The 72,089-nt window shown below is 36.6% G+C and overlaps 1 protein-coding gene across 1 annotated transcript; it reads right to left on the bottom strand.

Moving 5' to 3' along the window:
• Positions 1-241: 241 nt before the first annotated feature.
• Crisp1 (cysteine rich secretory protein 1) lies at positions 242-29,756 on the bottom strand. The gene is made up of 8 exons (XM_042269905.2): positions 29,615-29,756; positions 21,412-21,488; positions 17,809-17,943; positions 14,898-14,988; positions 12,953-13,101; positions 8,260-8,357; positions 6,376-6,464; positions 242-1,226 (listed from the first exon to the last, which is right to left on the bottom strand). Exons 2-8 carry the CDS (start codon positions 21,484-21,486, stop codon positions 1,099-1,101), a joined length of 765 nt encoding a protein of 254 aa, XP_042125839.1. The 5' UTR covers positions 21,487-21,488; positions 29,615-29,756; the 3' UTR covers positions 242-1,098.
• Positions 29,757-72,089: the final 42,333 nt, after the last annotated feature.

The raw sequence follows: 72,089 nt of genomic DNA on the forward strand, positions 1-72,089 counted from the left end.
AAGTGTTTGGGAAAAAAGCAGGGCTTGAGGAACTTCGATTTAGAAACATTTTCAGAAGGAAAAAGTAAATTTTTGAATGAAAAAAAAATGTCCTTACAAAACTAAAATTACCAAGTATCAGACTTTGTATGCAGCTGTGCTATGTGTGGTGTTTCTTTGATATTCAGACTCACAAATTTTTATATCCCATTTGAAAATAGCAAAGTATGTGACTTCTAAATAAGTAAATATAAGAAAAACATATTGCAACATCAGTATTTATTGTGTTCCATTTTCAGTTTTCCTTGTTTAAAACTGTTTGTGTAAAGAACAAAATATAGGATACAGTTCTTTTTTTCTAGTGAAGTAGTGTAATAAGGTCAAATAAAAGAATTAGGTATTTCAAATACTTTGACAGAATGGTGTCGTATCTATTCAGTTATGGTGTAAGAAACACGAAAATCTGGGAATGGGATGTTCAGGCTGAGGGGAGGAAATAGGAGAACATTGGAGAAGTAGCAGTGAAGGGAAAGGTACCCAAAGGTAGACCAGCTCTCATTTTTCCCACTTCACAACATGCATGCAGAGACAGGAATGAGTCAGAAAAACATTTAAAGCATTCATAGTTGAGTAATATCTACACTTCGAGTTGAGGCCTGAGTCTTGTTTGGTCAGTGAATATTTTTAATGCTTGATTTAAAACAGAACAGAAAAGCAGGAAAATTATTAAGGTTGTGGGGAAAATGGGAGAGTTAGAAAGAGGGGTTGTGTGGAAAAGGCCCCATTTTACAAGTTACAGATGAAGAACTCAATTAAGTTATTAACTGGATTATGTTGATCTACACACCAAAAATCATATGCATTAAATTTGGGGCAAGTATTTGACTTGTCCTTTCATTAATACAGCAAGGAAGTTTAAAACTGTTACTACAGGATGGGTCAGGAAAGGAGGGCCCGATCTTGATGAATATAGATTGATGTCTATACAAGATGATTAAAAATTAACTTCTTGAGCATAATAAAAAACAAATGAAATACATTAGCAGATCTTATCAAAGTGAAATAAGTGATCCTGAAAACATCCTTTGTCTTCACAGCAGAATAGTAAGTAGTAGAAGATTATTTTATTTCGGTTTTACACAGACAAGAAGCCTTGCAGAATTGTTGAACTGATGGATGTGTGCATCCCGTACGTTTCACTTGTTTATCACAGTTGTTGTATTCATCATAGTAAAGGCAGGGGTTAGCTGGAAAAAAAATAGACTAGTAAATGACATTGTGCTTAAAACAGTTGCAACCATCAAGGAAAGACATCTTCCTAACAGGCAAAGACAAAAGTCCTGTATAACAGAGGATTAATTTGGTTAAATGTGGGGGCTCAAATTACTTAAGGTCAGAGAATCTGACCTTGCTTTATCCAGCAGGGCTGCATAATGGGATGATTATTGGTCATGGACATGTTTACCAGGTGTTTTGAAGGGTCTACACTTGGCTGTACAGTGTGCTTTGAACTTGAAAGGGGGAGGTTTTTTACCTCATTCCTTGTCATTGTACAAAAAGCTGTTTGGAATAAACCTTGAGGCGACTGGGTATTGACTCTGAGCCCTCCCAAAGCTATCCTGTGTTTCTGTCTTTCTTATTGTCTCCTTCTATCTTTCTATCTAATATTTCTTCATTCCTCTCTCCTCCACCCCAAGAACCCTTCAATAGATGGGAGTAGGTTGGGGCTCAACTCTGACAGACTCCCACAGTTAAGGTGAGCTGATTAGGTATGTATGCAAAACAATTGATGAGTTGAATCAGATTCTTTCAAATAATGGAAAAAATTTTGTCATGATAAAAAGCACTTTCATTTAATCTCAATTTTTTAGTTGGTGACACTATACCTCAACAGACTGGATATGAATAATTTTTTCAATTACTTAGTCATTTTGAGAATAATAATTCCATTATAATAACAATAAAGCAACAAAGTTTCAGTAATTTAAAATTATTTGAAGTTTATCTTTGAAGGATATAGGTCATCTTAAGAGGAAGCAAAAAAGGCCTTCCAGCCAAGTCAGTTCCAGTGGCTAATCAGGCATGAAACTGTCCTCACAAAAAATTCATTGGTTGAGAGATCTTAGTACCTGGTTTATTGATTAATAGGAAAATAATATCAAATTAATGAAAGAACTGCCATTATAACTCCTTGCTCAGCATGAAGAAATACAGCATAGGTTATCTTCTAGGGCCAGTGACCAAAATCCATGGGTGATTTTTGGTTTACAGTATCATGCATGAATTTCCTCCTATTGGGAAGGGATTTAGTTCAACTAGTTAGCTGTTAGCTTCCTCCAACAGTTGGAGATACCTTGTCATACTGGTCTTTGTTGAAGTTTGCAGGCTTTACAGCATCTTGGGGGGACAATTGATTTCTTTTTCTTTGGCAGTTTGCATATCACCCTTAACACTAGGAGAGGCAAGCTCCCAGCTCAATTCAAACTCAATTCCTCCAAGTCCTATGTCCAAAGACTGTAGTATCTTCACCAATAGGGTCTTGACTTCAGTTTCTTGCTGGCAACCAAGGGCAATGAGAATAGCCTATATTATTAAAGAGTGTCTTAGACTCCCTAGACCAACAATTGGAAGGGGAGTTTCCCATGCCAGTATTGAGGATTTTGTTAGATAGTCTATGACTTTAGAAGGAACATTTTTGAGGGAAGTATTAAATATTGTTACCCCAAGTGGTAGTTTAAACTTCATTAATACTATATGTATATATATATATATATATATATATATGTATGTATATGTAATACAATTACATATGTTTTGTAAAAATAAACATAAAATAATATCTTTCCTTATGGTGTTTTCAGACATCCTTAGTGTTCTATATCCCTCGTTCCTCCTTCTCCTTATGCATTTCTTTTCCTCCTCTATCTCCAGTTATAATTTCCTTTCTGTTTTTCCCATTTTCCCTTTCAGAGCATCTGTGTCCTACCATTCCCTTTTCTAGAGCCCACCCCTACACCATGGTCCCTTTTTATTTTCCTGCCTTCTGCAGGTTACTCTAGGTTATATACTTACATCCAAAGATTTGGAGCTAAGACCCACAAATAGAAGAGAACATGGGGCATTTGTTTTCTGGGCCTGGGCTACCTCAGTCAATATAATATTTTCCAGTTTTATCAATTTCTCTGAAAATATCTTAATTTCAGGTTTTCCCCATTTAAACAGAATTGCATTGTGTATACATGTACCATATTTTCATTTTCCATTAATCTGCTGAAGAACATTTCTGTTGTTTTCATTTCCTACTTATTGTGAATAGAGTAGAAAGGACTGTTGCTGAGTAGGTATATGTGGAGAAGGATGTCAACGCCTCTAGGCATATGCTATTGAGTATAAGGGCTGGATGGCAAGGTAGATCTGCTTTAATTTTTTTTTTGAGAATTCTCCACATCGATCTCCATAATGACTATAACAGTTTCCACTTCCACTAAAAAAATAAATGGGGATTCTCATTGCCCCTCACCTTGATCAACATTTTTATCACTTATTTTCTTGATCTTACCACTCTGACTGTGGTAAGATGAGATCTTGTTATACCTCTTGTTTGCATTTCATTAATTTCTAATGGTTTTGAACCTTTCAAAAGCAATCTCTTGCCCTTCTTTATTTCTTCTTTTGGCAATTCTCTTTTCAGCTCCATAGCCTATTTTTTTTTAAAGTCTCTTTCTCATTTATTTTTTTCCTTTTATTTTATTTTACAATACCATTCAGTTCTACATATCAGCCACAGATTCCCTTGTTCTCCCCCCCTCCTGCACCCCTCCCCTTTCCCCCAGCCCACCCCCCATTCCCACCTCCTCCAGGGCAAAGCCTCCCCCCGAGGATTGAGATCAACCTGGTAGACTCAGTCCAGGCCCGTCCAGTCCCCTCCTCCCAGACTGAGCCAAGCATCCCTGCATAAGCCCCAGGTTTCAAACAGCCAACTCATGCAATGAGCACAGGACCTGGTACCACTGCCTAGATGCCTCCCAAACAGATCAAGCCAATCAACTGTCTCACCTATTCAGAGGGCCTGATCCAGTTGGGGGCCCCTCAGCCTTTGGTTCATAGTTCATTTGTTTCCATTCGTTTGGCTGTTTGTCCCTGTGCTTTATTCAACCTTGGTTTCAACAATTCTCACACAAATAAACCCTCCTCTTTCTCAATAATTAGACTCCCGGAGCTCCACCTGGGGCCTAGCCATAGCCTGTTTGTAATTGAGCCATTTGTTTTCTTGACTCTTGATTTTTGTTTTGTTTTTTGTTGTTGTTTTTCTCTTTCTTTCTTTCTTCCTTTTTTTTTGCATTCTTTGTATATTCTGGGTAGTCAAGCTCTATCCGATGTACAGATGACAAAGATTCTCTCTTACTTTGTGAGTTTCCTGTTCATTGGGTTATTCTGTGAGGTGGCTATGGTGACAACTCCATGATGTAGACTACTCTATTGTATCCTTTACTGTACAGAAACTACTCAGTTCTCTCAACATTTGTCAATTGTTGACCTTATTTCATGAGTGAAGGGTCTTAGTCACAGTCTTTTCTCACACCTACATCTTGGAGGGTATTGTCTACCCTCCAAGTGTTTTAGATCTCACTTTGATATATTTGATCCATTTGGAGTTGTTTTTTGTGTAGGGTGATAGATGTGAATCTAATTTCATTATTTTACATGTGAGCACCCAATTTTCCCAGCACTGTTTGTTGGAAATGCTGTCTTTTTTCTCTATATTTTTGGAATCTATGCCCAATCTTCTTTCATGACTGAAACACTGAGTGAAAAATATATAGAAAGAAATAATCTCTTTCTCTAATAAAGCCACTTACAATGAGCTGGTAGCTAACATCATGGTGAATATCAAAGCTGGGTGATTTCTAAGATGTGGAAGAACACAAGGATGCTCTCTGTTGTGCCTTTTTATCGAACACAGTGGCATAAAATCTAGCTGAAGCTGTGAAGCAACATAATCAATGAATGGCTTTTCTAAACTGGAAAAATAGGTAGCCAAATTGCCATGGTTAGAAGATGACATTGTCTCATACATAGAAAAGGACAGGGAGACTGCCAAAATTAAGAAAAAATAAATTAGTTCAAATTGGTTGTAGTACATCAAAGCAACATTTAAAATATGGAGCATTGGTGTATGCAATAGCAGTATGTGAAATAGAAATTAAGAAAACAATTTCATTCATAATACACATAAAATTACACAGCAATTAATTAATTCAAAGTAGTGGCATCTCCAATATGAAAATTATAAGTCATTGTAGATGGTGCACCAATACAGGAACATAATCCATGCCATTGTACTGGAAGAATCAATATTTATAAAATGTCATTCTTAGGGTCCCACTACTAGACAAAGAACTATAGACAGCTAAGAACTGCTCAGAAAAGGGGAATTAGCCTCTCCCAGGGATGAGATATTTTACTGAGTGTTCAGTGAAGAGTGGTCAGCCTTGAAAACACACAAACTACAAAAATGGACTTGAGGTTGTATTTTTATATTTGTGGACGTATTTAGCAATAATAGCCCAAGAAAAGTTATCACCTTGAGAGTGGAGAGACATGCTGATCAGTGGGTGCAAAGTGGCAACTAGATAGAATTGAGAGTAGCAAGTGTGTTATTAGTGTTTACACATAATAATAATGTACTGCATACTTTTAAAAAGTGGAATTTTGAACACTACTCCAAAATTACAAATTTTTGAAAAAAAAAACAGATATGATTAGGCTGATCTCAAAACTATATAATATTTACCTGTCAGAATATAACCTTAACTTTCACTTATACAACTTTTATATGTTAATTGGAAAAAAATCAGAATTTACTTAAGTATGGAAGGACACATTTTTATGGAACCCTGTATCAGATAGCTCCTGAGCTAGTGAAGAAGAATAAAGGTCAGACTAGAAAAAAATTCCACACTGATATGTGTTCAGCCAAGTTGAGGGCAGCAAGCATTTTGTAGAGACTAGTAAACTGAAAGCAAATGCTTACTTTGTGGTCAACAATAAGGTATCCCAGGAACTGTCTAGTGACAGCAGTCAAACTTGCATTAATATTTTACCTATACTGACTCTAATTCATAATTTTAAACTTTTGGATGGGAACCTGAGTTTCATACCTAAATATTCTCATTTCAGCTTCCAATAGTGAAGTCAAAGAGTTGTGCTTACCCTGGGTATGAAGGGGAGGGAAACAGAACTAATGCAGATATATCATGTGGTACTATTGAGATGAAAACTGTAGAAATATAGAGCACGGGTTAATGCTTATCCTAAAGGATATGTGGTCTTCATATCAATATGATTAATATGCCAACTTTAAGCAACACAAATTAAACAACAAAAACAACTCACTGCATAGTCCGTCTTCACAGTTATGTGGACAGTCTGCACATGGTAAGCCCTGCTTATAAGGCTTATTGAGTGAGTCAGGATTATTTCCCCTTTAAAAAAGAAAAAAAAGTGGAGGTATAATGAAAACTGTCACTGGAAAATATTTATAAACTTATCTTCACTGTAAACAGCTAATTCAAAAGATAAATCCTTTAGGCATGTTTGTAAACAAACAGTATTTACAGTAGATACGTGATCTAGATCCATGGATGAGTATTGTCTTGGCACTCAACCACCAACAATTCCCTTTAAGTCTACTTCTAGTCATTGTTGCCTGTCTCTGAACAGCCATGTGCTAACAGGACTCTGGACATATGTACAATCAAGTCCTGAAAGTGGGGCCTTGGGGTGCCTTTTCTTTTTCTTTTTTTATAATCTTCACAAGAACATAGGAAAGTGTTATGGAAAATGTAAGTTCTTAATAGTGCTAAGGAAAAAAAATCCACAAATCATTTGCATTGGATCTTTTTTTAAAAAATCTCATTTTATACCAATAATGAAAAGCATGATACTTGTTATTGTGTCTTGTAGATGCACTATCAATATAAATCACAAAAGCACTAAGCACAGATGAAACCAAAGGAGGGATTGGGTGTGGGAAAGAGTATAGAAGAAAATCCATAGTTGTGGAACATTTGAAATTCCAGAAACTGCAAAAATTTCTTGCTTATCAATATCTAAATGTTGTTTAGATAATATGTAGTTCTTAATTAGTACCACTTTTTTAGTTATATTAAGATGCGATGACAACAGGTGGTCACTTAAGTAAGTGTTGTAGAAGCACTTTATAATCTATGAATATACCGTGGTACAGTAAAATGTACATATGGTCCACTTTTTAAGACTCATGCTCAAGGACATACTAGGTATCCTACTATTCTGTCCACATACACACTCTGCTTAGATACCACAGTGTTAACCTAGATAATACATACAGATAAAAGAAACATGAGGAGCTGTCATCAATTGTTATCAGTAAAGGTAATTTCAAACTCGTAATCAGAGTCAAATATCCTAGGTGACTGCCCATACTTGAAGAACCTCCTTCTCCTATTTTTCTTCCCTAAAGTCACAGAAGTAGACCTTCATAATCATCTTTACCTTATTGGACCCTTCTGCATAACTGCATTTGATAAAACAAGGTTGTACATCCGCTCCTCACTGAAGTAACAGGGTTGTATGTTCTAGAACTTGTGACTAGTACCTGTGATGGCAGCATTTAGAATATGTAAATTTAACTTATTTTAAAAGATGATTTATTTTAGTTTGTGTTTGTATGTGCATATATGTGTGTGTATAATGTTTGTGGATACATGATGTATGCATGCAATGTTTTTTGTTTGTTTGTCTGTATGTACAGATGTATGTAGTTGTCAGTGGAGGCCTGAAGAGGCACAGCCTGCCCTGAAGCTACAGTTAGGGGCATTTCTAAGACTTCGGTTCTTGGGTGCTGCATGAGTAGCAAGTTCTCTTCATCCCTGAGCCATTTCTCCAGCGCCATGTAAATTTCATTTCTAAGGGAAATACATAGGTCAACATTGGGACCAGAAAGTGGAGCACAGGAATCTGCACACCTCTAAATATCCTTTCTTTGCTAAGACAGTTCAAATTCACTCCCTGTGGCAGAACTCTCCAGTGAATACTGATAAATTGCCTAGATGTTTATATCTCTTAATAAACTTATTTAGTAAAAACATGATGAAAAACGAATGATTGTGGGTATATTTTGCTAACAACCTAACGGGAAAAAAATCCCAGAATATTTATTTATAATGTTTGAAACATTAGACAAGATTTTTAGGAAGTTAATATATTTAGAAAGAATAATGAACTGGTATTACATACTCATGACAATAGTGACACACATAGAGATATATAGCTGCCTTGTGTCTGCGACATGATGCAACATCACAGCCAATGAGGTAAGAAACAGCCCAGACCATCTGCAAAGATAAGAGACGACTTTATGCTTGGTGGTGGTGGTGCATGTCTTTATTCCCAGCCCTCGGGAGTCAGGGGCAGGCAGATCTCTGTGAGTTTGAGGCCATCTTGGTCTATAGAGCTAGTTCCAGGACAGCTAGGGCTGTTACACAGAGAAACCCTGTCTCAAAAAACCAACCAACCAATCAACCAACCAACCAACCAAACAAACAAACAAAACCCAGATGACTTTATTCTGGATTTGCATGCTCACAAAATGACTACAATATCAACACTATAATTGTGATTGAATGTAAGCATGCAGGGGGTAGAGCAATAGCTCAGTGCTTATAAGAACTTGCTGCTTTTCTGAAAGATTTAGTTTTGATTCCTGCATCCACCTGGACTGCGCACAGCCACCCCTAAAACCAGATCCAGAGTATCCAAGGCCCTCTTCTTAACTCTGTGGGCACACTTGACTGCATGTGTGAACAAATACACACACCCATACACAAACATAAAAATAAAAAATAATCTTAAAGAAGTAATTATGTCTTCAGTTTGCATTCAGCATGGCCTGCTCAGAAGGCCCACAGATGAAAAACTCATGTGTTTAGCTCATCTTCATGGAATGAGAAACCTGTTATATTAATCCCACCAAAAACACAGAGTAACCTGATCCATTCTGCTTATTCTCACCATGTCAAACCTATGTGGTGAATAAGCTGGTACGATAAAAAGAGTTTGTACCAGGTCAACCCCGGTCCTCGGGGGAGACCTTGATCTGGAGGAGGTGGGAATGGGGGGTGGGCTGGGGGGAGGGGTGGGCGAGAGGGGGAGAACAGGGGATTCTGTGGCTATTATGTTGAACTGAATGGTGTTATAAAATAATAATAATAATAATAAAAAAAACCAAAAAAAAAAAAAAAAAAAGAGTTTGTATGAGACTCAAACCAAGAAGATGTTTCCTTACTGGTCAAACATAGGGTAATACTTCAGTGGCTTTCAGTGCAAGTGAGCCAAGTTTAAATTCCATCTCTGTACTTCTAAATTTGGTAAAGTAATGTTGTTTGTTTGTTTTGCCGTTTCTTGGTTAGAGTTTCATTTTCTCATCTGTAAGATGGGTATAATAATGCCAGCTTCTACATGCATGTGTATGGTGAGGGTTAAATAATAAAATGTTTAAGAGGCTGGAGGAGGAAGTGAAGGTGTGTGCAATGGAGCCCATTGTCTTTGTGACCTCTGCAGGAACCTGGCTAGAGTTTCCCTCAGCCTGCACTGGACTCTTTGCTACTGTTTTATTATTATTATTTATTTTAATCATAGTAGTTCTCTCTGACTGATTTTGTGAAGTATTACTTCCTCTTCACAGATGGAAGCTCTCCTGGGTGTTAGTCTCCCTCCACATCAATTTAAGTATCTCTGATGTGTAAGGATATGCTTTCAATAAATCCGGGGCTCCATCTATTATGCAAACATCAGATGATGCCCCTTAATGTTTGCAAGTTTCTCCTCTCATTGTTTTTCACAAATGTGCATTTGCCTTATGAAATTTTGTTGAACTCAGAATTTTATAGAATTTATACTTGGAAAATTGTAATGAAAATACATTATAATATCTGTTTTGTCATTTTCCATTATATATTGATTACTAGTAAAGTAGTGGTTGTAATTCTTCCATTTATTCATTTTATACATATCCAAGAAAAAGCACAAATAATGTGAAAGAAATAAATTTATTTATTAAATAGTTCTATGACCACACTAATGCATTCACATGGTTCTACAGATAATAATAGTATTTTCGCCCTAAAATTTAAGAAAATAAAGAACAATTTTTTGGTTTTTAAAATCATTTACTTTTTGAGATTATATAACTGCACCATTTCCCTCTTTCTCTTTCTTTTTCCAAACCTTCTTAGGTAGCCATCCTTCTTCTTTTCAGATTCATGACCTCTCTTTTCATTAATTGCTATTCTTACATGTGTATGACTTTTTTCTACATTTCCTAGAAACTTGGCAAATTGGAGAAGTCATTCTTATGAATTCATTTGGCATGCTATTGAATTCTTTTGACAAATGAAAAAAGGATTATTGAAGTTGACAGAATAAGTTGCTGCACAAGACTGACAGAGCTGAACATTTATGATAGAAGAAAAGGATTGAGTTGACTTTTGTGTGAATGGATTATAAGGCTGGGGTTGACGCCATGATGTTTTCAACTGGTTTTCTTTCTTAGGTTCCTATTCTGTTGATGTCATCTAATTCTTTGGCATCATAAATCACATGATTCAGTTGTTAAATATGAAGGCATCTTGGGTTCTTGACACACATCATTAGTATTCAACAGTATTGAATTTGAAAGAAAATATTATTTGCTGATGTTTGTTTAATAATTCTGCATAGACATCAATGACTGCTTATTTTGTGTTTTATTTTGGGGAACTTTAAATATCAATCTTAATCAGGATTTAGTTTATGTAACTCATGAGACTTACCAATGGATACTCCTGAGTCTTCTTCTTTGTGGACAATAACTATTTTCTAATGTTTTCCATTTCAAATTTTTAAATATTCTGTCTTCTAATGTACAATCCTTTACTTTACATTTAGAGATTCAAGTTTGTTCCTCAAAAATTAACTTAGTCCTTCCATGGCAGACAAATTATTATTTAAATTTTTTAATTTAATAAAGTCAATCCTTGTCTACTGTCCTTTACTGATTCCTCTCTACATTTAAAATAAATGTAGATTTTATAATAGTTAAAAGTCTTTACTCATATGTTATCACTTTGTTTCTGTTCTGAATATCTCCTATATTCCTATTAATCACTCTCCAGTTTTCTGTAAGACTAAGAATGAATGAGTAGGAAAAAAATCAAATTAAGAAAATTATTCTGTTTAGAAGATATAGTGATAATAATTATAATAATAATAAACTACCTAGATTCTTCAGGAAAGAGCATTAAATATTTTAAGGTGAGATTTGCAGCACATTATTAAAAAATTTAGAGAGGATCTGATGTCGTTTGAAAATGGATATTGTTCCCCACAGTGTCAGGTGTTAAACATTTTGACCATTGGATAGCTGTAGTTGGGAAGAAGTATGAATGTAGATCTATGAAAAAATGTTCAACATATTTAGCTGTTAGAGAAATTCAATCGACATTTTAATAAGATGCCACATCACTGTGACTGCTGTCAGAATAACTGACCTTCAGGAAAATTAACAAGACAAAAGTTGATGATGTGGGAAGAGAAGACTCTTACATGGTGCTGGTGGAAACATAAACTGGTCCTCCTCTGTGGAAATCAGTATGTAGTTACCTAAAGTATTAGAAGTAGAACTTCCATAGGACCCTGTTCTATCTTTTCTGGGTGTATATATGAAGAAATCAAGGTTAGCATGAAATAGTCATGTGTATACTTGGCTTTACTGTGGTACCCTTTGCCATGGCCAAGTCAGCACAGGTACCTGTTGATAGATGAATGTGTTAGACAGATATAAAAGAGTTTTGTTCAGCCATAAAGAACAATAAAGTATGCCATTTTTAGGAAAATAGAGAGAGCTATGGATCTTGATATTGAATGAACCAAGACAGTCTCATGAAGTCAAGTATATGAAGTTCATAGGTTAAAAAAGACTGAACAATAAAGGGACTGTTAGGATGATAAAAGCAAGAAAGGAGGAGGAAAAAAATGGTAAATATAGGGAGGGAGTACGGTCAGAGCATATATTGCATGTATGCAAATGGCAACATAAAATTTATTTTGTATAATTAGTATACACTAATAAAATGACTAAGTGGGAAGCCAGGTGGTGGTGGTGCACACCCTTAATCCCAGCACTTGGGAGGAAGAGGCAGGTGGATCTTGCTGAGTTCAAGACTAGCCTGGTCTGCAGAGTTAGTTCCAGGACAGCACAAAGAAAACCTGTCTCCAAAGACCAAACCAAACCAATCCAAATAACAACAAAGAAAACAAACAAACAAAAGAGCTAAGCTAAGTGGGCTAGGAAATGGCTCAGTTGACAAAACATTTGCCCTGAACAAGATCAGAGTTCCTGTCTCCAGAACCCATCTAGACTTCAGTAAGTGTGTCATCCATTTGTAATTCTAAACATTTTTATGTAACAAAAAAAAAAGAGAGAAAACCTGTTTGCTGAAAACACTGTATATGAGCTCCATATCCATATAAATTCTAACCCCACTTCAAATCCTTCCATGAATCCCTCATTCCTTCTCTGATAATAATGATTGTTACACATTCTCTGATAATCATTATCATTACATATATATCTAGATTTGTACACATTGTATATTCAACCTACTGAGTTCATTTAGCTTCACTCATATATAAATGTGTTCAGGGCTGACACTGTCTTTTTCTCAGTAGCCAGTGACCACCTGCTCCTCTCATTTAAGAAATAGGGCCACATGGAATTTCCCCTATCTGAATTAGCACATGAAGTGGTGTTATCATTGTCCTGGTTACATTCAGGCAACTGTATTGTTGGGATTTCACGGGTCATTTTCCTTAGCCTAAGAGGAGAACCAGTAATTATCTTTGACTCATACATAAATCCAGTCATGTGTGTACCTGGAAGGATATAGATTACCTGAGTGTAATGATCTGTTTCATACTCATCATCTGAGGATGGCCATTCTCCATATGTGAAGTGTTTGGATTCATTGTACCATACTTCAATTACCTTTGACCAGGAGTAGGGGTAATGTTCCAAATGAATATTTTCTCCACAAAATGTATCTGAAAACAAAGGAAAATTACTGTATAGTATTCTTTTTCTTCCTTTTTTTTTTTTGGAGATGGGGTTTCTCTGTGTAGCTCTGGTTGTCCCAGAATGCACTCACAGAGATCCATCTGCCTCTGTCTCCTGAGTGCTGAGATTAAGGGCATACACCACCACACCCGACTAATAATATTATTTAAAAAATAAAATACAGATGTTTTCCTCATTTTCTTTCACAAATGCTTTAATGATCATCTAGGCATCAATTTATAATAGGTAATATAGTTGTTTCTCTGCTGAAAAATCTTCCTTCTTGCTGAATGAGCATGTGGTGCTCAGGAGAAATTGGCAATGACAGATGATGAGATAGCTTTGAAATGATCTCTCTCTCTCTCTCTCTCTCTCTCTCTCTCTCTCTCTCTCTCTCTCTCTCTCTCTCTCTCTCTCTCTCCCTCCTGTCTCTGTTCTCTCTCTTGGTTTGTTTGAGATGGGGATTCTCTTTGTAACCATCCTGGCTGTCATTGAACTCTTTTGTGGACCAGAATGGCCTCAAACTCACAGAGTTCATATTGCCTTTGCCTCCCAAGTGCTGAGATTAAAGGCATGTACTACCAGCACCTTGGGACTACAGATACCTCAATCTCTGTCTCTTGTCAGGTAAAGGAGGGTGACAAAAATCTGCAAGAGCACTTAGAAGCTGTAACTGAATTCTGGAATTGAAAGCAGTTACAAAGAGGGCACACATTCTCAAAAGATGCTGGATCCATTTGTCATGCATTCTCTAGGTGGGTTACAGTACTGAGAAATAATCTGCCTTTCTCTAGAATATAAAGATCCCCCATTGCTAATACACTGCTCACCATCTCAATAATCTATAGACATAAAGTTGTATTTGTAATTTTTAAAATTAGTTTGGAAGAAAGCATTGCTTAAAGTATTACCTAATTCCATAGGATGCACTAAAAATTGCATAGTAATTATTTAAATTATTTCACAAAACCAAGCTCACTTTTGAGCATCCAAAAATTGTTCATCTGGGTGGTTCTATAATTGCTTATAACCCAGTTCTTAGCTGTGGCAGTGTCCTGAGGCTGAGGAAATGCCTACTCTGATGTTGTGGACAACTGAGATAACTTTGAATGGAAACCTCCTAGGCACATAGCTGCACTCAGTCCTTTAATAATGCTGGTCACGATTACTTACTCCTCTTGAACAGAACATAGACTCCCAAACCAAGAATCCCCAAATTTTAAAAATTAAAAACAACGCTACAGTATATCAGGCTATAGTCTGTCACCAAGTATAGATGTCAGTATAGACTGAGTCTGTTAACTTACTATTGTCAAGTTGCTTGCATCTATGAGTTTTTGAGATGTATTTATTCATTTAAATTTTTGTTTGTTTGCTTAAAGGTAGTTTGTATCTGACATGTACCACAAAATTGTGTATTGAAGACTGGCACTCTGGATGATTATAGTTCTGTGAGTTTACAGAAGCTTTGAGAAATGGAGCCTACCTGGCAGAGTTGGGTCTTTGAAGGCACTCATGTCAACAGTATACTTCCTACCTAAATTCTTTCTCTCTCTATCATGCTTTTTTTCTAACTGAGGTGAGCAGCTTCCTCTACTATAACATCCATCATGTTATTTGGCCTCAGTACAGTCCCAAATTGTTCTAACTAAAAACCATGTGCTGAACCTTTGGAAGTCATAAAATAAAAACAAACCTCCTCACTGTATGTATTTTCTTCAGGTGTTTCCTAGTGTTGGAAAGGCTGTTTAAGACAAGTCATGCCAAATAGACACATACATACTGCTAAGTCTCCTTTCAAGTGGGTCACTGTGTGACGTGTCACAGTATCTTGCCTGGATTCTAGCATTTCCTGCAGCAGCTGAACTCCAGCTCTATGAAGTAAGAAAGAAAATAAGTCCAGAAACAAAATGAAGTTAGCATTCACAAACTAAGATTCTTGCTGCTTGTAAAAAATACATGATTTGTGACATCTTTTCTTGGGGAAACTGAACTTTTACAAATTCCATTTTTCTTAAACATTCTAGTAGGAACAAAAAGGAGATAAATGTGCAATTCCTTTCAGATTCCTGGGAAATTACAAATTCACAATCAAGTCATAATCAGACCATGGCTTATTTCTTGGAATGTAACTAAATAATTTCAAGAAAGCAGGTAAACCTTAATAAGCTATCCCAATAATTTGTCAGCTGCTTTGACATTATCTAGTTAGTTTGTGTCAAGATGAGTCACCTGTCAAGAGGAAATCTTACCTGAGGAATTGTCTCCATCATATTGGCCTGTGAGCATGTCACTGGGGAACATTTCTTGATTAATGACTGATGACCCTTAATACACGGCCTTGGTTGGCATGAGAAAGCAGACTGGGTAGGCCAGTAAGAGGCATTCTTCCATGGCTTCTGCTTCAGTCCCTGCCCTGATTTTCCTCAATGAAGTATTGTGATCCAGAGTTGTAGGCCAGATAAACCCTTTCCTCCACAAGTTCCTTTTGGTCAGTGTTTATCACAGCAACAGAGAAGCAAATAAGAACAACCCTAGGCATGTCGTTTTTGCTTATTGAGTCTCCGTTGTTGTGTTAATGATGTCTAAATCATGCCAAAAGCTTTATTCAACAGACTTCGTGAGATGATGTTTGCAACAAATGTGTGATATTGTGAGTCTTACAGTATGTGCTTGGGAAGAAAATGATTTCTGTGAATATATGTAGTCACAAACCTCTGCCTCAAATTATGACGAAAGTGAAGGAGCAGTTGATATCCCTAAACTTGTCACCAATTGTATTCTTCCTACTCTTCCTCACAGCAATTTGAAGGGGGCAGTAATATTTTCTCTGCATGTGAGATAAGAGGGAGTAGAGGGCTTTAAAAGCTCTTAAGGATCACACAATACAGAACTTGAACCTATTTATCCAGTGTTCTCTGAACTCTTCGTGTGGGTGGGGTAAGGGTAGTATGTGCTGAGTTGAAGCATTTTATTATATACAGCACGGAAACAGCTAGGTGGGAGTAGCTGTGACATCCTGAAAATCCCCCAACCAGTGTCTTCACAGTCTGCTCACACCACATGAGACACACTGTCAACTACAATTACGGTGTGTATTCATTTTAATCACAGATTTTGGATAACTTCTCTAAAAATGTAATGGCATTTTCTTCTACTTCCGTGTTTTGGGTTTGTTGTGATGGGCAAATTTTTAGAATACAAAAAGTCCATGGGACTTAATAACAAGGTAGGGAGCAACATTAGCATTATTGCCATTGCTCTTTTGAATGGAAGTCAATCTGTGTCAAGGTTAGGAAAAAATAATTACTGTGTGTATATACTGCCATCTAGTGGTTTTTCCAAGAATTATGCTCTGGGTTGACTAAAGCTTCAAAGCATGATTATGGTTTTGCATACTTCAAGTAAGAAAGATAATTTTTATATGAGTGTATTACTAAGGAACTTAAGAAGAACAAAAATAACTTTCTGTCTGCAGTAAGACTTCTCAATCCAGAGGCCGCCTTAGCTGTAGTTATTTGCTCATCTGGTAGAAAGGAGTTTGTATGATATAACTTAAGATAATTAAGATCAGGGTCCCTGGGGATGTCCCTCTTGCATTAAGGAATTGGAATAAAATAGATTACATTATTGAGGCTCTTTAAAATGTAGACAATTGTACTATGGAATTAAATATGTTAAATTGATTTGGGGAATTATAAGAATCACTTTTCTGGGGCACACTATGTATCCTAGGTTCAATTTGAACTCACAGTGATCTTCTTGCCTTTTCCTGGGATTCTACTCAAATGCTGGGAGTCCAGGTATAAGCCATCATGACTGGCTGAAGAACATTTGTTAACAGTAACACCAACGTGGATACCTGTGACAACTGATGCTTTTTACGTTCTGTTTCTCAAATAATATTGTTAATTTTTAGAGGTGGTCCAGAAATGAATTTTCAAAAACCACATTTCCCTTTTTCTCTTATTGCTTCCTTTCATCATTTACAAGAGGATAATGTCAATTAGGAGTATCTTCTAGGGCAGTGGTTCTCACCCTTCCTAATGCTGTGACCCTTTAATACTGTTCTTCGTGTTGTGGTGTCCCCCAGCATAAAATTATTTTGTTACTACTGCATTTTTGCTACTGTGATGAATCATGATGTAAATATCTGATATGGATGATACCTGATGTACTTCCCACAGGTTGAGAACTGATTTTCCAGGGCCTTCACTACATCTGAACTTCATTACTCTTGACTATCCTGGGCCCATGGGTGGTGGCTAAGGTCCCTAAATTAGTCTTGTGATAAAACCCACCAAATTTACATTGAAAAGGCCAGGTCCCTAAATTTCCATGGAATTCAGTGAAATTCACTACTAGAATTTTTTTCAATATTTGTTTATCTCAGGGTGGGGGTTTCCTCAACTAGCTTTGAATTTGGACATCCTGATTCTCAAATAAATGTCACATGTCAGGAGGCACCTGAGAGTGCAGCTGGGCTGAGTCAGAACTGTGGCTTTATCATGTATGAAGCATGACTCTGGGAAAATTATTTACATCCGCTTGGATTCAGTTTCTTCCTCAGTTAAATCATAGATTTGTTCTGATGAGTAAACGTCCAGCATAGTCATGTTTCACAGGACTAACAACAAGGTGGGGAGAACCATCCATGTCCCTGCCATGGAGGTGCTGATGTTCTTTGGACTTACCATCTTCAGCATGTTCTTGGCTGGCGGAGACACTTTTCTCCTGAAAGCATTGTGTGCATTGACAATTTCTTCTTGTGGGTCGGTTTGTGATTCTGTGACCAGCTTATTATAGAGGGCTCTGTGTCGTTTGGCGTGCTATCAGAAAATTATTAATTAATATTATGTCTTCAAAGTGGTACTTTTCTCACATGAAGTATATTACATATAGAGCTATAGGTAATGTGAAATTAGAACTTACAATGAATAAACAATAATGTTCGCCTTTCAGGAACTATTAATATTTTTAAGGATTTCTAAGTTTCTAGTCTTGAAAACAGTACATCAATTATGTTGTTTTTAGAGATTTTCAAATGTATGATCCACACTTAGAGTGAAGTAGAACTTCTTGTTATGAGTCATGGTTTGACATCATCTGTCCACTTACTGCCTTTTTCTGCCTTAGTTCGTTCTCCATACAGCAACTGAAAGCAGTACCTATACTTCTCAGATAAACCATGTGCACTTCAGTCCTTGTCAAAGTGTGCATGTGTGCAAGAATCCAAATTAAGAGTGTGTTTTAAGAGTGTGACTAAGTGTTCTTTTCAACTTCCAGCTCTCTGTCTTTTTTGTTTATATGTAAAATCACCAATGTCTGCAAGTACATGATGTAACATGCATTGAAAAGCATAAGTGAAATTCAAACTCAGCTTGCAGCTTATAACACAATACTCTTTTTTAAAAATGAAATTGTGCCTTTTTATTTTGTAACTAATTAAGAAAGAAAAAATATTTTCCAAAATAGTCTATATCACGATTTGTTTTCATAAAGGGTATCTTTTTACATGTGTGGTTTATAATACTCATACTTCAAAAGTTTTTTTAATCAGTTATCAAAAATAACATCACATAATTTGAATGGTGTATATTTCTTTCTGGGCTACCACAGGAATTTTGAGATAAATTTAGGAGTGGTCAGAATTCAGAATGTGCCTTGGCCAAACAGATGTCATTTGGGTCAAGAGAGACATTTCTGTGCAGTGCAGATCTATACAGACACTGCCTCCTTTCTCAGGAGCATGCTCAGAGGATGTGTTCTTCTATCATTGCAGTCAGCTCTGGTCTGCACCAAAGAAAAGTTAGGAGACTCCCAGGAATCCACAGACTCCTTTCAAGGACTCCTTATTCCCTTGATCATTTTATTTTAGTGAAACATATAACATTTGCCTCTTTTAGTTCATCTCCAGACATTTCCAACTTTTATAAGAAAAACAACAAAGCATGGTTGTTTTCTCCTGATATTTTGTTTTACTTACTTCTATGAAAATTGATCCTCTATGGTATTTTAAACATAATTGGCCTCCCTAAGTCCACAGCTAGTGGCACTATTAGGAGTTGTGGTGTGGTTTTGTTGGAGTAGGTATGGTATTGTTGGAGGAAGTGTGCCACTGTAGGAGTGGGCTTTGAGGTCTCTTATGCTCAAGTTATGCCCAGTGACACAGTTCACGTATTGTTGCCTGAAGATCAAGATGTGGAACTCTCCAGCACCATGTCTTCCTGCATGTCACCATGTCCCACCAGGATGAAAACAGACTAAACCTCTGAAACTATAAAGCCACCTCAGTCAAATGTTTTCCTTCATAAGAGTTGCTGTGGGATGATCCATATGCTGTGAATGTGTTGCTCTGATTGGTTGGTAAATTAAATGCTGATTGGCCATTAGCCAGGCAGGAACTATAGGTGGTATACACAAATAAGGAGAATTCTGGAGAGAGGAAGGCTGAGTCAGGAGATGCCAGCCCGCCGTCCAGGGAGCAGCATGTAATGGCACACAGCTAAATCCATGGAACATGTGGTGACATACAGATTAACATAAATGGGTTAGTTTAAGTGTAAGAGCTAGTCAGTGACAGGCCTGAGCTAATGCCAAGCAGTTTTACTTAATATAGGCCTCTGTGGTGATTATTTTATTAAAAAAAAAAAAGCTGTAGGACTGTGGGTGAGAGACTTGTCCTGACCACAGGCCAAGCAGGACACAGAAAAACTTCAACTATACTGTGTTATGATGTCTCTTCACAGCAATAGAAACCCTAACTAAGATAGCCTCCTGAAACAAATTTATCCTGTTTCCTCAGATTTCTTTAATTAATTCAGTGGTCTATATTACCCATGCATCTTCCTGAAAACCTCTAAAGTCTTAGGTGCTTGAGAATTGTTCTCTGGATCTTATCAGGTCATATAGATACTTTCTTGCCACTGTGTTCCAAATCCAGGTGATGCATCCTACACTGCTAGATCACAAAAGCAAACATGGTTTTCTGACAATGCATCTCTCTTTGTTTCTTTGTAACATAGACTTTGCTTTTGTGTTACCTCTGATTTAGATGGTGAGATAGCCTTCCACAGAGGGAGAGGGAAATGTGCAGAGAATGAGAGAGAAGCCTTTGCAGCTCAGCGTTCAGCTTTGTAGAGGGTCACTGGGTCGTGGACATCATGTAGGAAGTGACATCATACTAATACCATTCCACCACTCCCGTAGCTGAAGATGATATTCTTTCAACAATAATGCTAAGTGATTTTTTTTCACTTTTGACATCTCCCTGTGTCTCGTGTGTGTGTGTGTGTGTGTGTGTGTGTGTGTGTGTGTGTCTGCCTGCGCGCGCGCCTGCATGCGTGCTCAAGAGTGCGCATTCTAGTTCTAAAATAAAAACTACTGATTTCAACTCATCATAATTAGATAAAGTAAATAAAGGTAAATATTGTTTTTCTTGTGTTATTTTGATTGCTAAAGATGACTTATATACCATTTACTGATTACAAACTGTTAGACTGCTCCACTTCTTATACCACTGAGGATTTTGTTTTTGTTCTGTGGTTATTGAAGTAACCATTAATTTATATCACTTTTCATTACCGTCATTGTCATCCTTTTGTGGTTCTGTGGATTAAATTCTGGACTTCACAAATACAAGCAAGTGTTCTATCACTGAGCTATATTACTAGTCCAAAGGTTTTATTTTTATAAACAATCAGATCCAGGAATCATATTCTGTTGATGAGTCTCTTACATATCTTTGTAGTTGTACCTTTCGATTTCATATTTAATTTTAATGTGCAACATTCTCAGAATTACAAATAATATATCTCCATGGAAGACATGGTGACTTGGGAGGAAGCATGACAATAACAGTGTTTCTTGGTTTATTTTCTTCCCTTTAGTCATGAAAACATGGGTAAATTGTTAAATAGTTCTTGTCTATGCTTCCAATATTTCCCTCCCTCCATTGCTCTTTTTCTTTCTCTCTTTCTTTGCTGCCTGCCTGTCTTTATTCTTTTTTTTTCTTTTTATTATTTAGAAAGAGAATGTAGACTTGGGCCCAAGGAGTTAAGGTTAAAGTCCAACTTTAATCCCCCATCATCTAACTTTGACATTTCACCTAGTTCTTCTATTTTTTGGTTCCATCCTTGCTCTATTAAGAAGAGGACTTATTTTTTAGCTGCATTATTATATGAAGTAGGTGAGCAACTGATGCAACCTTCTCATAAGCACACACGACACTATTACGTCAAAGGCTTATTTGGTATCCTTATCTAAAACATAGTTCTGTAGCACACAATCTCACATACTCTGACAGCCAGAACAGGAACAAAGACAGTGGCGGCGGCAGCAACAGCAATTAACAAGAAGTATTTCACCGCCATTCCTGGAAAGACAAGTAACAGAATTTTAGATGATTCTTAGGGCATAAAACAGTATTTTCTAAGAAACCTTGATCCACTCTTACATTGCTTTCTTTTTCTTTTTTTTTTTTTTTTTTTTTTGTAAAGTGAGACCTGAAAATAAAGCTTAATATCATATCTTAGCTAAAGGGACTCAGAAAATAATTCAATTGGTTCAAATGATATGCACTCAAAAGTTGTAAACTTCTTGACTCCCAGAGTCTGAATATGCCCAACTGTATGTTCATAGGAAATTATGGTTGTAGATGGAATTTAGGTTGCTACCAATAGACTGAAGCTAAAGGAGATCATCGCATGTTACCTTCATTGGATTAAATTAATCCAATTATATTGGATTAATTATATATATAATTATAAAAGAAAACAAGTCAAGAGACAACTTCAGTCACATAGCACAAGATGAGTCCATCAGCCATACCTTGTTTGGCAGACTACACAGAAGGGAGGTGATATAGTGATATTTTATGTGTACTGAAATGTGATGTGTATGTTAATAAATAAAGTTGCCCGGGGTCAGAGCTATTAGCAAGCCCTAGTGAAAGCTGGACAGCGGTGGTGGTGGTGGTGGTGGTGGTGGTGGTGGTGGTGGTGGTGGTGCACGCCTTTAATCCTAGCACTTGGTAGGCAGAGCTAGGTAGATCTCTGTGTGTTCAAGGATACAGCCAGCGTTGGAGACACACACCTTTAATCTCAATACCAACCATACAACAGACAGGCAGTGACTAGGAGGTCATGTGGTTGGGTTTAAAATCAATGAGAAGGCAGAACAGAAACTCTATAAAAAAAGACAGACACAGGAAGTAGCTCTCTTTCAGAGAGGTACAGCGACAGTAAAGGGTAAGGTTTTTAGCTCTTAGCTATTGCTCTGACCTCTTGGCTTTCTTATCTGTATTGGCTCTGTGTTTCTTATTTAATAAGACGGTTACATCTACAAGGTGATCCTGCTCCTATTAATGTATGTGTGTAATTTAAAGATATTCTGAATAGTTCTGTTGCCTTTCTAAGGATAATTGTTTGTGTCTTAAATCAGTACTAATGGATATCTACTCTTATTTGATACAGTTAGTTAATTATAAGATATTAATGAATATATGTTTTAAAGTGTGGTGGCCCTTATTTTTAACAACCTATTAAGTATATTTCTGAAAATATACTAGTTATCCTTTACAGAGATTTCTATTTTTGGAAACTTAATCACTCTTTGAAGAATTAAAGGGTAAAGAGGATCATTTTTGCTTACTTCCACAGCCATGTGGCTGTTGAGTCATTGTTCTCAGATGTCCCATGTCCACTGAAAGCATGCCTAACATGAGGGATGTTTTATAAATCAAACCATCTAACCTTGTTCTGCCTTTTCATCAACTCCACTCCCTTTATTTCCATTTTCTCCAGTGTTTAACACATCCTCACAATCAACCACATACAATAGTTATCACACAAAAGAATAGCAGGGGGTCCACAAGACAACAGGAGGGCCAGTAGCAGTTAGCTCAGAGGATAGATCAGACCAGGCCAGTAACAGAGCTTGTAAGAAGAGGAACAACGTCCAGGCCAGTCATTTTATTATCTTATAGTCCCACCTAGCTCTGCCCCAAACAGCTACTTCTTATCTCTACAGTACCGTTGGTCAGCGAAGCATGGCAATACTGTCTTGAACTGTTTACATCTTTACTGTTTCATGCTCACTCTCATTCTCACTCTAGCTCTGGTTCTTTCTCCTTTTCTTTTTCTTTCTTTCTTTCTTTCTTTCTTTCTTTCTTTCTTTCTTTCTTTCTTTCTTTTTTTTGTTTCTCCTTTCCCATGCCCAGTCCTGTTACTGTTATATCCCCCAAACCCTAAAAACAGACTTGGTTTCTGATATCAAATACCTATCTTTCTCTATTCCTTTTAGTTTGTTATTAACCCAACCCCCATTTTTTGCTTTCCTTTTATTATTCTTATTCCCATGCATGGCCCTTTGCTTTGCTTCCCATCTGACAATGTGACACTAATGACCATGACTGCTCACCTATTCTTCTTTGCTTTTCTACTCATGCCTACAATAACTAAACTGATAGTATACACAAGGGCCCTTTATTCCTTAAATCAATCAATACTTAACAAGTATCTGTTTCATAGTTATCTGCTAGTCTATTATCAGAAGGTACTAATATCTAGCTAATAACTGTTGCTGTGCTCAGCCAACAGAGACAGACTGGAGATAGAACCTGGTGTCTAGAATACTAGTTGAAGAGATAAATAAAAAACAACACGACAACTTTACAACAACCAAGGTCTACTGAAAACTGCAAACACATCCACTCAGCTAAGAGGAGCAGCCTGAATCAAAAGAAACAACCAAAATCCTTAACTGACATCTAACCCAGATGGGCATATTCTAGCACAGAATGCTACAATCTGCTAACTTGTCATTTAACCCAAATGTGAAGGCATATCATATTCTATAAATTGTCTTTAATTAATAATGAGATGGTGTTGGAAAACATATATTTTCAGATAAAGATTAAGTGAAACATGCATGTTTAGATACAAAGATAGCAATCACAAATGAATGAAAAAATTATTGTTTTAAGCAACACACATAAGGGATTGAACCCCATGGGATAAGCCTGTGTTTAGTATTTGTGAAAAAACAGACATAAACCACAAAAACACTTATCCTGAGCTCTGGAAAGTGACCATGGGACAACCGGTTTCTGATAGGATTATGGTTACTTTACTACATTTGGATCATACCAAAAACTTTGATTTAGCAAGGATTAGGGTAACTGGACAGAAGGAAGGAAATTTGCTAAGAAAGAAATCTTAAAATCTCAAAACCTGCTTTAGCTTTGGGGGCTGTGGACAGATAGAATATGTCCATTCATACTAATGTTCCTTAGAAAATGGAAAGTACAAAGAAAGTATTGGATCACCTTAGATTGCTTAAAGCTCATATAGCACTTGGAAAGACCAAGTTCAAACAGGAAGATACTGTTTATTATGCAAACATGAGGAATGAATTAAGGATTTTAGGATGAAAATGAAATTCATGAGACAATTGCTGTTAGTCTAGGTATGAGTATATGGGATTACAGTCTGTGATCTCTTGAGTTGTGTTTGTAGACACAACTCAAAATCAGGAGCCCAAGGATGGAGTGAAGAAATGGAAAGAAGCAGACAAAAGCTTGAGGTTTCTGCAGGAAGCAAAGCCTGGCATTAGCAAGGATGCTGGCCTAAAGAAATTAGAGAGCAAGACTCAGAAGCTGAATGAGGCTTCGAGCAGGAAATGTTTCCAGATTAGAGGCCTTTGTGCCCCCAGTCTGAGCCTTGTTCCCTGGATCACTGGGATACAATGCATCCCAGGGACCAGCCATGGCTAAGCATCCAGGGTATGTTGCATGATTTTCCATTGACCACAGGCTGAAAATCTCAAAATAAAGTTGACCTTTTATCTGCGATGCCAACTAGTTGTCTGGACTCAGTTAAAACAGAGACAATGGAGAACAAACTCATCATTTCCTTTTGAACACAATTATTTTACCCAAAACATGCAATTTTCAGTTGATACTTAAAAAGAATAGATAATAATGCTCCAAACTTGAGAAACTGACTGTATAACTTATTATCCTAACTTTAAACTTGGAAAGAAGGGCCATAAACAAAAAGTTAATATCTAGTGGGAGGAAAGATCAAGGATGTGGGAAAAGGTTGATAAGGATCAAGCAGTTTCTGGTGCAAGGCTTTGGGGAACACTTTCTCAGCCAGGAATTGTTAGACCACAGCTTCTCATAATCAACTTAAATGAAGAACAGGCCCTTCCTTGCCTTGACTCAACCGGTAAGAACGGACTGTACCAGAAGCCTACTTTTCACATTTGATCTTCTTTGCCTGGGCAAATATGTTAACCCCTATATTCAGCAGACTACAGGAAAACAGTCAAATCTCAGGAGCCCAGCTTGATCACTTTGTACATATGTGTACACCCGTATTACCTCTACAACAATCAATACACACACCGAGTCTTTCTCATACCCATGTAGGTTCCTCCTCATGCTCCATTATGTCTACAGCCCCCCAAAGAAAACAGCATCTCGGTTTTCATGGCTGTGAGTTGTGTTCATCAATACTTAACCTTACTACAGTTGGCATACGTAATTTCAGTGCTACCTTCTCTGCTAACTACTATGCCTAGATGAATCATTCATGGTGTATATGAGGAAGTTTATGTTTGTTAATAGCTATGTAGCAGTTTATAATGTATCTATCATATAATGTATCCATTTTATCATTCATAGATACTTTGATTTTTTTGTTAGAATTGTAGAAATAGTTTTTATGAACATTTTATATCCATATATCTTTTGGTGTAAACTATTTATATATTCTCCTTTTTTGGGGGGGGTGTACTGTATACCCTAGAGTGGAAATATTGGGGTTAATAAATATTTTGTTTTCCTCTAGTAGATTTTAACAAATGATTTTCCAGAGTTCTTCTGTTCTTCTTCTTCTTCTTCTTCTTCTTCTTCTTCTTCTTCTTCTTCTTCTTCTTCTTCTTCTTCTTCTTCTTCTTCTTCTTCTCTTCCTCCTCCTCCTTCTCCTCCTCCTCCTGCTCCTCCTCTTCCTCCTCCTCCTTCTTCTTTTTAGTAAACACATGCTTTTTAAAAGGCAATTTATGTCTTTGTCCTCACCCACTATTTGTTTTTGCTTCTTTAAAACTTTCATTGTTATCTTTTATGTTTGTCCATAATGTTGTATCATTACAATTTTAACCTATATTTGTCCCACCACTAATAATACTAAATACATTTTAATGTTTTTATCAGACACCAGGTACCATCTTTGGTATAGTCTTTGCTCAATGTTTTGTCTGTTGTTATAATTACTTGAATATACTTTTCTTAGTGTTTTGTGTGAATTATCTATAGTTTTAATAAGTTTGCAAAAATAGATCAGAGGGTTTTTTTTAGTAATTTGTGGTTTATTCTTGTTCTCCCTTTTCTAATTTTATTAGTTCTCTGAGGATTTCATACAAGATATTTCCATCATATTTACCTCCTTCCTCAACTTCCCAGATTCACCCATTCTCTTCCCTAACTACCCAACTCTGTGCCCTGTTTTTTTGTTTGTTTGTTTGCTTATTTGGTTTTTGTCTATTTGTATTCTAACCTCATAAAGTACGATTTGTGTTGCCATATCCTCTTGGATATGGGGTCTTCCACTAAGGTGTATCAACCCACCAGGGATCACATCCTTAAGGAAAACTGACTCTCCCTTTTCCAGCAGCAGTCATTTGCCAAGAGCTCAACAATGGCTTGGACTATGTGCTCACTTTCCTTCTCCATGATGGGATTTTGTCTGGCTTGATTTGCTGCTAGTACCTAGGTCTTATGCACTGTAGGGGTGCACAGAGACCCCAGTTTGTGGCATGTTTTCATCTTGACTCAAGGTTAGAGAGTCCAAGCCTGTTTTCCCTGCAAGGCTGCACAATAGGATGTTTTGGTTAAAGGCGAGGTTACCAGGTATCTTACACCTCAAGGCCTCATTTCAGGAATGTTTTGCCATAAGGCATGGTTACCAGATGTCTTGAGTACTAAGGAGGTGTTTACACTTGCCTATATTTTGTACCTTGAATTGTGATGTTCTTGAAAGCGGGAGGTCTTTTAGACCTCCTTGCTTTGGGTACATGAAAGCTGTGAGTAATGAACTCAGGTGTCTGTGGTATTGACCCAGAGCCCTCCCAAAGCTGTTCCGTGTCTCTGTCTTTTTTGTTTTTATTTTTTTTCATCTATGTTTATATTTCATAGCTATCATTTCTAAATTCCACACTCCCCACTTCAGAACCATTCGACAGGTCAAGCAGGACTCAACAGTGGATTCTGTCACAATCATTGTAAGTTCATATCTACAATTACCCTGCAGTATCCAGAAAACAATATTCTTGTAGTCACCTCATACCCTTAGTTCTTATAATTATGTCACCCTCTTCTTCAGTGATCTCTAAACCTTAGGAGGGCATGCCACATAAATGCCACATTTTAAGTTGTATAGTTTACTTAACAAAAGTTTTAAAAACAGATGTCTGGTTCTATTTTCACTTACTATAGCTAATGCTGTGCTTGTATGACTCTGTGTACATGCATGTTTGATAATTGCTGGTTATCCGAATAGACAAATCATGAAAATATTTTTCTTCTGGAGATTGAACCAAACTTGATAAAATATTGAAGAATAGCAAAGCTTGAAAATTAGTACTTCTAGTTATTAAATTTATTAAAATACTGAGGTTTGAGAGGATTGGTGACATGAGTTTAGAAAGAAATGATCAAGGGAATATTAGAGGATACAAAAATAAATTTACAGATATTATCATCTGATTTATATAACAAGGCTCAAAATTAAATTGAATAAGGAAAAACATCACTGGAGTATATAATACAGAATAAGGAATTTAAATTCCATCTCATGTGTTAAGCAAAAATTATGTTTTATGTGCCATATATTTAAAAGTGAATACTGCATAACTTATTATAGATTACTTTTGTTTGACATAAATCCAAACTTATTTTGGTATATGAGTATCTAGTCATAACTTTTAAAATAAATTATTGTCTTATTGCTTTTCCTTTTTAATCTTTGCATTAGATAGATTTCATTATATTCTGTACTAAAGATCACTGAAAAAATGTACTTGCACTCACAGACACTGGGATATATACTGAAGGCAATACTTTACAAAAGTAGAGCACAGGAGAATGGCGCACAGAACAGGAAGCATAAGTAGAACAGAGAGGAAAATCGCGAGGGGACTGAGGAAGGAGGAAGGGCACCTGAGGAAGGGTGGAGGCAAGTGCACCATACAGTGGTGTGATTTCATAGAGTACCAGATCCCACATGAAGACTTGAAGAAAGTTCAGACACTGGCAACCAAAAGAGCTGCCGAGAGGAGTGTGCACAGTGAAAAACAGCTCTCCTCCCCGAGCCCACAATTCTGTAGGTCGCTTTATCATCCACACAATGCCTAGGGAGTTCCCAAGGTAAACTGCAAATGGAAAAGAAATCTGGACTATCGGTTGGAGTGTTATGCTCTTCTGCTTGCTGGTTGTTTTGACAGCATCTTCAAACAGGTTCAGATGAAGTAAAAGGTGTCTAGACTCCACTAATCCATAGTTGGATGCTTTACACTGCTAGTGGGAATGCAAACTAGTCCAGTCTCTGTGGAACTCAGTTGAGAGGGGTCTCAAAAATCTAACAAGAGTTTTACCATGTGGCACAACTGTACCACTTCTAAGTATTTACCCCCCCCCCAAACTCCAAGTTAACTCATCACAGAGACACATGCAAAACAGTGTTTATTGCAGCATTATTCACAATAGCTGTATTATGGAATCAACTTTAATGTCTAATAAAAGAGTAATATTTAAAAATGTGATGGGTCTTCTATTTGCACACATATAGAAAGAAAAGTTTATAATAAAATCTTTTTCATCCACGAAGATGAACATAGTCATTTCTTTCACATGGATTCAATGGATTTCAATAGATTCAATAGATAATCATTTTAAGTGAGTTAAGACAATCTCATAAGGACAAATGTCACATATTTTCTCTCACTTGTGATGCCTTGATTTAATATAAACATAAAATCATATAGGGATATATGACACTCAGGTAGGAATAAAATGCCTATTGTGACAAAAGAGACTAATTGAAGGAGAAAAGAGAGAGAAGGGGAAGGGAATGGAGGTGTGAGAGGAATATATTCAACATACAATATATACATGTGCAAAACTTAAAACTTAAGTAAAGATGTCCAAATTGGCACTATCCGATTTTAATAACTTGCAGTAATTGGTCCCATGTGACAAGTCATTCTTCTAATCTCTTCCTCCAATAGTTCATGAGAATGAACTCAACAAGTAATATTATCTTGTAACGAATGTATTGATCATAAATACTCTTAAAATTGTGGAAATGGTGGACCTTGCTTTTAGATCACATCAGCCTTAGTAGACTTTGCATGTGGTCTATTTTATAACAGCGTTGCTGAATTGCTACATATGCATTTCCTTTACAATTAAATGAACTAAAAATATGGCGTATAACTTACCCACATCCACAAGGCTCTTGAAACTGTGTGCTGCTAAGAACCAAGTCTCTGTCTGGATTGTATACAAAGGCTTGAGCTGATACTTCACAAAGATCCAATCAATGAGGCAGTCAGTAAGAGCGGAAGGACTTCTGCAGATCAAGGAACAGCAAGCACAAGTACTTTATGAATACAGCATGTTCAGAGGAAATTAGATTAAATCTGTAGATTTACAAATCATGATTATGGCTGTGTTTCTATAATATGCAGTGACCTAGATAACATTACCAAGCTATTTTACCAGTGTTAAGTTCTTATGCTGAGAACAATTTGTAAAACTTAGCTGCAGGATTTGGTAGAATCAAAGATGAATAGCAAAATTCCTGAACTGTTCAGTAGTGGTAATGAAAATGAAAATACTTGGTCAGTTTTATTTAATTCTCTAACTCAAAATTATTTATACAGGCTCCAAAGCTCCAAAGCTACATAGTGAAACCCTGTCTCAAAAAGACAAAACAAAAATTATTTATTGAGATGTGTATGTGATGTGTGTGTTGTATGAATATGTATACTTATGTATGTGTACACCTGTGTGCACATGTGTGCATTTATGTTTACTTGTGTGTGGAGGCCAGAGGTCAATAGTCAGTGTAGGACATCTTCCTCAACCACTCAAAACCTCATATTTTGGATGAATTTTCTCACTGTCTATACTATCTGGCCAGCAATTTCTGGGAGTCCTATTGTCTCCATATCCCCAGTGCAATGATTAAAAGAGTGTGCCCGCTGTTCCAGGTTTTTATTTGGGTGTTGGGAATTAGATTGAACTATGCTCCTACTGTGTCTGGCAAGGACTTTACCTACTGAGTCATTTCTCCAGTCTTGTATTAAAATATTAAAATGAAGTGTTTCTTTTCTGCATGTCTGGCTGCTTAGAATAAAAAATACACAAACTATGGAATCTACAGGTATTGTTCTTTAGTGTCTAGTGTATAATGCTTGCAGTGCATTTATGTGATGATACTATATTATTCCAGGCAGGTTGAGAGGTTCCAAGAATGTAAAGAAAGCTAGGCCACACTCAAGAATCTCAGTGATTACAGAAAAAAAAAACTACAAGAAGATAAGATTTTGACAGAGATACAATCAGAAGTACATAACAAACCTCCTTGAGAACGCTGGAAATATTAAGGAGGTTTGTACTGAATGTTAAATAAATGAACACCAAGTATCCAGATGTTGCTAGAGTTTGTGGGAAGAAGTAAACAGAGCTTTGTAGAGCAAAGAATGACAATTCATGCCAACAGACAGAAACCACATATGAAAATAGAATACTCACTCTAGGACTGATGATTTGAATTTCTCTTACAGTTGCTTTTCATTTCTTATTATTTCAGAAACATCAAAGGAAGGGGTTAGGAGTTTTTTGAGCTGGTTCTAAGTGCATACAAAATAAAACAGTGTTCTCAAGGGAATTTTTAGGGAGATTCTCCTATTTACTCTCCTTTGCCTTTGCATAATTTGACATGCATATGATTAAAATCAGAGGCACTTTGGAAATGGACATAGAAATCAGAATAATGATTATATGACCTTATCTATCTATCTATCTATCTATCTATAGATCATCTATCTATATATCCTCTTTCTAATACCTACAATTTTACCTAATATCTAATATCTATTAAGTATAATTTTTCATACTTATAGATAGATACACAAATATATATTTGTCCATATATATATATATACATCCACACACCTCTGTCTGTGTAAAATTATATGGAAGGCTTTCTCCCATGGCTTATTAATATAATTTCCATTGCAGATTTGAAGACATTATTTAATAAAATGTTTCCTCCTATCTTTTTAAAAGAATGGTCACTTGAGTTTCTAGAGAGAAAGCAAATAAGAAGTAGGCAGTAACGAGTTATTCCGTGCTCACATGAGAGTTAAATGAAAGTTAAGAGAAAAACTGAGGCTTATAGAACAGAAATTTCTGTCCTTGATAAGGAATTTGTAATGAATCCCTAGAAAACAGTCTGCAAGAAATGAAAACTAGGTATCTAGCAAAGCTTCCTAACCTGTAGCCAGAAAAGTTTGGGGAAATGATAATAAGCTGATAAAGTATCAAAAGTTATCTAAAAGTTGTTTGAACCTTTGAAGACAAGGAACTTTGCCTAACTACTTGCGTACGGATTACTGAGGAAATTATTTGTCCATGTTGAAAGAAGAAAACTGGAAAAGAATTCTGTTTCTCCCAGAAACCAGCCTGGTTTGAATATTGGAAATGTATGATTGTCATTTATTTCTTGCTACACTGCTGTTTACAAAGAAGAATGTTGATTCAACACCAAGTCAACTGTTTATGGAAACTTAATTGCTTTGGTTTTATCTGTTGGTCCTGTCATTCCCTGGCATTGCTCTACCCAACACAGTGCTGTCTGTATTTATATCACTGATGACTTCATATAGAGTTGCTATCCAGCTTTAAATATGGTTTCAAAAGAATTTGGGACGTGTTGGAAAGCACAGAGGAACTTGATTTGCATGCAAGCCCCAAACATGGTGCCAGTTGGCTGCTTCTGCTCATCTCTCTCCTATTTCCATAAATTGTTCTCTTTCTGCTTAAGCTTTTTAGCAGAGTAGGAAATGATCTGTAGCGACTTTTCTCCTGAAACAAAGAATCAAGACACATTGGTCTAACATATGATGTAACAACATGATAGAGTATTTTAAATTGGAGCCATCCCAAAAAACCCTTGGGAGATAAATAAAGACTAATGTGTTTGTGAACACATCCTGTTCATTAAAATAAATGCATTTAAAAGAAACTTTAAAATCAATCATTCACTCAGAAATCAGCTACCGAAAGTTTAGTAAGCATAAATGTATAATACACAATGAAGCAAAGATCCAGTATCTGTGTGCTGAATATGATATGATTTTTTTCCCCAAAATTTTACATATATTCTAGCTGAAAATCTCATAGTGCAGGATTTGACATTGGAAGCATCTCCTCTTGTTTCTCTTGACTCCAGTTAGATGACTGATACTGGAAACCTAGCTAACCATTCAAAGCTAGTGAAGTCATGGTTACCGGAGGAGAATCTACAATACTAAATTACTAAGACAGCATCATTCCTGAGAATTATCTATCAACAGTTGCCCTTATATCCACAGATACATATTCACTCCTTATAAAGGAAACTTCTCTTTGAAACAAATGGAGAGGACTAAAGAAAACCACAGCCAATCGAAAAACAGACTCATGGAGCCCAGTCCCCACGGAGTCATCTAAAAACCACTCCCATACCTAACACTCAGAGAACACTGAGGAAGAGGTACTGGAAGGGTTCTATGAGCCAGAGGATTGGGATATTTGCTGTGAACTTGTGTCCTTTAGCCATACCAGAAGCTACATTTCTAATGGCTCAACAACGTGTCTTCCCAAACATGTACTGAACAGGAATGACACCAGGGAACATGGCAAACTGGATGGAGAAGAGTCCACAAGGCTTCAATAATGTGCAATGAAGTGTGGGCAACTGAGGAAAGCTGGGGGTGGGAGAGGTGGCTTTCCTCTAGAAGAGAACACCAGTTCATTTGTTCAGTGCCAGAGGATCAAATCATGCATGCATGTAGCGCTGTACAGACTGAACAGGTTATATTTACGAACATACATATAGGCATGGAATCACAATTTGTAAAGCAAAAAGTCACGAATTTAAAAAAGAGTGGGCAGGGGTGTATGGGAGCGTTTGGAGGATGGAAAAGGAAGGGAGAAATGCTGCAATTCAATTATAATCTCAAAAAAGTTGTAAAGTTGTTTTTCCCCCAATTCTTACCACCATGGCCCCATTCTCATGCTCCCTTGTCCCCAAGATGAGATGCCCTTGTGTCTTATTTTTTTTCTCCCTAGCTGAACTCTTTTTTTTTTTTTTAATGAAAGTTTACTGGGAATTGACTACCACTCAAAAAATGTCTGCTTATGCTTCAAAGTCTCTCTAGATGGTGAAGTTGGTTCCGTACATGTGAAATTTAGACTCTATCAAATCTAAACATAGCCCACCTAGAGAATAAAGTCAGTCATTTTTATAATTTAATTTGAATAGAATTTTTTCTCATGTTATCTTACAATTTATTATTATATAATCTTGTTAATGTATACCCATCTTTCTAGTCTAATTGTTTTTTCTTTCTACTTCCTGTAACAAATAATCCAAAGGTCTTACGAGTTTAAAACAGTATGCATACTCAACAGTTTCTGGGTCTTAGTAACTCAGATTTGAGTGTGGTGTCTCACCAAGAGCAGCCAGGTGTCAGTACAGGACACAGACATCTATCAACTTTGTGGTTTGTGTCCAAGTTGGTTTATTCATGATATGAAGGTTGCCTTGTTTTGGGGTACTTTCCTGACTGGCCTCCTGAATACTGAAAAGCAATGCAGTCTACAAACATCTCTGCGTTCAGATAAAGTTTAAAGCACCTTTTCATGAGGTTGGAGAGATGGCTCAGTGGCTAAGAGTACTTGCTGCTCTTCCAGAGGACCTGAGATCTGTTCCCACAACACACATCTAGTGACTCTCTGTAACTGCATCTCCTAGAGACCTCATGCCCTCTTCTGGTCTCCACAAGCACCAGCATTCAAATGGTGTATACACATACCCCAAAATAAAGTCATATAATATTTAAAATTGTTTTTAATGTTTGTAGCATTAGGAAGACTGAAATAAAGATATTAGGAACTTTGGTGGAAAAGAAAAATATTTACCTCTCCACAGAGCTAGATTGAAAAGCCTAATGTATGACACCTATATATTCCTGAACAAGTGATCCAAGAACAGAATTAATTGGCATGCTTTTAATGAGGTTGAAATGAGAAAGCATATAGCCATACACCCCTATTTACTGACTGTAGAAAACTGGCCATGAATTGACCAAATACTCCAGACCACATAAGGGCACATGTCCCACAAGTTCAGGGTGTTACAAGAATCCCAGAAATTTATTTAGGTGTTATTTTTTATTATAGAAAATTATTTTGTTTAATTATCCTTAATAATGATATAATAATATGATAATAATCATCATCATCTTACCTGATCAATATATAGAAAAGAAAATGCCGATGTTAACCTACAAATACTATCTATTGAAATATAAGGGCACAGTGTGATTTAGGTGCCTCCCATGTATCCATTTGTCCTGTCTTCATGGAAACTATAGTGGAGTGTTAATACCTGCGGCGAGCTCCTCGGCCAGCGAGGAAGAACGACCACCACTCGAGGATTCTTCTCAGATCACACTTTATTGGAGCGCCTCTTGATTAAGGGAGAGCGGGAGGTGAGGGGCCCCCGAGAGCCAGAATGCAGCTGCTTATATGGGGTTTCAAGCAGACGGGTCATTCTGTGATTGGATCCCGCCATAATGCTAGCACGGGGAGCTACGTGATAGGCTGAGGACATAAGGTCAATTACCACACTCGCGCATGCGCAGACCTTAGGACACATAGTCCTAGGAGCATAGCCATATATGGAGTTGTTTACAGCTAGGCTGTCAGGAAGTCAGCGCCATCTTAGAATGGCGGCTCCCTTCAAATACCTTTTTTTTTCATTCAGTGACAAAGAGGAAGGAAAACACCAGTAGATTTAGATCAATGTTGTTCATCCTCCCAGGGTCCATAATGTTTTCAAAGAGCGACATGAACTCAGTTACTAGAATTGTCCTGGGTAAAAAGATTTGTTCAAATGAAAAAGGGAGAAGATGCTTTGCCTTGTTTGGTTAACGGAAACAAAATCAATAAAGTCATGTTTTAAAATTATGATAATTTCCTTCATCCTTTTCCTCTCAGTTTTATTAAAGATTCTGGAGGTGGAGGTTAATGTCTGAAGGATTACAAAATTATCATATGAAAGAGACTAGTTGGCAGAAAGACTGGACACCCCCGGCATTCCTGCCGGTTACAGCGATGCTTGAGAAAACCTGCGCAAAGCAAACGACCCATAAGAGCCCTATCCTTTGCATTTTGCCTTTGAGTATTGCAGCCCTCTTCCCAGGTCTGGCTCACTTCCTTCCTTAGCTATGTATTGGTAATAAACTGCATCTGCTTGTCTTACTATCCATGTGTCATTGTCAAATTCCTTGTTCTTGGACACGAGAATCTGAAAATTCTTTGAATGGCAACTGAACTGGAACAGCTAGATTATCAATATGATATATAACTTTAAATCGATATCAAAAAGTATATGTATATTCTAGATTTGTTATTTTATGTTTGATGAGTTCTTTGACAATTTTGTACAATGTGTTTTAATCATATTCAAGTCCTCATGCTTCCCATCCCTTCCCGCCCAATTTGTGTTCTCTCTTTTCTTTAGGTTAAGCTCATTGAGGATGATCGGTGCTGTTCATACACCCTTGAATGTGTGTTCACTGGAGCATGATCAGTCCACCAGGGGCTGACATCTTCAGGAAAAATGGACTCTCTTCCAACAGTAATCAATCAGTACCTTCTCAGCTAGGCATGTGACTTCAAGCTCATCTCCCTTCTCCACCCTGGGATTTCATCTGGCTTGAGCTTGCACAAGTCTTATGAATGCTGTCTCAACTGGTGTGAATTTATTCTCAAAACTTCCTGTATCTAAAAAACCACTGTTTCCTTTTGTCATTGATCACTTCTGGCTCTTGTTCTCTTTCTACCTTCTTCTACAATGACTCCTGAGACTTGGGGGTAAGGGGTATGGTATGGATGTCCTGTTTAGGGCTGAACATTCTGCTGTCTCTTGTTTCCTGCACCTTGATGGGTTGGGAGTCTGTGTGTTAATCATCATCTACCGCCAAAAGAAGCTTCTCTGATGAGGATTTGGAGATGCCCTAATCTATGGGTGCACAGATAAGTTCTTAGGAGTTTGTTTAATACGACTTTTCCAGAAATGTGCATAGAACCTTCCAGAACCATGAAAAGCCAGCCAGTAAAGCTTCCAGGTGAGTAGCTAAGGAAACCCATTGATGGCCTTAGGTCTTTTAGTTATTATCCTGCAGTGTCTAGAAGGGGCATGATTACCCTGTTTTAGGGTTACTCCATTTTAAACTATTTTTATGTATGTGTATAATTTAGGAAGTTATTACAGTAGTAGAAACTTCTTCCCTCTTCTAGCCTCTGTCCTATTTCATACCATAAATGAAAAATGTTATGTATCTGTAAAGACTCTGTGATATATAAATTAGAGAAAACCTGTACTATTACTGTCTTTCACTTTGACTTATTTCACTTAATACATTGATCCCGGGTTACATTCTTTTTTTAAGCAGCAAAGAATATAATTCCATCCTCCTTTATATCTGGCTATCTGTCTGTACATGTGTGTATGTATAGTCTTTAGATGGGTACCTAGGCTCATTATGTTCCTGGATACTGTGAGTAGTACTGTAGTAAGCATGATATGCATGGATCTTTGTGGTATGCTCACTTAGACTCCTATAGGTATATACCTAGAAATGGTATAAATTGAATAAATCTCTTTAAAACTCGTTCCTTAAGTTTTGGTCTTTACAATTAGCATTACTATACTTCCCTGTTGTGTGCCTGTGCTTCTGTTACTTACAATAGGCCAAATGGTAAAATTTCAAACTCAGAAGTAGAGACGGCAAATTGGAAGAGTGGATCATCTGACATTCAACTTCTGGTCGTTCCTGAAGTTATTCTGTCTAGAGTGAGGTTTTCACTGAAAATGCAGATGTAAAATAATCGTTAGCAAATTTCAATTCAAATGAAAAGCAGAATGAAGAGAGTCTGCATAATATTAGCTTAAAATCATCTCCTTCAGCACAACCTGGAACAAAAACTAACCAAAATAATAGTCAACGTTCATAGACCGGTAGTGATGTAGCTATGCACACATAATGCTTGTATGATTCATTACACATGAAGCATTTCCCAGGATATGCTACATATCAGCAAATACTGAAAAAGAAAACCTCATAGTCTGGCAGCACACATCTGTATATTCTTCAAAATAATAAGCTAAAGCAGAAAAATGTTTGAACCTAGGAGTTAGAATACAGCTAGGACTTCAGTGCTTAGCTTTGTCTTCAAAACAAAACAAGATAAAAATTTCTAAGGCTGGGAGCGGTAGCTTGATGAGAAAGTTCTTCCTTAGCATGTGAAAAGGCCTGTGTTCAATTGCAAGAACCCCAAAACATAAATTACTAATAAATGAATAGAAATTGTATATATTTAAGAAGAAAATCTAGGATGCTGCCATGCCTTCTCAGCTCCTAACCTATTTGCAATCCTTCTGAATTTAGTTCTAAGTTCTAATACTTTTGGATAATAGTAGCTATGATTACCTACATTTTACAGCTAACTTCAAATCTCAGAAAGTTTAAGTAGATAAACTGGAATGCAGGCCCTTTAATTTTAGACAATTTAGGGTCTGTTATCCTCTAGGGCTCCACATGATTTTTTAATAAGACAAAAAATATAAATGAAAATAATGTTTCTCTCACATATTTTTAGTGGTGGTAATAGGTCTAACTAATTTATAAATAGGTCACTAGGAATAAAGAATGGACCCATGAATAACATTTTTCAAGTTTGTATAGATGTTTTTAAAAAAAGATTTTTTTATCTGCAAAAAAAAAAAAACAGATAAAATAGTCTGGATTATTAGCAACAGTAACTCAGTTCCATGTTGCTTGGTGTGTCAGCTGCAGTTACATTAGGGATGATTAGATGTCTCAGTGTGTAAAAGTGTGAGCCACCAAGCCGGAGGAATCAGACTGACACATGTGGTGGAAGGAGAGAGAATTGACTCCTGAAAGATGTCCTGTAATTTCTACACACATGCCATGCCAACACACAAACACACATACACACATACACACACACAGACACAGACACACACACACACACACACACACACACACACACACACAACACAGAGGAGGGGAGTAAACACATAGATACAAAAAGATATAATCACATCAACAAAATGCACTCATTATTAATTAGTGAATGAGAGTCCCTCTGAGAAATGTATCATGAAGGGTTTTTTTTTTTTTTGTATGATCATGATAAAGTACATTTCAATAAGGACAGTGCAACCTGCACCTCCCACCACTGACCCTGGACTTTATAGGATAGCCTATTCTTCTGTGCTACATAGCAGTACACTATTGTATTGAATATAGTAGATAACTGTAAATGTGGTGGTATTGTGTTCCTCAAAATATTGTGCACCCTAATAAACTTATCTGGGGACAGAGAACAGAACAGCCACTAGATACAGAGGACAGAAGATGGTGGCACACACACCTTTAATCCTAGAATTCCAGGATCTCTGTAAGGTCAAGGCCACACTGGAAACAGCTAGGCATGGTGACTCACGCCTTTAATCCCAAAACGTGAGCCTTTAATCCCAGGAAGAGAGGGCAGAAAGCAGAAAGGTATATAAGGCTTGAAAACCAGGAACTAGGTTGGTTAAACTTTTGGCTGGTTAAGCTTTTAAGCTTTTGAGCAGCACATTTCAGCTGAGATTCATTTGGATGAGGACTTCCAGTCTGAGGAAACAGGATCAGCTGGTGGATTGGCGAGGTGAGGTGGCTGTGGTTTGTTCTGCTTCTCTGATCTTTCAGCATTCACCCCAATACCTGGCCCCAGGTTTTATTTCATTAATAAGACCTGTTAAGATTCATGCTACATCAACACAATGTGTTTGCCTAGTTCAACATAGAAACGTGATAGTAAATGTGCTGTGTAAAGGATAGAAAACAATTCCACCTGTAAGACAGGAACACTATGAATGAGGAAACTTCTCAGGGTGACTGTGACTAACCAGTGACAGGGAAGGCCAAGGGCATGACTGTATCTAATGGAGACTTATAAGCAGTGGAATTTGGAAGATGCTAAATTTATAATTATTTCTACAAAGAAAAATTGACCTTAGCTTATGATTCTAGTATTTCTTTATAATTTTAAAATTTTTGAATATTTTTAAACATTTTTAAAAAAATAGAACACACATACATTTCACAATTGTAAGAAAAAAATTTCTTTTTGTATGTCCTTATTCTACATGCCTTCTCAATTTATTTTAATTTAATTGATTTATTTTGCATTTTAAATGTTTTAGTTAAAGAACACCAACATAAGCAAGCTTGTTTTTAAAAGGCATTTCTAGAATATCAGTATCATTCTCCTCCAGGTCTTCCTCCTTCACCATGGAAGGTTAGGTTTCAGGACTTTAATTTCATGCCTGGAACTTTGGTCTCCAATAACAGCACTTCTGAGCAGCTACTGAATGATCTACCCACTGCTCTTTATGAAAGAGACATTATGCTGGATTGGGTTAAAATTAGCAGTTACTATTGAAATTGAATCTCTAGGTAGAATAATAATGACAGGAGTACAGATTTATGTCCTTTATTTTCACTGAAAGCAAAATGCTTTTATTAACTTAAAGTAGTTATTTGTTGTAGAATTATGAAGATCACTTAATATATACAGCCAGCATTAGAATTATTTAATCAAGCTAACTCTTACTTATTAGCCATGATATATATATATATATATATATATATATATATATATATATATATATATATATAATTTCTCAGTAGACTTGCTCCAGCGATTAATCAATATCTTCCCCACAATGTGAAAGATTATCCTTTACTCTAGGTAATGTCCTTATATATAGCAAAGGTTTCCATTACACAAGAGTTATTTCTGACTACTTTAAAGGAAACAGCAACTCTGCTCCTAGATTCTGTGCTTCTTGCTCTGATTGCCTTTTGTCATACAGATGTGAGAGTGATGATTTGATTTTGTTATGGAAAAACTAATGAATAAAGACAGACATTAACTGGCTGCTTTCTAATGCTTTCAAGTCCTGCACTATTTCATGCAGCCCTTAGTAGCCCTGTAGCCTCTGCTTTGGTGTAACTGAGCTCAGGCATCTTTCTTGTCTTTATTTCTTATTATTATTGCTCCTTTCCCTCCCTTTAATGATCCTTCCTATAAAAGTATGTAACCACTAAACCTGCATTCTTTTACTGACATAAACCACATGATACAAGTTTATATTCTATCTGTAGTAAAATCATGATTTATTCCCCTTTGAACATTCTAAACACTTCAAATGGAAATTGATGGAAGTTTTCCCTCTTTCTGACTGCAGAAAAAAAATGTCAGTGAAGAGATGAGTCTTGACATGGTCTTCTAGTAGCGTGGAAAGCAGAAATTGAGTATACTGATCCAGTGTGTAAAGATTGTCATACAATTCACTCTCACTGTTTTTGGTTTTTCCTTGCCAACTTTTCATTGTCCTGGGCTTCATTTTTCTGAACTCAAAGCCTTTTCTAGTATCAGATCCCTTTTTCTGCAGGGGCAGGGTTCATTGATATATGTATATAAAGAAAGTCACTAAAAAAGGTGGTAGAGGCTTAAACCTTTAAATGCAGACTTTCCACAAATTGTTGTAGGCCTCCTATTTCAATCATTCAAATACTTGTCTACTACCAAATTTGAATGAAAATGTCTTTTAAGTTTAATATTTTCCACATCACGCTTCTTACATTTGATTGTTGACTAATTATATGATGAACAAACATATCAGACATGTTTATACATCTAATATTGCTGAAATCCATTTGAATTGTTCTACTTTTTCTGAATATAAAGGCAGGACATTGTCTGAATGCCAAGTATTTTTATAATCATAAGTATGAAACTCCATGTATCCTACTACAGCCAACCATACAGAACTCCATCCAATTTAAAAAAAATCACAAATAGTGTGAAATTTGTGTTCATGAGAATGAAGGGATTCTTAAAGTAAACCTTATAGATTTTTCACAAAAGGTTTCCCTGGCTCTGAAAGGAGAAATGACTCAGGACTCAGGAATCCCTCTGTTTCGGAGTAGGTGAAATGTGTTGTAATGTCAGCAGTACCACTGAGCAGTGCAGATGGGGATGGAGATGGCCAGGCAGATGGTGCCAAGGCAAGAATAGCAGATGCTGGTGAGTGAGAGCTGAGCAGATGGTGCAATGGCACAGGCCACGTCAGCCTTAGCAGCAAGAAGTATAATAAGTTCACGTTAGAAGATTCTGGAACAGCTGTCCTGAAGCTAGTACAATATGAGGTCATTAATTTCAATGATCATTTGTTAGTGTGCACTGGTGCTCAGTGTTAGCCAAAGACAACCAATAACTATTAAGTGAGCAAGAGGATACCTTGTAAGAATAGCCACTGATTTTATATTTTCTGTAATTTAGGCTAGTAAAGTATTATTCAGTGTGTGCAAACTTATAGGTAGAGGAGAGTACAAGGAGACCTAAGGGCTACATCATGCATTAGCACTGATACTGTCAAGTTTTATCATAACATATAATATCTTAATCCTTTGCCCAGTATTTGTTATAGTATGTTAAAGTTTAGACACGTGACTGTACTATTGAATGTCTTCTAAGAGGTACAAATTCCTAAGCTTATTCCCTAAACACTTAAGTCAGAAATATGTAATTGACAAAATGATTTATGAACCCACAGACACAGGACTAGAGTCCCCACTTAAAGATAATTGAGGAAATTTTACAAAATATAATATCAATATGAATCATTTTAATTACACATGAAAGAAATTGTATTTTCTTTGCTTTTGTATATGGGAAGTTAGACAATATGATTTGGGCTTCATCTATAGCAGTGTCCAGGTTCTGGAGTGCTTACTGCTGGTCACCCCTCAGTGTCTTCTATCTACTTCACCTCTCTCGAGTCAGCAGTACCACTGAGCAGTGCAGATGGGGATGGAGATGGTTTATTCTCTAAACAAATCTTTAGTGGTCTCTGAAAGCAACCCTGTTTTTACCTGGCTGCTCTTGGGAAACAAGAATCCCCAGGACTACAATGGAGAAGGACCTCATAAAGAAGCTAGTATAATGGGCCAAGAAGTAAGTAAGCGTGGCAATCTAGAAACTAGAACATGCCTTGATATAACTAAATAAGACTGTGGTGGGGATGGGCCTAAACAATAAAATATTTTCTATGCAATGGATATTGAATCTATTGCTACAGATTTTGTTTTTGTTTTTGTTTATTGAGACAGGGTTTCTCTGTGTAATCTTGGTGCCTGTCCTGGATTCTCTCTGTAGACCAGGCTGGCCTCAAATTCACAGAGATCCACCTGGCTCTGACTCCTGAGTACTGGGATTAAATGTGTGCTCCACTGCTGCCCAACTTACTACAGATATTTCAGAGAGAGAGAAAGGGTTTATTTTATCTCACAGTTTAAAGTCTAGTTAATTATGGAGGGAAAGTCAAGATATTGGGAGCTTGAAGTAGCTGATCACAGTTAGGAAATGGAGAGAGATAAATGCAAGCTAGTGTTCGTCATACTTTTCCACTTTTTACAGCCCAGCATCCCTTGACCAGGGAATGGTTCCCCTCACAGTAGTCAGGTCTTCATAGCTACTCCTCTATAGGCACAACTAGAGGTCCATCTGTCCTAGGTGGTTCTAGATTCTGTTATGTTGGCAACACTAGCCATAACAATCACCCAGTACTGCTGATTGGGATGTGAATTATATATAAAGTAGGAGTGTAAGTTTCTATAAAAAAATGTTTTAAAATATTCCCCAAAGGAAATTTGTATTTTCATAGATCCCTTCCTTTCTGTGGTCTCCCCAAACTTATCATTACCCCATATCTTGTTGTCTTACTATGTAGACCTGGCTATCCTAGAAATCACTATGTAGATTGTCCTTGAATTTGTGGTGAACCTCTTACCTTTGATTCAAAATTCGGGGACTGTAAGTATGTTCTACTGTCTTCATTTGATGATTGATTGTAGTGTGCTAGATCCTGCTGAACCTGCTTACTGTACTAAGTGTTTAGGTTTTAGAATGTCTATAAGGTAGTTCTTAGTTGAGAATGAGTACAAGAGCCAGAAGCTGCAAAGGACAGCTGTGAAACAGTGCTTTCTGGACATGACAGGGCCATTGGTCACATAAGCTCTCAGCACCTGTGGCTTTTCATGCACAACCTGCACAAGGTCAAACTAGCCAAAATCATAGCATAGATTGTGGCCTTTGGGGGTGGGATGGGGAAGAGTCAGTTTTCTTCAGGGATGCAGATCCTGTTTGGCTTACTCATGCTCCAGACATCTCCGTATCCATGTAGTCCTGGTGGAAAAGATTCTCCAGGCTTTCTGTCAACTGACTTCTTTCTTATATTAACCTTGAGTTTCTCTCTCTACCCTACACTGCTCCACATTATAACATTTCATTTTAAGAACTGTAATCCACAGCTATTGGTCCACAGTTCATGGGTTTCCACTAGTTTGGCTGTCTCTGTACGTTTTCCCATCATGATCTCAATGTCCCTTGCTTATAGAATCCCTCCTCTCAGGGTTTATATGAGCGAGAATTGTTGAAACCAAGGTTGGATAAAGCACAGGGACAAATAGCCAAACGAATGAAAACACATGATCTATGAACCAATGGCTGAGGGGCCCCCAACTGGATCAGGCCCTCTAAATGGGTGAGACAGTTGATTGGATTGATCTGTTTGGGAGGCATCCAGGCAGTGGGACCGGGTCCTGTGCTCATTGCATGAATTGGCTGTTTGAAACCTGGGGCTTATGCAGGGTTGTTTGGCTCAGTCTGGGAGGAAGGGACTGGACCTGCCTGGACTGAGTCTACCAGGTTGATCTCAGTCCTTGGGGAAGGCTTTGCCCTGGAGGAGATGGGAATGGAGGGTGGGCTGGTGGGAAGGGGAGAGGGGCGGGAGCGGGGAGAACAAGGGAATCCGTGGCTGATAGGTAGAACTGAATTGTATTGTAAAATAAAATAAAATTAAATAAATAAATAAATAAAATAAAATAAAATTAAATTAAATTAAATAAAATAAAATAAAATTAAATAAAATAAAAAAAAAGAATCCCTCCTCTCTCTCATCGATTGGACTCCCAGAGCTCAGCCTGGCGCCCGGCCGTGGATCTCTGAATCTGCTTCCGTCAGTAATTGGATGAAGGTTCTATGATGACAGGGTAGTCACAAATCCGGTTACCAGTGTAGACCAGTTCAGGCACCCTCTCGTCTATCGCTAGTAGTAGGTGGGGCATCCTTGCGATGAAAAAACAAAAAAACAAAAACAAAAAACTGTAATCCTGCTACAAATGGAAGAGCCTTTGATTAAAGGAATCCTGTTGTTGTACTCCTCTTCCTTGTTCTACCTCCAGAAGTTCAGTGCTGGCCATTTGAAACAGGTCACAGTGGGGCTCCTTAAGCCACCAACTGCACCAATTATGGTTTCTACAACTATGGATTCAGCTAACTTCAGATGGAAGATACTCTCAATAAACACAATACAGCTGACGGAACAAGTCCAAACTGTTTTTCTTACCATTATCTCCTGCACAATACAGTCTGACAATGGTTTGTATATAATTCACATTGTGTGAGACTTTAGAAAAATGATTTTAATTTAAATTTTTACCCAGAACCAGGAGAAATGGCTTCACAGTTTAGAGGACTTGAATCTCTTGCAGAGGATACTACGTCTGTTTCCAGCACTCATGCCTAGTGGCTCACAATCACCTACAACTCCAGATCCAGGAGATCTGACACCCTCTTCTGGATTCCACAGGCACCGACATACACATGTATATTTAATCCAGACAGACACATGTGCATACATGAAAAAATAAGTATTAGAAAATTACACTTAAACTGGGTGGTGGTGGCACACGCCTTTAATCCCAGCACTTAGGAGGCAGAGCCAGGTTGATCTCTGTGAGTTCGAGTCCAGCCTGGTCTACAGAGCAAGATCCAGGACTGGCACCAAAACTACACAGAGAAAACAAAACAAAACAAAACAAAAATACACTTAAAATCTTGGGCTGAAGATATGGGTTAGATATTAAGGGCATTTACTGCCTTTGTAGGGAGGGGACCCAGATTTGGCTGTGAGGAGACATGTTATCTTCAAGAATAGCATCCCAACATCAATTTCAGGTATCTCCTAAAACCTGTTAACTCCTGTTGCAGGGGATCTGATTCCCTTTTGGCACCCCCAGGCATTCAAATGCATGTGCAGTTGTACATACACAGATATGTACACATAGAAAATAATAAAATAATGAACTAAAAAGAGAAAAAAATTTCCCTGGTACAATTCCAAAAGTATATATAATTATGGATGATTTTTGTTGGGAAAAATAATTCAATCCAACTTTTAAGAAACTTTAGGCTATATATATGATTTAATTCTTTCTCAGCTTCGTTTTTTTAATGGATTATTACTTTCAAAATAGTACTCATTAACAGACTTAAAGAAAGAAAACATTTATATATCCATATATTATACAGAAAACTGTAAATTAATTTGCTTTCACATAATATAAAGAGTTTTGACATCCCTGACTTTAAAAAAAAATGAACTCAATTGGCTAAATCAGAGAGCTGAAGTTTCTACCTATTTTTTTTAAGTACTAGAGTTCTCTGATTAAGAATGGATATAGCTTTTATGTGGGTAAAAACAGAGATTTAGGGAGCAATTGGGAAGTGGGTGGGAAATGGGAGACTGGGCATGAGAGTGGTTAGCATGCATCATGTACATGTGAGAAAATGTCAAGAAAACTTAATTAACAAAAAAAATTAATCTAAGAAGGGAGAGCCAGATATAAAGTTCACATTAGTCACACATTAGCAAGATAGGAGCTGAATCTTTGTTATACAAGGTTAAATGAAGAACAATGAAGTAATCACTGTTTGCTTATAATAGTAATTATAACTTTGTCTAACATACAGTCATACATAATCACTTGTTCCCTTGTCTCTCATTAATGTAATTCTTCTGAGCTTTTATTGTCTGATGATTTGAACAGAATGCCATGAATTTATGGCTAGTGTTTTACAACACTACTCAATTAATAAGGGTGTATTTTCCTGCAAAATCTTTTTCTCTGTTACTTTATATCTATACACAATAACCATAACTAAGGAAGTAATTAATTTTTATTCTAAGAATTCCTGTAGGAACAAATGATATTTTTCTGGCAGTACTCATGAATACTTGAAGACATGCCAAAAATAAATCACAAGAAAGTGCTGTTCATCAGGATGCTCAGCCCCAAAATGGGTTATTGTCAGCATCTAGCAGATGTGAGGTGGTGACACAGTGGCAGGTCGTATTCCCAACCAGACTTGGCAACAAGGCTTGTTAACCTTGACTTAGGCTAGAAAACCCCTCTCAAATCTCTAGTTCTCATTAACACATAAGCAAGCAAGTCTTCAATTCTCCATTTATGCTAATGAGCTGATTTTAATGGTAAATATACAGAAGTGTAGGCTAGAACAAATGTGCTGTGTGCAGAAACTGCCTTTGGTGGATTTCAGTAAAAAAGAATCTCATTCCAGGCAGTAAGCTACTAAACTTATGATTTTGGTAAGAGTTCCCTCATCCCTATAAAGATCTAGGTAATAACTATAACTAGACAAGCTACAATTTGTTAGGATTTGTTTCAGCTTGTAGACCTAGTTACAGGAAGATGGATTATATTAAGGAATATGATTCTAACATTAGCATTTTTTGGAATGTGATATTGTTCTAGCAGTTAGACGTGAGTTTGGTTTAGCAGTGGAAAACATTCCTCTTTAATTCATGAAGTAGTTCAAAGCACTGGACAGCCAAAGTTATCAGAAATACTAAAGTTATCACAATATTAGATTTCAGAAAAACCCACACTGAAATGGTCACATGACTTTTGAAAAAGATATCAAAACCATGTGGTTGAGAAAGGACCAGGTATTTCAATTAATGGTGCTAGGAAAACTTGATAGTCACAATTAAAATAAAACTAGATTCCTATTTCTTTTTTTAAATTAAAATTGTTTTCATACAATATATTTTGATCATGTTTTCTCCCTCCTCCAAGTTCTTCTAGACCCTCCTAACTTCCCCACCTACCCAACTGCAGGTCCTTTCTTTCTCTTTTTTTAGAAAACAAACAGGTAAACAAACAGCAAAAAAGAGAAAAAAAAAACCACAAGAAACTCATACACACTATTGCTTATATGGTACAAAACTCACATACACACAGTATTTCTTATACTATACAAAAGTCAATTTAAATGAGTCAAGGATCTTAATATAAGATTTGAAACCATCAGGGGAAAAAGAGGAAAATCCTGTCATAATAAATGATTGTCAATGGCTTTTGAACAGATTTCCGATAGCCCAAGCCATAAAGCAAGAACTGGCAAACAGCACCCCCATGAGAATTTTTCTCCTTCAGCTTTCCTAGTATCTTGCTTTTACAACCTTTCTGCCCTCTCTTCTGTGATGTTTCTTGAGCAATAGATGCAGGAACTGTGATGAAGATATGTCCATGCGGTCTGGGCTCCCCATCATCTGCTGATCTCTGCATGGTATGCAATTAAGGTTCTTGGTGATAATCTCCATTTGTTATGAACAAGCTTCTTTGAGGAGGGATGGTTCTACACTTATATATGGGTATAAAGATAAGATCTAAGTCTAAAATGCAGTTAGCAATTTTTGTTAGTATAACAAAATGGCAGTAGTAGATCCTCTTTTAAGATCCATGAACTCATTTGCCCAAGAGGCTGGCTGGATTTCTAGCACCAGGTATGATTTTCCCTCCCATTGAGAGGGCCTTAACTCCAATTTAGATAACTGTTGATTACCACCAACATTTGAATGACATTCAAGCCACCTTTTAGATATCTTGCAATGCTGGTTATTATTGTGGCTCATAGGAGTCATAGCTGGATAAGATTATTAATAGCTTCCCTCCTTTAGCAGCTTTTATAGTATTTTCTGGTACTATGGAAGCCAGATCACAGTAAAAAGACATTCAGGTTAGAGCCAGTTCAAATCACTAAAATTCTACATCCTAATTGTGTGTTGTCTCCAGCAATAGGGGTTTATCTTCAAACTCTGAGTGGTTACCAAGGGCAACTGCCATAGTATTTATTGTTTTGGGAATCACTTGGACTACCCTGACCACATATATGTGTGTGTGTGTGTGTGTGTGTGTGTGTGTGTACATATACATACATACACATATATATTTGTGTGTGTATGCACATATATTTATATGGATTGTGTGTGCTTTTAGGTAAAGAAACCCTTTTGTATAGTTGGTGGGTATGTAAACTTGTGAGTCCATTGTGGAAGTCAGTGTAGATGGTCCTCAGAAAGCCAAAACTAGAATTATTATATGACCTAGATATACCAATCTTGGATATGTACATAAAACAATCAAAATCACCTTATAATAGAGATTGCTAAACACCCATGTTTAAGGAAACTCTATTCACAATAGTGAAGTCATGGAGTAAGTGCAGGTACTCTTTAAAAGGATGAAATGTGAAAGATGAAACTTGATAATTCATAGGGGGAAATGCATGGAACTGGAGATCAACATATTAAAATAAATAAAACAGATATATACAGAAAAAATGAGCATATTTTCTATATGTGCTGTATCCAGATTTTTAAAACATGTGAATATTAATGGGGTCTTAGGGAGTAAGATAAGGGCACTATTGTAAGTTAGGTAATAGGAGGTAAGTGAAGGGTTGATTAAGGTTTAAATACATCTACATATAGCAATGTAGTAAAACTGACTATTTTGTAAAACTCATATATAGTAGTAAAACATGTAGTTACAAATCACTTCTTCTTTATAAAAATGTATCTCAAATAAGCAGACAAAGGAAATTGGGAGTTAATGGGAAGTTAAACAGAAATGGATACAAGGAGCAGAGATACTCTGTGTGTGTCTACGTGCGTGCATGCGTGCGTGTGCGCGCGCGCGCACACACACACACACACACACACACACACACACAGTCTGTACATTTATGTCAGAGGCAATCTTGGAAGCACTTGAAATAATGGCAAAAGCCATAGACAAAAGTGAAAGAACAGGTACAAGGCACAGCTTAAGGAAATCATTGGAAGAGCCAGGCTTCTTAAACATGTGGGCCTATTTTCCTCAAGAAATAGTCTGATGTCCGGTGACCCTGAAGACTGGAATGAATGTTGTCTGACAATCTGGTGATATTTTTACTGTTCTATGGAGCCAGCCTTCCTGAATCCCCCAGTTCTGGGCATTGTTTAGGCCCTAATCCTGACCTTAGTCTCTTAGTGACTAGAACCCATCTCATGAAAGAGGCCCCATGTGCTTGGCATCTTCCACCAATAGAATCTAACCTTATGCTTATTACAAATCCTTCCCCCATAGGCCTCGGCCTGAGCACTGTTTATCAGCCAATAGAACTCATTTTATTGTGAAGGTCACAGGTGCTTTGCTACTTTGCTAGGGAGTTCCTATGTATCTATGCCTAAAGCTTATTTGTCATCGTTGTCACAAGGAAACCTTTTCCCAAAGTTTCACTGTGCTTCAATGTGTAAGAAGAATAAACCACAAGGTCAAATCTGGGTGTTCAGACCCAGTGTCTGCAAAAGTGATGCTAACTCAAGTTTCATTTTTTGCCTTGCATGAATCATCTCCATTCAAGCCACAAAGCTTGCATGGGCTCCATCAGGTCCCAAAGTAAAATATTAGGAGTCTCCAAAGTTGAGTATCACATACTGATGTTACTTGAATTTCACAAATATTTACTAGAGGCCAAGAGATGTCCCTCTTCTGGTTTAAAGATACAGAAGTAATTGTTTTGTTTGAAGAAAATCTCTCCTACTGAACATTGACACAGAAGGTTCTACATTGTGTTGGAAATTCTTTATAGAAGAAAATGCTGCCTACTAAAGTGTACAAATGGGTCTCTAGCGGAAAAACAAGATTTTGTGAGTCACTTAATGCTTACCTAATATGGGCTGGGAATACAGTTCAGAGATAGAGCACTTATTTAGGATGTGTGACGCCTTAGTTAGATCTATGTATCAACATAAACAAACAGCCTTAGTAAAGAATAGATGCCTTCAGATACTTGTTACCTAGATAAATGAGCAGTTCAAGTTAATTTTTATAAATATTGTCACATTCTTATTAGAGAATGGGCACTGAACATTTTAAGAATTATTTCATAATGAAATCTTTGTTTTTCTAAAACCTCCCATATTAACAAAATTAGTATATAAATACATGGAAAACTTGATTTTTTTCAAATATAGGAAAAGATATTTCTACCTATTACTTGTATGGTATTTTACTTTTAATCACATATTTATTCATTTATGTATTTATTTGTTTTTGCAATGGTGGAAAGAATCAAATCCAGGGTCTAGCATACACACTGCAAATATTCTAGCACTATGCTCTACTATCAACACTACTTCTATAATATTTAGTTTGTTTGTTTTTGAAACAGGGTCTCCTATAAAGCCTTGAATGTCCTGGAACTGGCTATGTGTACCAGGTTAGTCTTGAACTCATAGTGATTAACCTATATTAGCCTCCTAATTCCTGGGATTAAAGGCATGTGGCACTGTACCTGGTTTAGTTATATAATTTTTAAATTGGATAAAACATCTAGGAATATGATTTATAATTCTGATATATTTAACATTTATGTTATTACTATAACAAGAACATAATATTATTGTTATAACAAGAAACAGACACAGACTCAGAGATCCCCTCATTTGTACACTCAAGATACTATAAAAACATTAAACTGGAAGCCATAATATATACACAAAGGAAGTGTATGGTAAAAGTGAGAAAAATAAGTAAAAATAAAATAATAAAAAAAATCTGGATACATTATGAGACAAGGAATCTTTAAAGATGCCATTGAGTTCATTTTCTGTTGGCCATCTACTGTTGGACATACAGTCTACCCCTAAGACTTTTTTCCCTAGTGGGACTCCCTTGGAGGAAACTAAATTTTCATTTGCAAGTGGTCCTCAATTGGAGATAACTTCTGAGTTAGGGATGGGAGCATGTGCCCATTCCACCTTTCAGCTGTAGGATCTCATTTGGTGAAGATCTGTGCAGGCCTTATGCATGCTGTCTCAGTCTCTGTGAGTTCATATATGGGTCTGTACTGTTGACAAGAGGTCCTGATTTTCTTGGTGTTCTCCATTTCCTCTGGTACTTACACTCTTTCTGCCTCCTCTTTTCCACAGGGTTCCCTGAGCTCTGTGGGTAGGGATTGATGGAGACATATAATGTAGGGCCAAGTGTTCCAAGGTTTCTCATTCTCTGCATAATATCTGGGTATGGGCCTCTGTATTTTTTCCTGTCTCCTGTGGGAGGAAGCTTCGCTGATGATAATTGAGGAAGGCACTGACCTATGAGTATAACAGAATGCCATTAGGAGTCATTTTATATCTATTGCTTTTGTTGTTTCATTTTGTTTTTCAGAACAGTAGTATTTGGTTTTACTCTACACCCCTGGGCTATTTATTCTCTGGTTCTTGGTTACCCAAACTGTGTTGGGAGGCCAGACAACATTATAGATCCAAAAGGTTTGTGTCTGAGTTGATGTTTACATTTCTCCTTTGGTAGTGTACAGAGTAACTTTCTGTACCATGGACACTAACTAGCATGTAGGGATGAAGGCTTTATGTAGGCACCAGGTCAACTTCTCCATTGTTGAAGGTATTGTCTTCAACAATGGGAGCATGCTGTCAGTTTGTGGAGAACAACCTATAGTCTTGGCAACAGCCTGGATTGTTTAAAGATTTCTAATGGACCCCATTGGACAACAACTCAATTAAATGTAACCCAAGCCTGGAACTGGAAGCTTCATTTGGTGACAAGAGGTGCCTAGTTGGGGCTCTGTTTTCCACTATTATTTGGTGATTTTAGATCACCTCCATATATGCATCTATTTTAGGAAGCTTCTACTGTATTGTGATCTCGTAACATTCTTCAAATGCCCACTAATTTTAGCTGTCTTTCCTTGTATTCCCTTACGTATCTTACACTTCCTTCCCACTCTCTACTTGACCCTCCCTTTCCACTGCCTCCCCATCCTTTCATAATGAAATATAAGTGTCTACTCCAATCTCTTCCTCTATACCTAATCTCTGTGGCTGTATTCGTAACTTGGAAATCCTTGACTTAACAGCTAACATCCACATACAAGTGAACATATTATGTTTTACTCTGTGGTGGCCAGATTGGACTCAGGATGTTATTTCAATTTCTTGTATTTGCATTGTGTATAAATAGTCAGTTTTGGAAAAAGTTTCAAGAGGTGCTGAGAAGAAGGTGTATTATTTTTTGTTTTGGTAAAACTTTCTGAAAATACCTTTTAGATCCATTTGTTTTTTGAGATCAGTTAGCTCCAGCATTTCACTGTTTAGTTTACATTGATTTTTCTGTTGGTAAGAGCAGGGTACTGAAGTCTCACATTATTAGTGTGTGAGCGTCAATATGTGATTTAAGCCATGATAATGTTTCTTTTATGAACTTTGGTGCCCTTCTATTTGTTGTGTAGATGTTAAGAATTGCAGTATCCTCTTGGTGGATTTTTTTTCCTTTGATGAAGATGTAGTTCCGTTCCTTTATCTCTTCTGATTAGATATTACAGTGGATACACTGCCTTGATTCTTACTTCCATTTGCAGGGAATATACTTTCCCATCCTTTTAAACTGACGTGATGTCTGTCCTTAGTATTAAAGTATGTTTCTTGAATGCAGCAGAAGAGCATCCTGGTTTTGCATCCATACTGTTAGTCTGTGTCTTTTTATTGGAGAATTAGGAACATTCATGTTGAGAGATATCAATAAATAATGTTTGTTAATTTCTTTTATTTTGTTGTTTTTGTACTGTGTGTGTAAATGTGTGATTTTTTGGTGTGTGATTATTGCTCATGAATATTTTTTTTAGATTTAATTAACATCTTCAGGTTGGAGTTTTCTTTCTAGCATCTTCTGTGTGGCTCTATTTATAGATATATATTGCTTAAATTTGGTCTTATCATAGAGTGTCTTATTTTCTCCATCTATAGTGATTGAAAGTTTGCTGGTTGTAAAACTTTGGGCTGATGTCTGTGATCTTTTAGAATATGTAGAACATTTATCCAGACCTTTCTGGCTTTCAGAATCTCTATTGAGAAATCAGATGTAATTTTAATAGGACTGCCTTTATATGTTATCTGGTCTTTTTCCTTTCCACATTTTAGTATTCTTTCTTCATTCTGTATGTTTAATGTTTTGATTATTATGTGATGAGATGAATTTCTTTTCTGGTTCAGTCTATTTGATGTTCAGTATGCTTCTTGTACCTTGATAGGCATCTGCATCTTTAGGTTTAGGGAAACTTTCTTCTATGACTTGGCTGAAAATATTTTCTGTGCCTAGGTTTCTTTTCCTTCCTCTATTGCTTAAATTCCTTAGATTTGATCATTACATAGTGATCCAGATTTCTTGGATATTTGTGCCAGAATTCTTTAACATTTAACATTTCTGTGATCAAGGTAGCCAATTCATCATCTATGGTGTATTCAATGCCTGGGATTCTTTCTTCCATCTCTTGCACTCTATTGGTGAACTTTGAGGTTCTTGTTTGGGTTCCTAAAATTTTCATATCAAGATTTCCACCAGTTTGGGTTTTCTTTACTGATCCCATGCCTTGAACTGCTTTATCTGTGCTTTCATAGATTTCTTTAAAGGATTTATTGCTTTCCTCTTTAAGGACCTCTATCATATTCCTAAATGATATTTTAAGGTCCTTGTCTTGTGCTTCAGATATGTTGCATTTCATAGGGCCTACTCTAAGTAGGATTGCTTGGATCTAGTAGAGATACATTACCCTGGTGGTTCTTGATTGTATTTTTGGCTGGACTCTAAGCATCTTGTTTTGTATATCTAGGTTCTGATAGCTAAGCTTGTCTTTGTTCGTGAGTGTTTTGTTCCTTGATTGCTGTTGCTCTTTCTTGTTTTAGGAAGGTGTGGTGGTGGTTGCCTGGTAGGAAATTCTTCTAGAATCATGCTAGTTGTGGTCCCTGGAGATTTCAGGTAGAAAGTGTTTCTAATACTTCGTAATGTGGATGAGCTACAGGGAAGATTCTATGTCTCATTGTTACTGTGTCTCTATAGCCTTGGTCTATGATTCATGCCTACTTCAAATGAATGACAGCAAAACATTTGGAACCAGAGACCTGAATATATGGCAAGCTCTTCTGACTTTGAAATGGCTGTTTGTGGTGTGCTGTTTCTGTTCCTAGCTTTTTATCTAGATATGTCAACCAGAAACTGGGCTAATTCATACTCTGTCTCTGAGAGTGCATCACTTCCATGTGTGTCTTTAAGTCAATAGAGGAACAGAAGTATATGAACTAGTTCTCACCTGAGACATGTGAGGTGCTAAGAAAAGCAAGCGCAGATCCAACATAGAGAAGGAAGTGTGAAGAGAAAACAATCAGCCAGCCAAGAAATTTCTTTCCAAAATATGGTGCCATAAGAAACACTGATTTCATGGAAGGATACCAATAAGAGATCATTTGAGAGAAGAGAAATAAGAGAGCCATCTAAATGAGAATTCAAATTAAGTTTGAATAATCTCTAAAAAAATAAAGCAACATTCCAAAAGTAAACAGAAGGCTATGAAATGAAATCAGTTGGATATGTATCAAGGACTGTTGCATGTAGACAAAAAGCACAATATTAATCTCAGAAACAAACAAACAAGAAGTTACCCAAGTGTATACCCCTCACTTTGAGGAGTCCTCGTTTTTTCAAGATTGAAGATTTGAAGCTGATTCTGTTGTCTAAAAGCTTGAAATATTGTCCAACAAACAACCTCACATTTGACTCTCCATCAACAAAGCCCAAGACTCCTGGCAGGAAAGAAACAAAGTGTAAAGAATAGGCATCCAAGTTTACTCCATCAATGTGATTTCTTTTTGATTCAGGGTTGATTCCCTTGACCTGCCAATGCTTTGCAGAACCTATTCTGTTAGGAGCTGCCTAAGGAAGAGCAAAGCTGGGAGGAAAATAGCCTGGCACATCTCAAATATTTATTTAAAGCCAGATAAACTTGCCATCTACTTAAGCCTCTCATTTCTGAAATACATGCTATCATGTATTTGAAGTAGCCATGGATCTGTAGGAGACAGGTTCTGCTGATGCATTTAATCACCTGTAGCATCTTCTATACTATTGCTCCTCCACTCAGGAAGCACATCTGGGGGCAGAGGGAGGGTGTACCATTCATTCAATCACCACTGGGACACAATTTTTACACCAAAGAGTATATTATTTTGCAGACCAAGAGTTATAGAACCTTTGTTAAATCTCTTTGAGCATTCATGACTTTACTTAATGCTAAAACAGATCAAAATGTAGATGTAGCCCATTTAGGCCCTCAGGGTCTGGACTGTATGGAGTGCTAAACATGATCAGTGAGCCAAGAAACTGTCAGCGGCACAATAGCTGGTGCCAAGAGAGGCCCGAGCAGACTGCTGACTGCTGGCACGCCTCTCTCCCTGACAGTGATGCTGATGGTAAGGACACACTGCTGCTGTTCTGGTCCTTGTCAGAACAAGAAATCACAAGCAGTTCTACAAATAGCCATTTCAGTAACTTCTAGGAACCAAATACAACACATTACTGTTTTGTGTTAGATAGAGGGACATCGGAGGCAGGCTGACATCTGCGCTATGAATGGTATATGCCATGCTTTGTCTTGAACAGTTACAGTCCCATCTCAAGACAAATGCAATAGCTGCAAGTTGAGAAGAGACTTAAAAGTCTTGGTAATCCCCCCAAATTATTGTATTTTTAGTTCTACTCCTGAGTTATTTCTATAACTAGACAGAGCAACTATAAGGTCAGTGAGCTCTGGCCTTTATAAAAGCCTTCTGTTTGAATAGAAAAGAAAATCACAAATATACAAGTAAAGAATAACAAAAATACAGTCAAATCTGACACTCACATGAGAATTAATAACATTATGTCAAAGTAGATATATGAGAGACAAGAATGTGTGGTAAGTAATTATTTAGTAATATATTATAAAATTATCACTTCATAATGTTTAATTTTAATCCTCAGTCTTTTACCTGCTACTAAGTGGGCATATTTTCCAGTGTGAGGTGCATTTATTTCTCATGAATGTTAACAAAATCTTTTAGGCAGCAAATAAATCATGATATTGAATACAACAGAAAAATAGTTATAGCCTCAATGCAATTTATGTGCTGCTTTAATACCCGTGAGACCCCAAACAAGACAGAATTGAAAAACAGCAGAATCTGTATTGCACAGCATCACCCCCAATGCTAAGAATGCACAGACACTTGCCTGCACTGCACTCTAGGCTCCCAAAGAGTGTATGAGGCAGTGAGTGACACCCACAGTGCAGTATAGCTTCCACTACCAAAAGAGGCCTTGAAAACGTTTGAGAATTCCTAACATAATCCGTAATACAAGGAATGCTTGGAAGTGATATTTGTGTTTCTCTGTCATTCTCATGATTTTAATTACGTGAAAAGTGGAAAATTGGGTGTGTTGTACAGGGATTTTGAGGAGTATAAAGCAAGATTCTTTGTTATGAATGATTTTACATCCCAGTTTGATCAACAAATGACTTTTTAAAGATTCATTTTATTTTTAATTATATGTGGGTGGTGGATGTGTGTGTTTACCTGTATAGAGGTGCCATGAAAGTGAAGATAAAGGTGTCAAATTACCCTTGAACTAGACTCACATGTGGTTATGAGCACATTCTTAACTATTAATCAGTATCTCCAAAACCATAATCATCAGATTTTTAATGTAAACACGATACCTGTTAATGATAACAGTACTTCATTGTTGAAATGGTTCAATTTGTCAATTCCCACACACTTTATTTCCAACATATACTTTCCTAGTCACTGCTAAAGTTCAACCAATTCATATCTGATAAATTATTTAAGGAAAACTATGCACAGAACATTTCATGACTTATCGCCATTTCTAAATAACCTTTTTGACACACTATTTATTTATTTATTTATTTATTTATTTGTTTGTTTTAGACAGAATTCCTCTGTGTAGTTTTGGTACCTGTCCTGGATCTCGCTCTGTAGACCAGGCTGGCCTCGAACTCACAGAGATCTACCTGGCTCTGCTTCCTGAGTACTGGGATTAAAGGTGTGCACCACTACCACCTGGTGCTACTTATTCTTGAATTAGTTATTGGCTTTCTTGTTTTCTGTTACTACACCCCATGAAGTCTTTTAAATAAATTTTAATTATTTTATTTTTATGTGTGTGGTGTTTTGCTTGCCTGTATGTCTGCACCATGTATGTGCCTGGTACCTGAAGAGGCCAGAAGAGGGTGTCAGACTGTAGCCACAGGCAGTTGTAAGTGGTCATATGGGTGCTAGGAATAAAACCTGGGTTCCCTGGAAGAGCAGACCCTGCCCTTAACCAGTGGTGATAGAAATCACTGTATCCCCACTGCCCCCTTAATTCTTAAAATTTTGTATTTGTTGGTGATTTCTCTAGTCACAGGCATGATTTTTCATTTGTGAAACCATATTATATGCATGAGGTGACCGATGGCATTTCTATGACTATATTAATGCATTTTAATCATGTTTACCTCTCAATCTTTTCTTGCCCTCCCACATTCCCCTTCATCTTATATTTCCAGGGTAGTTCTGTTTAATGTCATATCTGCCTGGATTTTTATTGTTGTTGCCTTATTATTATTGTTCTTTTAGGTTTCCATATATGAAAAAAATGTCTTGTAGGGCCAGCTTCCTCCACTTTCTTCACTACTATCTCAAATTTGAACCACTTTCCTCAAAAAAACAAACAAACAAACAAACAAACAAAAAAGATAATTTCCACTCTGTCTTTATGCTTGAGTGTAAGTTACATGCTATAACAGTTGGTTTTGTTTTGTTTGTTTTCCTTTTTTTTTTTTGTTTTGTTTGTTTGTTTCCAGGTCTCTTGATACAGGGTTTCTATGTGTAACAACTCTGGCTGTTCTGGAACTCTCTTTGTAGACCAGGCTGTTCTCAAATTCACAGAGATTCACCTGCCTCTGCCTCCCCTTGGGATTAAAGACATGCCTCACCACCACTCAGCTAATGGTTGGTTTTTAATTACACAAATCCCAGTATCTGTATTTCATGGCAGAATTTATGCATGACGATAGAACTCACCTGAACTGGCTAAAAACATCAGAATGTTCTGGTTCTAATATTGACGTTACCCACAGTACTAGTTGGCACGATATTACTTATACCCCTAAGTTGTTTCTGCTTCAGTTACATTATGGATGATGAAATACTTACTATAAACTATGTCAGAGATTGCTGAGATGTTCATAAGAAAATTCACATATAAGCCTTAGGACCCTTTCTGATACAATTAAAATTCCCAAATGCCTGCTACTTGTCTTGCACATACATTGTGGGCTATCACTAAAGTTTTCCAACAGATATAAACTGTTCTAAATTTAAATTTAATGTGTTACAGTTTTATTAAAGATAATTATGTTAAATATATTATTTTATATACTAATACTATTATTTTATCCTTAGTTGGTATATAGCCTACTACCTCTTGCTATTCTGAAATACTAGATTATTAATTTATATCTAGAAAACTGATTCACTTTTCTAATAGATATTGTCTTAGGATTTCAATTCCTGTAAAGGACATGATGACCATGGCAACTCTTATGAAGGAAAACATTTAATTGGAGATGGCTTACAGCTTCAGAGATTTAGTCCATTATCATCATGGTGAGAAGTATGGTAGCATGCACACAGATGTGGTGGTGGAGAAGGAGCTGAGAGTTCTACATCTTGATCAGCAGGCAGCAGAAGGACACTGTGTCCCACACTGGGTGTAGCCTAAGTATGTGGGACCTCAAAGCCCACCCACACAGTGACACACTTTCTCCAACAAGGCCACACCTACTCCAACAAGGCCACTCCTCCTAATAGCGCCACTGTCTGTGGGCCAAGCATTCAAACATATGAGTCTATAGGGACCATACCTGTTCAAACCACCACAGATGTGTAGTGTAAATGTAGGCATTGTGATCTAAAAGCCAAACTCACTTACAGTAAATGGTAATTAAATTCTCAGCCTAAGTGTATGCATAGCAATACAAGAAACTACAGTGTCAAAGGACAGTGTTGGTTATAGTGGCATGTCAGGACAGATGGTTGCTTTCCATTTAGACAAGAGTTTTTGCAAAGCAGATCTCAACTAAAACAACTTTAAACAATATGATTATTTTTTCAGTTTGAAAATTTGAAGATGGTTATACCTTTTAGGTCTTTTTGACTACATGGATAAAATCACCATCAATATATATATATAATCAACATTAATTATTACCACTTATATAATCTGAGTGAGAGGCTTTAGGAATTTTGAAGCTTCCAGAAGCCTCCAGAGCTTTGTAATATTTAGTTACTTCCTGAGTTGTAGAAGTTTCCTCTCTTCATCAGCAGGAAATATTGGAAAAAAGAGCTGCACAACACAACCCACTGAATTCTTCAGATTATTTCTTCTTCCATTAGGAACAAGTGAGTTTATGAGTAAGCTCTGGTATTGACTTTTTTTGGTTCTTTTTATAATCATAAAATGGTAAAGGAAAAAGACGAAAGAAACACATAGGTTGTTTTATCATTCAAAATTTCCCAGGGGTGATACTATCTCAAGCACTAAGAGTCAAAAGGTTATCAGCTTTTATTATGTATGGTGAAACTAATCCTTAAATACTTTATGCTTCAAGTTTTTACCCAATAGTTTAGTGCTTAGATGACTAAAATTCACAGACTAAATCATGAAAATAAAATGGAGAGAAGTGGCTTAATAAAGCATTTAGTAGTTTATATTTATATTTATTTTCAGTTACACTATCAGAGCTGAGAGTTTTGACAACTTGGTACCTGACTCTGAGGTAATTGAAACAGGCTCAGAAGAGAGACTATCTTTCATCTAGGAGGAATTTGATTAATAAATAAAAGTAACTGACATTGACCTAGTAAAACAGTGATTTAAAAAATTGCTTGCTTAAAATTTGGCACTAGCCGGGCGGTGGTGGCGCACGCCTTTAATCCCAGCACTCGGGAGGCAGAGCCAGGCGGATCTCTGTGAGTTCGAGGCCAGCCTGGGCTACCAAGTGAGCTCCAGGAAAGGCACAAAGCTACGCAGAGAAACCCTGTCTCGAAAAACCAAAAAGAAAAAAAAAAGAAAAGAAAAAAAATGGCACTAATTTTGTGTTTATATTTTTTTCTTTCTTTTTAAGAAAGTGAGAATGAACATGAGCTTGGGTAGGTAGGTGTCAGGGAGGATCTGGGAGGCATTGTGGGAGGGGAAAGAATATGATCAAAACAAGGATGCTGAAATAGAAAAATTATAAAAATGAAAATTTATATTTAGAAGCTTGGAACAACTGCCACTATACTAAGATAGAAACCTGTCACTCATGCTGAATCTGGCTATTTTGAATGGTATATACTGCCAGTGTATCTGCGTACTCACATGAGCATATATAAGTGAACTTGTGTGTAGACCACTTTTTAAAATAATTTTTATTAATTCTTCACAAACTTTATGCATTCCAATTTGATCATATTCATCCTCCCAGGTCATCCCAGATTCATGCCCTGTTCTATACTCACCCAGCTTTACACCTTCATTTTTATTTAAAAACCCATTGAGACCAATCTGTGCAGACATACACTCTTGGAAGTATAACCTTACTAAGACTATTAATACTGAAAATCAAAGTTGTATGATCTTTTTTGTTTGCTGGTTTTCTTTTTTCTCTTTCTCTTTCTTTTTTTCTTTTCTTTCTTTCTTTCTTTCTTTCTTTCCTTCTTTCTTTCTTTCTTTCTTTTTTTGTTTTGTTTTCAGTGTCTCCCTTTGTAGCCCTGTCATGGATATTATGTAGATTGAGTTGACCTGGAACTCAAAGATCTACCTGCCTCTGCCACCAAGTGCAAATTCAAATCTGGGCCATGATCTTGACTTTTAAATTATTTATATTTTTCCAGGATTTGTCATTTTTAGAAATTAGACAAAAATTTGAAATAGGCAAAATGAATTTTAAATTCATTTTAAATATATACTCTTAGGTTCAATCCAGGTTGCCACTATTAACCACCCTCCCCCTTTTTTTCTGTTGTTACTCTTAATAATAATGTATCATTGCATGTTCATGTTCATAATTTTCTGATTTATCCTCTATCCCTTCCCTTTATCTGAGTTGTCTTATTCATATAATCAACAGGTATTTCATGGGTCCTATATAAACAACTGAACATTTTTTGAATATATAATAATCTTTTTATTTCCTTTTTCCCCCTGAGACAGGGATTCTCTGTGTAGCCCTGTCTGTCCTGGATCTCACTCTGTAGACCAGGCTGGCCTTGAACTCACAGAGATATTCCTGCCACTGCCTCCCAAGTGCTGGCATTAAAGGCATGCTCTACCACTGCCTGGTAAATATACAGCAATCTTAATAAATTCAAAGGGACTAGATTTGTTTACTTAACAATAGTCAGTTCTCACTGTGGGGTATCGTGGTATTAACAGGGCTTATTCTCACAAGTTAACTGTCACTACAAGAAGAGATCCACTAATCAGTGAGAAAATGATTATAATATGAGTGTGTAGACTTTTCTAAAATTCAAAGAGATCCTAGATAGCCTTTACCGAGAGCCGTTGAAAGCCAACACATTCCTTGGCGTGGAGATAATATAGGAGGAGAATTTTAACAAATGGAAATTTGGGAGAGAAGATGACATTAACACAGTGAAATACTAACAGAATAATGTAGTATATAAAGACTGGATGGTTTATGAAGAAAGCTCAGTTTACCTGTAATATGCAGCTTGTATTGAACAGATCCTACATGTTATATTTGCTTAATTTTAAATGGGTCAGCTTTTAAAATATTTTCTTATAGAGAAGCAGGGTTCCAGTGGAGGTAAAGAAGCAGAGAACTTTGTAGGTTATTACATTATGTGGATCGTAAATAAAACAAAAGCAAGTCTCTCTCTCCCCGTGCACCATATTGTTGCTGCAGTTTCTGTGTGGCATTTCTTCCCTGCTGGAGTGATGATGTTTAGGCTTGAAATTTGTTTTGAAACAATTAACTCATAAACAACAGCTTAAAACAAGCAGATCTCTGAAAACAGTGGTCATTTTATGAAGGAAGAGACATCATAACATGTTAAGAATTTGTTATTCATGATGAGAAAGTGAAAAAAAGAAACAGAAACCAGAAGATGTCTACTTATTTTTTTCCACAGGGAATCTGATGATAAGTAATCCCTGTAATAATGCTGTAAACACATGTTCATTGTGCCGTCATGCTTTCTTGTTAAAAGATGCAGTGTGGAAGTTGTATTAGATTTGCATCTCCTTCCTCCAGATGTTGTAATTATGTAATGGTGTCACAAAACTCATCTCCACATCACCTCTCTAGGGATTTAATGATTTATCACCTTTGCATCATTACACAAATTAATACCAACACAAACTCTCTCCCTGGGTTACCTTTGCAATTTTAAATGATATAATTGTTTTAGAGGCTTGTCCAAGCCATTAATCAGAGACATTTTAATTGAATGTAAGGTGATAATTGCCTTTCACTAGCAAATTAGGTGTGTGAAACGTAAGAGACAAACTGAAAGGGTGTTAGTTTTGGTTGTTCAGCTGGATTTGGATAGTATTGAAATCTTAAGTGGTTGGAGGAGAGAGAAAGACTAGAGGACAGTAGAACGTGCTATAGCATCTCTTTCCTGTCTTTTTCCCTTTTTAAATCACACACTTAACACAGCATTAAGAAATAACATGCTTCCATTCTTAATGAGAGCCCCATGCTGCTGAAAGGTGACAAATTGGCAACTTCGGGGAAAAGAGTCCAACATCCAGAGACTGGGTACCAGATTGATGGTGACAGGGATAAATCCTCCCATCACACCTCCAACCAGCTCATCTCAGCCAAGATTACGAGGAGCTGGCAGCCTCTGATGCCTGCTCAGGATTCACATCCTGTGACCTGTTTGGCTTCTGCCTCTCTGCAGAGACCACCAGCAGGGGAGCTAATTACCGTTAGTCTACAACTTGGACCTCCCTTCCCCCAAGGTTAGTTGAGTGGAGAACACATCCTTTATAACAATTCTCTGTCCTGCTGTGAACAGCCATTACCCAGTAAAGGACTTGTTCCCAGCAATAATCTAGTGGGATTTGGCTTCAGACCTAGAAGAGATCACAATAAATCCTTTGAGTCATCCAAGTCCCCACAAGTCTTGCAATGGTCTTAAAATTAGTTGTTGTTTTTTTTTTTTTTAAATCTCTGCAAAATATTTTTTTTTCTTTACAGGCTGTATAATTTTGCTCACTGTCTGGTCTTCACTTCTCTCTGCATAAGCAGTTTTAGACTTTATTTAAGTGTCTCATTTCCAAGTGTTCATGACTTTATGCAGGGCTTGCCGCACATCACTCATGCCTTATTTTGTAGGGTGAGTGAGTAATTAGCATCTTTCACAATTAGCCAGGATTTGCTCTGCTAATTTCATTCCTTGATGAAGGTGCTAACTTGGTGTGAAAATGTAATATGCGGGGTGATTTATTAAGTCTCCACTGATGGGTGGAAATCACATGCTTGCCTTTCCTGTTGAGAAAGTTAACAGCATACATTTGGAAGAGATGGTATTTGAAAAGTGGTGCTGGTGTGATTGAATGTGTGAATGTATAATGAAGTCAACACAGAATGCCCCTTTCTGATTAAACTGCATTACAATCATGTGGCAGTCCCATTGAAAAAAAAAAAAGAAAAGAAAAGACACTGAAGAAAGAAATATGTATGCATCTTACAAGAGCTGCTGCTGTCAGTCACAATATCATGGGTGGTATACAGGGAAAAGTCATACCTGTTTTTCCTTTTCTTGCTTTTTTTTCTTGGTTGTTGTTTTGTTTTTAAAGAAACAAACAAGTGTTTTACACTGATCTGAAGGTATTTTGTCTAAGTAAGCTGTGTAGCTGTATATATCATTCAACACAGGCAGCAACTATTTTGAAGAGAATCCAAGATTAAGCAAGTTGACACACACTCCGTTAGATTTACTGAAGTTACTTTCTTTATTTTAGTTTCTATTTAAAGCATAAAAGCCTCACATTCAGTTTTAAAAACCTTGTTTTTGTTTTGAAATCAGGTCTCAACATATATAACCCAGACTGACTTTGAACTTGTGTACCTCTTGTCCCACCTTCCTGAATGTAGAAATTACTTTATACAAACTGAGCAAGTTGTATTGTATATTTAGGAATATATTCCTACATTAAATATATGCATATATATAATATATTCCTAATATAGACTATATATATACACACACATATGTAGCACAATTAAAGAGAAAGGTCATAATTTTGAGAGCAAGGAGGGGATACATGGAAGAGTTGGGATGGAGGTAAAGGAAGGAGAAATGATATAATTATACTCTAATCTCATAAAATAAAAAGTAAAACAATTATGTTAAGCATGTATTAGCATTGCTTCTTTATTAAAATATTAATTATTTTGGCATATGTAGAGATTTATTCAATTTTTAGTTAAAATATATTTTATGGGGGCTGGAGAGATGGCTCAGTGGTTAAGAGCACTTGCTATTCATGTAAAGAACTGGAAGTCAGTTCCCAATACTTTTATGAGGACCTACTTGTGTCCGTAGCTCCAGTTCCGAAGATCTTTTGCCTCTTTTGACCTCCATGGTCACCATATATGCACATGGTACTCAGACATGCATGCAGGCAAAGCATGCACATACATAAAATAAAACAAATAATTCTAAAAGTGTGTTATGTAATTTTAAAATGCAGATTTATAAATATTTCCTTGCAATCTTTTTTAGTAATTTTCAAAAATCTTAAAAAGTTACAAAAGTATTTCTCTGTTTAGAATTCAAATAACTTATAAATGGGAGAAAAAAGTCATCAGTGTTTTAAATATAAATAACCATTATATGGTGTTTATTTTTATAAAAGAGAACTTCTTTTTAGTAAAAAAATTGTCTTTTATTTAAAATATTATTATTATTATCATATATATGTGTATATGAGTGCTTGGTTATATTCATGGCTCTGCACTAAGTGTTTAATTGGTGTCTTCAGAGGCCAGATGTGTGTATTGATCTCCTGGAACTGGAGTTACAGACAGTTAGGAGCCACTAGATAGGTGCTGGTAATTGGACCTAGGTCCTTAGGAAGAGTAGTCAGTGCTTTTAATGGCTTATTTATCCCTCCAGCACCCATCTTAAGAGATTTTAAGACAATAGAATAATTTTTTCATAGACATATAAGATATACAATGTGGTGATATTTTGTGCTCTAATAAATAAAGCTTGCCTGGGCATCAGAGGAAAAAGCCAGCCACTATATTAAACATAGAGGGCAGGCAGTGGTAGTACACGCCTTTAATCCTAGCATTTAGTAGGCAGAGGTTCATATGGATCTCTGTGTGTTCAAGGCCATAATGGGAACAGAGCCAGGCATGGTGGCACATGCCTTTAATTCCAGCACTAGTTAATCATAGAGGCCTGGAGGTCTGTACAGACAGACAGGAAGTGATAGAGCTGAGTGGAAAGAGAATGTAATGTAGCTGGGCAGAAAGAGGAAGTAAGATGGCAGGGCACAGAAAGGTGGGTAGTCATGAGTATACAGGAAGTAGTTCTCTCTTGGGCCAAGGATTTCCTAGTGGTAAGAATTTGTGCCTGGCTTGTTTTATCCCTCTGATCTTTCAGCTTTCACCCTAATATCTGGCTCTGGGTTTTTTTTATTAATAAGACTGTTTAGGAATTTGTGTTACAGTACAAAGTATTCTTTTCTAATTTATGGTTACATATTTTATCTTCAAGGACAGTTTCTATATTGCCTTTAAGATATTAAAAATTATAAAAAGAGCTTTGCTTTCCATATAAATACTAAGACCAATACTTGCAGTGTAAAATATGACCTGATGTTCTGTTGTTGTTTAGAAAATAAAATCAAAGCCTAGTGAAAAGAATCCTTGGTTATTTCAATTCTGACTTCTCATTTCAGTTTTTTCTACTAATTGCATGATTGGGAAATATTGAATATGGTACATTTCAGTACTTTATAGAAAATGGTATGTGTGTTCAACATGTAATGCAATGGTTCAATTCCTTCTGCAAAAGACAATTGCTATCTTTCTGATACCTCAAAGATCTCTTTTCAGTTAACACAGTACTTTTCAAAAAATTAATGATGAATTTAATCCTTCTTGGGTCTCCATTCTAGAGCTGCTCATCATATGTACCTTGCTTCATTGCAAATTAGGTGCATTGGTTTCCATGGCAACTTTCCTTGGCCAATTTCCTTTTTGCTGACTTGCTTTCTTTGTTTTTACCTCTCTGGGGTGTTTCCTTGACACTGCCCTGGGCATAGATGGTGAGTTTACCACTTTAACCTCTTTCTTATATTATTAACTATTTATGAATGACTTCCCACTTCAACTTCATCCATAAATTTTTGGCTGATAGACATCTTGAACACTGAGGTGCGTTATGATATTTTAGAAAGCAGATATCAATATTAAATTGGCTGACCAGTGTAGACCTAAATGGGGAACAGAAATTTAAGCAAAGACATAGAAAACGAAAGTGTGAGTCACACATTCATCTGAAGGATAATCTTTGGAACAATAAAAACACTCAGGAAAAAGAAATTATGAATACAAATTGTGCCATAGATCTTAAGGACCAACAAGGATTCAGCAGAGTTGGAAATGGGATAAAAAGGGGAGTGAACAGATCAGACAGAATCCTATAGACCATTTAAGTGTAGGCTTTTACTGAGAATGTAAGGGGGTTTCAAGCAGTGCTCTTGGAAGGGAAACAATAAGGTGACATCTATAAGTCACCAAAAGTGCATCATGCAGATATAAACAGGACAGATAATAAGGGTTCACCACACTGAATATTTGTAAATTAAACATATCCATATAAAGTCATGCCCTATGACATGGAGGGACAGAACTAGAAATTAATTCCTCCAATCCTTTCCCTGTCATGATTTGCTCTGTGGTTTTCTATCAAAAGACTTACATATCTCTACATCTGAAGTTATTAGGTAGAAGACATGACTTCTATACTCTACAGAGTTTCATACCTGTCATATAGTTTCATCTAAGTCATTTTGTGAGGAGTGAAAGAATCATTTGTTTGCCACTTAGGTCTTCTCACACAACAACGTTGACAAATGCAAACTGGAATCTAGCCTGTGATGATATATTGTGCACTCCAATAAAACTTATCTGGGAATCAGAAGATAGAGCCAGACACTAGATTAGACATAGAGGCCAGACAGTGGTGGCATATACACTTAATCCTATCACTCAGGAGACAGAGATCTATCTGGATCTTTGTGAGTTCAAGACAACACTGGGAATAGAGCCAGGCATGGTGGCACACACCTTTAAACACAACACTTGAGATCTCATGCCTTTGCTTGGGAAACACACATGCCTTTAATCCCAGGAAGTAAGATTACAGGGCAGAAAAAGGTATATAAGGCATGAGGAAACAGGAACTCACTCTCTTGAGGCTGAGGATTTCATAGAGGTTAGAACATGGCTGGTTTGTTCTGTTTCTCTGATCTTTCAGCTTTCACCCCAATATCTGGATCTAGCTTTTTAAAAAAAATATTAATAAGACCTTTTAAGATTCATGTTATATTAGCCCTTAGTTAATACTTACTTATTTTTTATGCACAGAATTTTATATATAAATTACGATAGAACAAAATATTTTTGTTCAAATGCTCCCAACTCTTGGTTTTGCATTTTTTTTTTTTACAGAAAACTTGCCATATACTCTGCCTCTATAAGTGTCATACTTATATGCACAAAAAGCTTGGGATACCTGGTGTGTATTCTCCTTAGTTTGTAGAGATTATACTCGAGCATATGGCTCTACAATACTGAAGAAAATTAAGACATTTTTATAAAGGACTGTTCATTTTAATTCTTCTAAGTTCTTTGGGTATGATTTTGGGGAAAATACCTGATTCTGTTTTTTGTGATACCGTTTCAATTTTTAAGGCAAAATTGTTTCCTTTTGAATTTCTCTGGGGAGGGCACTCCATGCATTCCAGCACCTTCATTTTGTCTTAACTATGAATTTTGTGGAATTTAATGAATAAATATTTAAGTAGTAAATTCAGATAGTTATATAAATGCCATCTGAGTTGCAATAATAAAATCTGATTTTTTTTCTATTTAGCTTGTACTTGAAACATTTGAGATTTCAGTATGATGCATCTTTATTGGGCTAAATTGGGTAGCCTTTCATTGCTTGTGTTGCCCAGGAAAGTATTTAAGACACAGAGCTAATGACAGAATCCACACTCTGAAGGTATTTATAGATATAACACCACAGTAGACAAAGCAACCTTAACTTAATAAATGTGTTAATGAAACTTTTGATGATGAGTTTGGAAAGCTTAAATCAATGAGTAGTTCAATAACTAAAAAGAAAAAAAAAATTAAATACCGTAACAGTGCTTGCAGTAATGCATCCAATTCTCCATATTGAAATAAGCTGTACAACTAAGAAAAGTCTGCTGTTTTACTGAGCCTCACTTCAATGATTTCATTAAAGTTTTAGTGATATATTTATGGCAGTTATAACCCTTAATAATGTGGAGTTCATTTTGAGATGCTGCAGCAATTAAACTTAGAGAAGTTGACAAAGAGGAAAGGGCATCACTGTCAGAGATCCAGGATTAGTATCATGAACACATTGCTGGCCTGGGTAAAGCACCCAAGGTCAGAAGAAGACGATACGCAAAAGGTTCAAGTGAAATGGTACAAAAATGCCAATTAAAGTGTATTAAACTAAAAAATATAGAAGCCTGGGGATACCACCTTTTGTTTTTGTTTGTTTTGTGTTTTAAATTGTGTAGTGACTAAGAATTCACTTTGCAATGGTTCAGTAGGTGACACACATGCCTAATCATGCTTTGTTTATAACTGCTTTAGTACACTTAGATTGTACCCCTACCTTTGCTACATGCTAAGAAAGGCAAGATTGATTTGTGTTCTGTACAAGGCTTATAATACTGACTCCCAGAGTACATTGGAGTATTAATTTTGCAGTCAGCAAGGCAGTTGTTCGTACTGTTACTCCTCCAGAACAAATGAGGTCTCAGTAACGGCATACTACCCTTCAATGTGTTTTAAGATTTATTAGTGTTTATACACACTCAGATCATCTCAAAACATTTGAAACCCAGATCTTCTTGTTTCTACTTCAGTAAAGAATGCAAATTTTCATGGGTAAATTTTTAATGAGAGAAAAAAAGAAAAGCTCACATCTTGTAGCGTTATTTCTTCTCTGGGGATCAGTGCCATGTAGTTATTTTCTAAATTCAAAGCCTCCTTCAGTACGTGAACAACCTGTATTGAGAGTCAATACATGCAAGACATCCATCAAAACATATCTCAGAACTTTCATAGAACGAAGTATCTTATGTTAAAATTGCTTCAAAATCATGTTTTGGAAAAGCTTTTCTAGAGTTGGGACTATCTAAAGTTACTTTATTTAAATCTTGTTTCACAAATGGGAAAATTGTGAGCTTGAATTTGGTCCAGTTGGGGATTCTGTGAAGTTCTTCATTTGTTACAAGGATAAGTTTGAGGATGGGCTGTATAGTATCTTTACCTATGGGCATAAGGACATGATATAGAATGTAGTAAGGAATTACGTTGGTCTAAACAAGTGGTGGCACTGATAGTCGATTCTTTCTAAAGTCTATGATTTTACTAGCTTAGGGAAATTGACTGGGGTTCTAGAGTCAGGTACAATTTCTTTTCTGTTGAGAAGTTTCACAGGGCCCTACTTACAGACAAACAACTATAGAGAACCAAGCACTGCTGGGAGAGGGAGAATTAGCCTTTCCCAGGGGCGAACCTCCATATTGTTTACCCAATACAAAATAGTCTGTCCTGAAATCATTACATATAAACAACAAAAATAGACTCAGCAGGCTTTATGTGTGTTGTATGTAAAACAGCAATGAAGCTAAGGAAGCCATTAATTTTAGAGAAGAGAGGTTCTGGGCAGATTAGAAGGAAGGCACTTGGTAGGGTTAGAGGGGAGAGAGAAAATGGGAAAGTGATACAAATTTATCTTAGTTAAAACTGTATTAAAATAATAATAAAATAAAGAAGAAACTCAGATTGGTCCAATAGTGTTCCCTTGCCTGTGGCTGAAAGTGAATACCCTAATGCCTGTGTTCTGACTTCATAAGACTGACAAACACAAAGATTACTTAACAGAACACTACAGCTTTTGGTAATATTTTCTTTCACAGAAGTACAAGATCATTCCCTTTTTTAACTTTTCTAATTTTTTTTTTCATTTTTCTTCCTGTGACTCCTTACACTAGACACTATTATTTTGTTCTCATTTTTTTTCTGAAATTGTACTTTGCTTGAGCTACATCCCAGCTTGACCTTGAAACTTATGCCTGGCTTATTTGGAAATGTAGACAAATATTCCGATAAGCATGGGGAATAATACAGGGAGAAAGAGAAAAGATAACCTCCCTAGAGGTTGATCCCTACATTATGTAGGTATGGAAATTTAAAAATATGTCATGAGTATTTTAAAGTTACTGAAAAATTTGTCATCCAGTGTCTAGTATGTACAATGTGATGCATAGTTTTGAAGCTTTGATTCAGATTGGGCATGACTCCCCTAAACATATTATTTCTACCTCTTTACCAAGACAAACCCTAGAGAGGTAAGCTGCCTTGCAGCCTTCCCTAAAGTAAATCACTTACTGATACAGAGTCCCTCAGCTCCACAGCATTCTTAACTTCTTCCTGTCTTGAACACTGTGGATAGCTATCAAGAATTCTAACAAGCCAGGAAGGAAGAGAAAAAGTGTTAACTGCAGAGGAAGGGAGCTCAAGTTGGGTAGAAGAAAGGTCTATTGATATGACCTTGCTGAAAGTAGTCATTAATTGTGGAGGATTCACATCTCCACTTGGTGGAAACACTTTGAAATTCTTAAGAGTATTCTAATCGACCAGCATTGGCAGGTAGTGAAGATTTAATAACTTTTAACTGAACAGGAAAAATCATAGGACTTTAGATAATATGCATTGATTCCAATACGTTACTTTTAAATTCTAAAATATATGAATCAATGCAAATGTATTTTAAATGTATTTTAAAGAAATCATTCATGAAACATAGTAGTTGTGTCTGGAAATGTGTGGATTTAAGAAGCTATACTACTCATCTCAGCTCTGCTTTGTAAATAAAAATTCTATTTGAAAGCAAAATAATGAACAATATGTTAGTTTATCTGTCTTGGTGAAGTAAAGTTATTAGCTAGAGTACTTAGTAGCAATGATAGCAATAGTAGGAGGAGGCACATTAGATACAGTTTAGGTAACATATTTTTTATTGTAATAAGTCAGTCAAATTATGTGAGTAGATGAATGTAATCACCAACAACAGAGTTGTTCTTCCATTAGTCAACAGTCTCATTG

This window comes from Peromyscus maniculatus, chromosome 21 (assembly GCF_049852395.1).
Source record: "Peromyscus maniculatus bairdii isolate BWxNUB_F1_BW_parent chromosome 21, HU_Pman_BW_mat_3.1, whole genome shotgun sequence".
Lineage (NCBI taxonomy): Eukaryota > Metazoa > Chordata > Mammalia > Rodentia > Cricetidae > Peromyscus > Peromyscus maniculatus.

What these genes read in the sequence shown, in the direction of transcription:
- Crisp1 (XM_042269905.2), bottom strand. Translation starts at nt 21,486, where the DNA reads ATGGCGGTGAAATACTTCTTGTTAATTGCTGTTGCTGCCGCCGCCACT. An exon ending in TTCCTGTTCTGGCTGTCAGA is followed by an intron (nt 17,944 to 21,411) that starts GTATGTGAGATT and finishes ATTTTCTGATAG; the next exon opens with CACGCCAAACGACACAGAGC. An exon ending in AAACAGATCATTACACTCAG is followed by an intron (nt 8,358 to 12,952) that starts GTAATCTATATC and finishes TTATCTTTGCAG; the next exon opens with ATGGTCTGGGCTGTTTCTTA.